A 69,719-nucleotide genomic window follows, 5' to 3' on the forward strand; every position below is an offset into this window, starting at 1 on the left:
GCTCCCAGGCAGACAGAGCCAAGAGAGATGGCATCTAGGGGACAATAAAACGAGTTTGGTGGTGATGCATTTAACGTAGCATTTTCAGTTCCTGGTGCAGGAAGAACAGGTTTCATTTGCACATGAAGTCCTTGGCTCACCACACCTGGAGGAGGTGGCTTCCTCTCACTCTCTGCAGGGTTAAAGAGGTGCAGCAGGCAACAGCCAGGACTCAAGGGAGACACAAAAGGAAGCAGCATGAATGAAGCAGCATCTGTGCAATGAGCTGTTGTGCACAGCCCCAGGGCTCAGGGCTGCCATCCCAGGGCCAGGAGTGAGAGGGAGCATCACCCAAGGAGCCCTGACCACCAGGAAGATCCAGGAGAGCCTTCCTGTTCTTGGGGTCCAGGAAAGCTTCTTCCCCTGGAGCTACTTGATTGAGCTCAGTCCCCCAATCGAGGGAGAGGGCAGGTAATTTTGGATGGGAGAAATGGGTAGTGAGTCCCTTGGTGGCACCTAGAGCAGTAAATCTGCCTGTTAAGACCCAGGGAGGGGAGGCAGGCAACTGGTCGGGGGCCATGGAGAGATGCCCTGTAGGAAATCGGCACCCTTGCTCACTTCTCTGCATGCGAAAGGAAAGATTTTCAGCTCCTGGCTGAATCCCTTGAGCTCCAAGGAGCCTCGAGCTTCCAGGGGCAGGTTGGGAGGAGGAAAACACGAGCATATTTTTACAGAAATTGGAGTCTCCCTGCAGCAGAAAATCCCGTAAAAGCAAGACCCAAGTGAAAAGCAGCTTCAGCTGTTCTGGCTCTTGCTGTGACGGGCTTGGCCCCAGGCCAGTAAGTTAATTCTGCCTATTAACTAATAGTATAGTATTGTCGGCAAAGATTCATTGCTAAACTTATGTTTTTAAGATATCACTTATCATTTAAACACTTAACTCTTGATCCCTGAACATGTACAGGCACCATGTAGCCCTGCAGCCATGCTGCAGATAACCAAAGCCACCGCTGGCTGGGGAGGCCAGGCAGTGTTTAACCCTTTTTCCCCTCTTTGTCTGAATGATAAATTGCCTTGAATAGCACTTTCCAAAGGAGAGCAGGCCCTCCTGCCCAGGGACTGCTTATTATCACCTACTTAATGTTCCCGGTCTCAGCAGGGATGGAGGAACTGTTCCCAACAGTGGGGTTTTCTAACCTCTGTGAAAGGTGTGTGAACAGCAAGAGAGCCCGTGTTTATTTGTGATTGCAGCCTGTCACAGAGAATGGCCTTGCTCTGTCCTTCCTTACCTTTCCCCATCACCCCAAATGCTCTGCAGCCTGGTGGAGATGCAGGCCTGGTCCTTCCAGAGGAAGGATGGGAGCAGCAGGGGCTCCCCACTCTCCAGGGCTGAGCCCTAGGTGCTGCCCAGCACCTAGCAGCTCAAGATGCCCTGTCCCTGACCTGTACAGTGAAGAGACGTTTTTGGGGGACCTTAGACTCTGCCCCCATCCCACCCCCCTTCCCAGAGAGGACCAGCATCTTTACCAGTTGCAGTGATCTCCTGCCACCATCCAAGCAGACATTGGCTGCAGCCAGCCGCCCTTCCCACCCCACTGGGGACATTGTGGTGAGGTTTTCCTGTGCAGAGTTAAACCAAGATAAGGCTTTTACATCCCTTTATGCTTTGTGAGGGTACCTGGCCCTGGCTGCCTTGTGCTGAAACGTGACACTGGAGAGCCGTCCTCACTCAACCCGTTTAGCTTGTTGCAGGGACCTGCCCCGGGGGGGAGCTAATGGAGGAACCAGCAACTCCCTCTCCCCTTCAGCTCTTTCCTCCAGCATTTCTGAGCTCATCTATTGCTAAATGAAAGATTCATGCATGGTATGAACTCTGACACTACCTGGTAGCAGAAGCAGGGATGAGACAGAGAGGAAAGAAGCAGAGTAAGAGGATGACATGGGTCAGTGGAACATCGTCCTATGCTGAAACGCCCAGGAATGCAGCAGAGCCCCAGAAAAGCTTCAGATGATGATTTAATCTCTTTGGGGAGACAAGGATGGGTGCAGAGAGGAGCGAGGAGTGGAAGATAGTCACACTTCTGCAGCCGTTGCAGTGTCTGAAGTCTGAGGTTTTAGAGCCTTCAGCTAAATTAGGAAGCAAAAGTCAACTGGTAGATTGTATTAAATATTTGAAGAGAATTGCACTCCTAAAATGAATGAAACTTTTGAATGGTATCCATGGGAACAAATTAAAGAGAAGAGGCACTTCTGGAGCATATAGAATAGATTTAGAACCATAGAATTGGGCAGGAAATTTTGGATGTTTTGTTCAACAGCTAATTTGAACCCCACTTATGATGACAGAACGGAAGGCAGGCAGGTAAAACTTAGATGAGACAGGTAAACCTTAGAATAGACACTGCACAAGTTAGCTGATCATGGCTGTATGTTCACTGGCTGTAGAGTTAAAAGAAACTTTTGGAAAAGTAAAGTCCTTTGGGACTGCAAACATGTCAGGTCTTCCTGAAAAAGTTGATATCATAACTGAGCAGGACCTTATATAGATAGAAAGAAAAAAGTAAAGATGAGGCAAATTTAAATAAAAGCGTATAAATAACAAGGAACTCCCAATTTCCCAGAATGTAGAGAAATGTAACAATCAAGAATGTAAGTTATTATTCTATGTTTTAAAAAATACATTTAAAAAAAAAAAAAAAAAAAGGAATTTAGATGTAAAGCAAAGAATAGGTGGAACAGTCACCAGAATATCATGTTATGTATGTAAATCTAATCCAGAAGACTGTACAACCATGAGGTATGACTGGCAGAAGGTGGGGTTTTTTGTATTCTGGAAAATATTTCCATTTTAGTCCTTGATTTTTTTACGGTTAGCCAAAACCAGCAATGTTAGAGAATAAATCTGCCCAGTAGGTAACCTCTGATGAAAAACTGCCAGGCATTATACACTGACAGAGGTAATGACATAAAAGGATGCACAATTTAATTGCTGTCATTTATAAAGTTTTATAAAAGAAAAGGATATAACCCAAGCTATTTTATGGCAGGACATCCACAGTTCAGAAGAAGTCTTCTGGAAAATAGTTTAAAAGTTGTTCAAAAAAAGCTAGAAAAGCTGAAAAGTCAAACTCAGGTCTCTGTTCAATACTACAAAATTACAGGGTGGCATACCTGAAATTGAGAATGCTGAAATGACATTTAATAGGAAACTGGGTAGAAAACTACCTGTTTTTTGTCATTGGTGGTGTTAAAAATAGGAGTTTTGCAAATGCTTATGAACACTATGAAAAAATGCAACACTATGTGTTATGTTCAGTGCACACACAAGCAAAATCCTCGTGCCCTGAGACGGCGTATGTTTATGAGAAGGCAAATACAGGATCAAAGGGAACGGCATGTTGCGAAATTGCTCTTTTCTCCTAAGAGGTCATTACTAGGAAAAGGCAGACCTGAAGGAGGCAACCACATCTTCCACATCAGAAGGATGGATAAGAGATACGTTGTCTGGGTCTTTCCCAGGCTAAGGGAGATGCTGTGGCATGGACAAAGCGGAGTGGTGTGCAGACAAAAACCATCCAGGGTCTGGAGATAAAAGGAGTCAGGGGAAATGGTGCCACGTGCTGTATGATAGGCATTTCACATGTTCTCTTTGGCTGTGGGAACATCCACTCTGTTAAGATTTCAGCTAAAATGTGTCCGAGCTGGAACAAGTCCTGCAAAGTGAGAGAGCCACCAGATGTATGTACAAGCTCCTCATGCTAATATTCACTTACTTACCTGTTTTTATTGAAGACTCATCACAGCAATAAGCTCTAGCACTGAGTGTTGTGGTTTATCCTGACCAAAATCAGGACACTGAGTTATCCTCTCCTGCCTGGGGACAGCTGGGGGATAAACGTGGGGTGTGTGCAGGGAGAAGCACACAGAGGCCAGAGTCAGGAGAGTGGTGGATGGGACAGGGCAGCATCAGCGATGCACAAGCCCGGTGAAGGTGCTGGGCAGAGGGAGCACGTCTTTGAGGAAAGAGAGGCAGGGACTTGTGCTGAAAATCTGTGCAGGAATAAGGGGTCAGTTTAGGGCTGGGCAGAGGGAGAGGAGGTGTCCCTGCAGCCGGGGCTACTGCTGGCCATGGGGCAGGAGCAGAGGCCTGCTCCACGTCTGTTCACCAGCAGGAGATGGGTCTGGCAGGGAGGGGGAGCAAACGCTGCCCAATTAGCCAAGACGGATGGAGCGTGGCTGCCCCTGGAACAGCCGGTCCATCTGCTCTCTGGGTTGCTGCCCTGGCGACACGAGGGACCTGCCAGCAGAAAGGCTCAGGTGACTCCTGTCCCCTGACACACTGCCGTGGCATCGCCAGGAAAAAAAAAAAAAAAGCTGGTGAGAGGCTGGTGCAAAGGTCCCTGCCACGGGAAACCTCATGGTGTCATCCTTTCATCAAGCCCTTCAGTGTTACCGATGGAGGAGGCTCTTACATTTTTCCACTTGGTCCTTGAAGCTGCTGAGACACCCCCAGCCCACCGGCATCAGCATCCTGGCTGATCTTTGAGAAACTTCACCTTCTCAAGTGCTCCTTCAGGGGACTCTTGTGAGCACCTGGGGCTGCTGACTCTCCCCCACCGTGCCCACAGGAGGTGTCCATGCTCCTGCACTGCCACAGCATGAGGGCTAAGCCCCTCGCCACCCTCTCCTGGCACCAGAAGGGGACCGGGTGTCTTGAGGGGTGCTGTGGTGGCCAGTGTGACATCAGTCTGTACGGAAAGTCTCAGGAAGACACAGAGCACAGAGCCTGAGTCCGCTCGTACAGGGAAGAGGGGGTGTGTGGAGATAAACACACCAAGACACTTCTGTCTTGGACAGAATTAAAGAAACCTGGGTAAGTGCTATCTGCTTGAGGAGGGTCCATGGGGCTTCTGCAAATCCCTTGAAGCCCTTCAGAGTGGCCACACATGTGTGGATCAGAGCAATCTGTTATTGTCATCCGCTGGAGTTTCCAAAGGCTTTCCATTAAGTTCCTTGCCAAAAGTTTTTTAAGGAAAGCAAGCAGCCAGGGGGTGCAAGGGAAGTTCCTTGTTTTTTTTAATTGAAGAGATGGTAGCAGAGAGGAGTAAGCAGCAGGCACTGTGAGAAGAGGGAGGTCACCAGTCAGTCCTGCAGGGTTTGAGCTGGGACTCATTCTTTTCAACAGACCCAGAAGTGGCAGAAATACAGATGAGCAGGGAGGTGACAGAAGATAAGCAATGCATGCGAGGAAAACAACCATAACCTCACTTGCACACCAACAAGCTGGCTGGTCTCTTGTCTTTTCCCACACATGAACCGAGGCTGTCAAATTAAACTTGTGTGAAGTCCAGAGCCAGGTTTGAAAAGATTAGGGTTCAGGAGTAAAGGAGGTGATTCTTCACCGGGATGGAAGAGGAACTGTGGAACTCCTTGGGAGAGAATGCTGTGGATACACAAAACTCACAGGGATTCAAGTGGAGACTGGACAAGTTCTTGGAAGAGCGCTCCAGGAACTTATAATACACAGGAAAACCCATGGAAACGAAAATAGTTGGGAAGTCTTCAATACAGATCTTTTGGGGTTCATGCAGCCCCCCAGCCTGTCTGCCATTAAAACCCTTCCTGGGCACACGGGAGCTGTTGTAGATGCTGGAAGGGAGCAGCAGGCAGCTGTAAGGGGACCATGGGTGCTCCACCCCTGGGAGGCACAGCAGCCACAGACCTCCAACCCTGGGATATGGAGGCAGGGATGTGTCAGGCTGGCTCTGTGCTGAATGCATTGCTCAGCAGGCAGACTAGAGAGCAAAGAAATCAGCCCCTGATTTACCTGGGAGGAAAGATACTTCTTCTCAACTGGTTTTTAATTTGAAGTCAATTTTCAGGACCTGCTGTTCAGATGTCTCTGAGATAAGTGATCTGTGTTGCTCTTGAGTCAGACAGGATTCCTCCCTTTTCCGACCAGCAAAATTCTGCTCCGTAAGTGGATGTTCCAGCTAATGAGGTGTTAAGTGTAGAGAGAATCACAAGTACTTGAGGCAGATCCAGCTGCGAGTAAAACCAACATCGAACACCAAGGTTTTCCACAACTTCCAGGAACAACTTCAGAAAAAGAAACTGTCCTAGGGGCAGGATCAACAAAAAAATGGGAAATACAACCACAAAAATATGATCGTCATGCTACATATATTCCCTTTCCTCTGGCCGATGGAGAAGTCTGATGACAAAGGGCATGCTTGGAGCAGACAGAAATGGTGGCTTTTAGCTTGCAGAGCACAAGGGACCTACTGGCAACACCCTCCAGAGCCTTGAAATACCACAGTTTGCTGAGGAAATGGCCACAGTAGATGTAATTAATTATGCCAGGGAGGTTTAGCACCTGTTTAGCTCCCCAGGGAGAATAGACACTGGGCATGAGCTAGGTACCTTGTTTTGTCGTCAACCAGGAGTCCTTAGCAGTTTCTTCAACGCTGCAGGGGAACAGCTTCAGGGCTAGCCTTGAAGCCAAATTTATCATCTGCCCGCTTTGTTTGCCTTTGGAGCAACCCAAAAGCCCAACTGCACCCACACTCTGTATCACTGCACTGCGTCCCTCGGGCCCAGCAGTCTCTGCCCTCTCCACGTTGCAGTTTGCCTCTGTGCAGAACAGGGAGCCCAGGCACGGCAGGACCTGACGCCACCCGGCACGGGGACAGAGGGGCTGCACAGGCAAGGGCAATGCCAGTGCAACACGATGGGCTTTGCAGTAACCTGGTTTTCAGGACACTTCCACATCACAGAATCAAAAAATCATGACAGGGTCATTCTGAAAGGGACCTCTTAAGTCTTGCACCATGGACACAGGCTCAGCTGGCACATCAGATGGACGTGAAGGTTAGGGAGAAAGGCCATGAGGAGTCTGAAGCAGACCAGATGGGGCAGAGCAGTGTGAATGTTCTACAAATGAAATGTCAGGATGTGTCAGCATGGGACCCAAGCATGGTGGGTGGAGGACCAGAAACATGTAGGAGAAGCACAGCAAGTCCCCTCAAACAACAACCTCTGGCAGATATCCTGCTGGCTGGGCATCACTGAGTGATGCTGAGAGGTCCACGGTACCCTTGGGGCAGATGGTAGGACACCAACAGCTCCAAGACTCACTTAAGGGCTGCAGCAATGTAAGGAAACCTGGGTCTGAAGGAAATCCCCTGGAGGGTTTCCAGGACTTGGCCAGACACAGCCGTGTCCGCCCTGATCTAGTGTTGATGACAGTCCCGCTGCACGTGTGAGGCTGGACCAGAGCCCCCGCATGGCTTCCCACCACCTCTGGGATTTATGTATCTGACCTTCTCTGGGCCACAGATGCTGGGATTACAGCAGGAAAGGGAACACCTATTCCTGAGGCTCCTGAACCTATTGCTGCCCCTCTGCTGCAGGAGGATAAAGACATTTCTCCCAAGCAGGGGCAGCCCCCCAGGCAGCAGGGATACAAGAGCTGCAAAAAAGGCTCCAGCAGCAGGACCCTCACTGCCATCACAGCACGGGAGAGCACTTGGCATCGGCTGAGAGGGGTCACCAGTGGATGGAGCCCTGGAAATAACACAAAACTGGCAGAAAGCCAGCATGTCCTGCAGTGCTGGCGTTTATCTTTTAAAATAACAATGACAGCAGCCCCACTTTGCTGGAAAATGCCTGCCCAGTGCTGGGATCCTGCATCCTTAGGTGCCTAACTGACAGAACTGGGCATCCTTCGGGAGTTGAGCTGTATTATCTGACGAAGGGGGATTATGCTGTGAAAACTGCTCGTTGGGGATTGTATATTAACAGGATATGCTCGGCTAGTTGACAGGAAGCAATAAAGTAATTTGAAAGAGACTGGGAGAGAGTGTGTGAGTTCCTGCGTCTGTGTTAAATCACGGCACTAGATAAGCAAACAGCGCAGCCCTGGAGCGGGGAGGAGCGCTGCCAAGAGGGAGTTGGCTGGTGCCAGAAATCTCCAGGAGCTGATGGGAGTCCAGCTCGAACGTGGCGTGGAAACCAGTGGGATTGCAATTGCGACCCTCCCAGCCCCTGCGGGCGCTTGGGGCTCCCATCTTGCATCAGGCAGGTTGGTGGCTGCTATCGCTTGACACCCCAACTCTGCAAGCATGCATGAGTGGAAAGATCATCGCACAGCAGCTGAAAGACCTCGGTGCCTGCTTGCAGCAGCCCAGCCCACCGGCCTTTCAGGGGCTCAGGGAAGGAGCTGTTCCTCCCAGCAGATCCAGGCCTGGAGGAGGAAGGGGAGGAGAGCCAGGACGAGAAATACGTGCAACTGCAAGAAACGGCTGTGAGAGCTGCTGAGTGAAGGGCGAGCCAGAGACTGCCTGCAACAATGAGGGGAGCAAGGGGGGTTGTTGAAAAATATCAGACGCTTTGCATTCAGTGACTGGCACAGATTTAAACACCCTGCTCGGATCCTGCCTGGGGGAAGCGGTGCCTGCCGCGTGTGTGTCAGTAAGCACAGTACCTGGCATGCCGTCCCTTGCTCAGCCTCCCACGTCCTGCTGGAAACAAATATAGCAAAAAATCAGCAGCATTCTTTGCTCTTGTAGAGGCTTTGCTGGCCTCCAGGAGGGGACGTTTACAGGCCTTCTGATGCAATCTCCAATCCTTTTTGTCAGGGATATACTTTCATACTCTGTGTGACTGCCCGAGGAGCTTGCTGCCACAGGATATGAGTGCTGCAGGATCTACATAAGTGTTTCTGTTTAGTGGAGGCTGAAGACACTCAAAGTGCTCTTTTCAGAATTACGGAAGTAAAAAAAAACCACATATGCTGCCTTCTACCATAGGCAAAAAAGCCCAACCCTGATTCTCAATGAGTGTTAAACCTTTTTTCCCATGTGTTAAGGGCTCCTACCTAGGCCGTTAGGCAGGACACTTCCCTTGGCAATGGATTATGTCAAAAACTGCATCTCACTCTGAATCACCTAATGCTGCCCCTCTCAGAGAGGGTTTCCTAGTGCCCAGAGCAGTGGTCCAGTGTGCACTAGGCACTCCTCCATCTGACCAGCATGTTCTCTGGGAAGGAGCAGCAGTGAAGTCCTCACAGACCTGCACCTCTGCTAGGAGGAGGCTTCCCTGGAAGCTGGGAGCATGATGCAGGTAGACATCTACATGCATTGGAGAATCAGTTCCTGATGGTGCTGTTCATGAGCACGCTGGTTGCATTTCATGGGGCATCACAACTGCCCTGTGGTGAGGGGGACAAAGCTGGGAGATAACTGGAGGCAGAAATGGTCAAACAGACACCGTGAGGTAGGGCAACATCCATGCCTTCCATCATTGCCTCCCTGATCAGCACTTGTTGATCTGGTCCAGCAGGTGGTCATTACCTTCCCAGGAACCTGGCCCTGGGCAGTGGTCACAAGTGTTGGCATTAGAGAGCCCCCAGGATGGTGCAGCCCCTGCCTGTGGAGCTGGCTTCCTCATTTTCAGCCTAAATCTTGAAAAAATTTAAATTTTCCCTAGTGTTCAGTGACTTCCAGGATTCTGGTCCTCAAAGAACTCCTCCCCAGGAGCACCATGCAGACTAGCAGGTCAAGGCAGTGTGGAGATGTTGATGCCTAAACGTTCCTGAATTTAAGGCAAGTGCAGGCTCAGAGGGTGGGATGGAGAAAGCCTCCCCTTTACTGTCCAGGAGATCAGAAGAAGTGGTTCTATGTACAGAGCGAAGCCCAGGGGCTGGATGGCAGCAGTGGAGCAGGAAAAGGGGTGGGGAGCTGTGGGGTGGTCAATGCTGACCTGTCTTGGACTCTCATGAACTTTCTGTCAGTGGCATTAGCCCAGCAGTTCTTTAACATCCGAGCTGGGTGCTGTGCTCTGTGCACATGGAGGGCTCTGAGGCCACTTGCTGGCACTTAAACAGCAGCTGCATGATATCCAGAGCTCAGTCCTCCTGAGTCCATCAGCACAGTTCTCCACTCACATCACCTGTCCGCACTTCAGCAGAGCAATGGACATGCAAAAGACTCAGAGGGCAGCAGAGGTGGCGGAGTCTTTCCCTCCCCACGACTCCTGTTTCAATGTACATTTATCTGCTAGGTCTCTCCCATCTTCGCTGAGATCTGGAAAAGAGAAAACACTTCATTTCTCTGTCTGCAGCTCTTAGTGTCTTTGCTATCATTGAGCCCATCGGTCATAGCACACCCCTGTCTGCACACCTCTCCTTGGGAGAGAGTGGGACGGGGTGTGTGAGTGGTGCAGGGGGAAAGGCAGAGAAGCCAGCTCTTGGAGAGGAGATGCTCTGCTGTATGACTAGGTAAGCACCCTTCCACTGCCAGAAGACAGGTGTCTCTTCAGGAGGGATGAAATGCATGGGGAGATAAGTGAGTTCAGCTGAAGTGAAACAGCTTGTGTTTAAGCTTTAGGGGCTTTTGGGCCACCTGTAGGGAGAAAGGAGGTCTGGGATCATAGGTGGGAAGGTACAGCCTTTGCTGGCTTACTTAGCCTTGCAAAGTGTGGGTTTAGCTGGTGTAAGAGGAATTGCCTGGGGCTAAGTCAGTTCCTTTCTCTGACAGCAACAGCAGGGGAGTGATCCAGGAGGCTCTAGCCTTGATGGTGCTGTGCCTTCAGACAGCATCCCCAGCCCTGAAGTGGACATCCCCTGCTGTGACGTGTCATGGCGTAATGGAGCTCTTCGGGCTGACAGACTGAAAGGAGATTAGTGGACACCTTGCAGAGGTCCTGTTCGGTGCATGGGGAGGAGGCACTGCACCCAAGCTGAAGGGTTTTTCTCTCTGTCTTCACTCCATTTCACTGGTCCCATTGCACTGACACTGAATCCCCAGTAGAAAGAGTCACCAACAATGTTCTTGTGCCCCTCCTTCCTCCCACACACCTCACACAATTTTTGGAATAGCCAGACGGGACAAACGCAACTTGTTCTCCCACCTGTGGAAGAACTGCTCCAGCTGGCTCTTCCAAATGCATCCAGGCCAGCCACAGCTCAAAGTTATCTGATGGTCATGTTCAGCAGCTAAACTGAGCTTACCCATGAGTCCTTCTCACAGACCTTTCTTCCACAATTAGAATGGACCAGGCTGTGCTGGTGAACCAGCCAGCTATCTGACAGATACACAGAGCCTGAGAGATGACACAAGCTCAGGTTATGTGTCATGCAGCCCTTCGCATTGGCATCACTCAGCAGACTGGTGTGGGTAGCCTGTGGTGCCCTCCAGAGAGGCTGTTTATCCTTCACCTTCCTTATCTCCTTCAGTCTGTCGCTGTTTGTGTCTCACACTGTCTCACCCTGGAGAGCTACACAGAGACTGTCTGACCTTCATCACCAGCTTGGCACCAGGAGTTACCCAACCTGCTCATGAGTCATTTCTGCATGCAGTAGAGAACAGCATCCTCCAGATAATGGACATACCTGCTGCTATCTACTTGTGATCACAGGGCTTTGGAGCTCCCCAGATGGGAAATAACTGCCACTATTTCACCCCTGCATGCTTTCTTCAGCCATGTTCTCAAAAACCTTAGGGATCCTGATGGGACTGCCCAAAGCAGCCACATCCCAACTTCAGCCCCATTCCTGCTCACGTCTCCCTGCCCCACTGCCTTCCAAAGAGACCTAACGCAGCCTGGGGCACTCTGATCCTCTTTGCTTCTCCAGCACTTTGTCCTCCTTCCCTGACATCTCCACCCAGCTGCAGGAAAGAGTTCTCCTAGTGCATGACCCAACCACATCACAGCAGAATTGGAAAGGCTCCTGGAGCACTGGCTGCAGGCCACCAGAGAGAAAGGACCACTCCCTGGACTGGACTGACGCCAGGCTAGAAAGAGACAGAAGCTGCCTTAGATGCAGTAATTAAATCCTCAGCCCATACGAGAGAGAACATCACGTCTTCCCCACTCCCTCCATACTGCTACAGTATGTTCAAGTCACTGGCATCACTAGAAAAACACATCAGTCCTCCCCATGAGAGGCAGAAGATTTGGGCTGGGCTTAGGTTGCCTGGTCTTAATTTCCTGCTATGCTTTCCAAAAGCACCCACGCTGGCCTAACCTTCATGATCTGCTCACCCATGTCCAAGCACTGCAGAGTGGCTGGGCTGAGCCTGGGGAAGCAGAGAGCAAACCCCTGGTGTAGACTGACTCAGTTTAGACACATTCTTGTACTCACCAATGCACAATGCGAAGAGAGTTGAGACTGCAGGACAGGCAGGAAAAAGAAGAGGTCCAGTGAGTGCAAACCTGTGGGAGACAGCACCTAGAAGTGGGTATCAATGTGTATTATTTACTGAGTCACCTTCATTGCCTGTTTCTAGGGAGGGACAGATGGTTTCTTCAAACAGGACTAAAAGTATCCCTGTCGTTCCCCTGTCCTGGTGGGAAACTCAAGTCCTGTTAGCTTTGCTCAGTCTTCCATAAGAGCTGAAAGCCTCAGTGAGAAGAAAAGTGCTGCCTTGACAGACACAAGGATTTCCTTCCCCTGCCTGGGTGCCTGGCTCCAGGCTCTAGAAGCTGCTTCCCACCATCTGCTGTGGCCCCACACATGGTTCCTCTGGTCCTGACAACTGCTGCCTTCGAGAAGTATCAGGCAGCTGCTCACACTCTCAGAGTAGGACGGTGGATGGGATCCTGTCCTTCTGACCTCATCTGCATGAGAGGTGCCATTACTCTGGCTCCTGAGGGCTGTGTGATGCTGGATCACTGTGAGCCTTCCTGGAGCCCCATAAGGCTCCCTAATGCCCCGGGAGTTGTGCAGCAGGACTACAATGCCCCAGCGTGGCTCAGCTTGTATGGGACTGAGCATCATCATGAGCACATTGGCTTTCCAGGGGCCCAGGTCACCTCCACCCTCCTACAGTCCCACCAGTTCCCACCAGGTCGCCACCAGTCAAGGCACCATTAAACCCATGGAGCATGTTCCTCTGTGCCCAGGGGACCAGCATCACTCTTCTGCCCAGAGGCACGGGCCTCTCTCCCTGCCCACCTCACTCCCCCAGGAAGGGTGTCCCCCCTCTCCACTCCCATCTCATTCCTGGGGGCCAAGGGGGGAGGGGGGCGGGCAGCACTCATTCAGCCCCCGCCAAAGCTGCTTCCCCTTCCCCCCCATAAGCGAGACCCCCTCCCAGCAGTGCCGGCAGAGCTGCATTTACTGCCGGGCTCTGCACCGGCGTGGCTCGGCCTTTCTTCCTTTTCATCCCTTTCTCACTCCCTGAATGCGCTTTGCTTGCTTTGGCGGCGCAGGGCAGGGAGAGCCCGTCTCCCCCCCCTCGCTCCCGGGGATCCCCCCCGGCAGATGGGGCCGGGATATGAATGTGCACACAGCGAAGCCCCTAAGAGGATTTGCTGGCGCCCCTTTCATTGCGAGCCTTTGTGTGCTGCTCTACTGCAGTGGGACGCCCCCGAGTTCTCCCCCGGCTCCTCTCTCTTCCACTCCAGAAGAAAAGAAAGTGCCTATAAAGGCCTTGTTTGTCCGACTTGTTTGAGGGGACCATATTGCTGTAGGTGCCGCGGGTCCCGGCGTGACAGCGTTGCCCCTTTGAGAAAGGGTGACGTGTGGCTCCCTCCTGGGAGGGTCCGAGCAGGCGGCTTAGCCAGGCGCTGGGAAAAAAGGTTTCAGTTGCATTTCAATGTCCATTGAACCCTGAATCTCTGGCGATGGTTTTTACAGGGGCTCTGCAGACAGACAAAGCCACCGAGGTGGAGGCTGGGAAGATGCTGTGTGTCCGGCAGCGGGAGGAGGACCTGCTAGCCCCCCAAAATCCCATCCGCGAGAGCCGAGCAGGCAATGTTGCTTTTCCTATGACATCTAGTGGTAAAGCCAGGGAAGGAGGAAAATGTCGGCTGGGTTTTCCTGGCTCAAGCACAGCCATCTCCTGCTGCTGCATTTTGCCCTTTGTATTGCAGCAGACAGTCCCCTGTTAAGAAGGAAGCAAAACCAAGCTGCACAATAGCCTCGGCAGCCCAGAAATGTCAAACAGTCCACCCCCAAAACGTGCGCTTGCCCCTGTGCCTTGTCTTGGATTTTCAGGGCACACAACAGGGCCCCAAAGCATATGCTGCGGCTGGAAATGGAAGCACTCACAAGCACACCTATCGCCCTTCTCTCTCTGGTCTGTGCTCCAACACGTCCCCTTGTTTGTTTGCCAGCTGCTCGAAGGCAGTTATATGACATATACATCAGGGCCGGGAAAATTTCCAGTCAAGTGTAGTGCATGTACTGTGTCTTGCAAGCAGTGAAATGTTAGCAGCAGCCAGAGGCAAAGTGACCACGCACCACAAAACATGGCTCTGAGGATGCTCGCAAGGCTTCTCACCCCAGCTAAGGTGCCCTCCGAGCTTGCACGGTCCTGGCAGGGGGTGTGACGCGCTGGCTGAGACTGAATAACAGCCTGTGCTGCTCACTGTTTAACCAAACTGTGCTAAGGTGTCAGCAAGAGCTTCAATACCTTGCCAGACACTGGAAAATCCGCTCTGGAGAGCACACACTGAAAACACTAATCATTAGTCTCCACTACGGGTTTTCAGTGCAATTTCTGACTACTTACTACACACCAGAGCATCCACCAATAGCTGATGGACGTTGTTCTGGGTCAAAAGGGACCACAGAGTCTAAATCCTCTTTTGTACAGCCTATCCCCTGCAGCAGATCACCTTGACTTGGCAAACGGGGCATGCAGGATGGATGCACCTGCAGACGCAGCAGGACATGCGGACTTCAGAACCACACTGACAGTGGGACAAAGAGACCAGAAGTAAGGGTGAAAGAGGGTGCTTTGGTGGTCCTGCACAGAGGCAGAGCATATGCAGCCTTCACTGAGTCTTGCAGACTGCACCGAGAGGCTGTGCCAAGTAGTTGTGCCACACTGTGAGCAGCCAGACATGCAGCTGAGCCTGCCTTGTTGGGCTGGAGGTTGATCTTCCATGGCTGAAAACTGCAAGACGAAACCTGGGGGAGCACCGCCTGTGTCCTGTGACATTTACTTCAGTCCCTCTGAGCACTCCTAGACACAAGTGATGCTGCAGCAAAATCAGGGTCAAGGAAAAACCTTGGACATTTAAGAAGTGGGACTTGGGGAAATAAAGGTTATTTGACAGCACCCAGATTTTAATGCTGTGAGGGAAAACAATTATCAAAATGCAGAACAACACAAGCTGTCTTTAAAAATTAAATACATTGAATCCAGAATCAGAAACACCAAAATACGTTAATAATAAATGGGTGATTCTTCTGTCTACCTGGGCTCAGGGTGCTCGGATGTTTTGGTAGAGGTTTTGTTTGGGATTATGAATACACAATATTCAGACACATCCAATATTCCTGCAATTGCATTTTACTAGGGGAATGCTACAGCATTTAAAAAATTCCCCTGGCATTTGTTTCTCCTTCAGAAAGACTTTTCTTTCCCCTCTTTCTCTGTTCAGTGAGGACACAGGTCATCCGCTGAATCAAAATAAAATAGGTATGAAATGCTGTTAGCAAAACACTGGCTTATAGTTTTAGCTCCTTGCTTTTCAGCAAGCCTGAGAGACAAGTGTGGTGGAGGTGAAGGCTGAAGTACCAAAGCAGAACTAGCAGGACTCATCCTGCACCTGGGGACAGAGTTGGAGCGATTGCGGTGGATCCACACGGACATTAGAAATGGAGAAGATTCCTGGTTACCTAGCCTGCCCCAGGAGAGCATCCAAGGATGGGAAGGGCCACCTAATCCTTGCCTTTCTCCAAGGAGCTCTTCTACATGCAGGGCCAGCACCCAGGGTGGGGAGGAGGCACCCAGCACTGCACCCAGAGTGGACAATGTTCTGCCCCTGCATCCCGAGGGACCATGCTCCGCTGTGGGCAGCTGGTGGCACTGGCAGGACCATCCTAGTGCTAGTCAGAGCTCAAGAATCATCACAGAAACAGAGTCCAGGTCTCGGTGGATGCTGGGGGCTTCCCACTGTTGGTGCCTAGTGCTGTTAGCCAGGGGATCTCCAGGAGCCAAAACACTCTGCAAAAGCCCTGTGTTCCCAGGGTCAGACTCTCCGTGTCCATCCCTGTGGCCATCCCCAGGCTGCAGGGATGGACCCATGGCACAGGGTCACCTCGCACAGCAGAGGACACCAGGCCATGCCATCCTGCTGGCAGGAGCTGCTCACTTAGGGATGTGCGGGGCTGTCGGGCTCCCTCCAGCTCCTCTGGAAGTGCCGCTGATGACCCGCCGCTGTTCCTGTCTCCTTGGTGACTGCACATGCCAGCATATCCAGACAAAAGCTCTCCTGGCACATAATGGGAACAGAAGGGAGTGCTGGGCAGCGGCATTCAGCCCTTGGGGAGCTGCTTTCCGAGCGCTCACCCTAGGGCTCCAGCTCCTGCTCTCTCCGAGTCAGCCAGGAGTGCAGACTCGAAGATAATCCCCGTACAAAACCCAGATGGGTATTTCAGGTGTGTGTCCCTGCACGTTGCACACATTTCCCCAGGGGCCTTCTGTGGTGTAGCAGCCCTCGCAAGGCTGCACGTGGCCGTCTCACTGTGCTGTGGACTAGCTGTTTTGGAGGTTTTGGTGTGGTTTTTTTTTTTGTTGTTGTTGTTTGTTTTGTTTTGGTTTGGTTTGGTTTGGTTTGGTTTTTTTTTTCCTCTGCAGGTAAATGCAAGATTTAGGGCAGTGGGAGGCAGCTGAGAGCAATCGCAATCTTGGACTCCTGACCCCCGGCACTGACTGCCCAGCCTGCTGCTGCGTTGCTCTCGCGCTGCGTGCTGAAAGCGTGCTGTGCTCTACACGGTGTTTGTGTGGTTTGCGTTCGGTGCATGTGCCTGCTACGTGCCCTGCGTATTAATTCACACGAGCTTCTGACTCATGTCACGGGAGGCACATGGCTGCATGTGTGACAAGGATGGGGCTTGGGGCTTGTCTCACAGCCTCACGTAGGCTGAGATCACAGCGCATCTTCCCATCTTTCCGTTCCCCCAAAACGAAGGCTGAAGCTCCAGCAAGGCTGGTAGGACAGGGTATGTAACACAGCAGGGTCTGCTCCTCCCTGTGGGGAAACTGAGGCATTCAGGGAAGTCACTGATTTGTCCCCAGTCACTCCCAGGAGCTAGCAGTAGAAAGGTCTGCCTCTCTCTTGCAAGACACAGAAAACCTCGGGAGAGGAGAGCAGGGCCTGTGGGGCTGTCCCAGACCCGTGTTATTGCATATCCAGTGCCAGTTTTGGGGTTTTGCCAGCAGCCTGGTCCCACATCACAGCAGAGAGGATCCCCAGCATGGCAGCAGATCTCACCCCTCCGGAACCATGGGGTGGGGAGGCAAACCCAAACTCATGGAGGTGCATCCCCCAAGGGGTTAAGGAGATGCACTGGGACAGGCAGGACCCAGCCGTACTCCCACCAGGCTCTCCTGCAGCCCCTTCTGCTGCTGCCCCGCGCAAGGGCGGAGGCGCAGGAGGGTGGGAGGCGGCGGGAAGCAGAGCGGAAGAAGCCGAGCCCGACGTCGAGGCGAGTTGTGCCTGGAGCTGAACACCAGCCAGGCTTCCCATCCCTGCACATCCCCATGGAAACCTCAGCCCCGCCGCCCCGCCTCACACCCCTATCAGACTGTGGTCCACCAGTGGCTGTGCTGGCCCAAGCGATGTCCCACAGGGGTGAAGCGACTCTCGATCACCCAGGGCCGGGGTTGCCAAAGCTGCCAGGGGGTGAGGGATTGAGCTTTTCTCACCCCTACCTGCCCGCACTCAGCCCACACCACAGGGTCAGGGATGCCCAAGCATCCCTCCCCCGCAGCATCCCTGGCTCCTCACTCCAGCCCGGGGTTGTGTGGGGTGCCCAGCCACGGGGTCCTGCCCCAGCAGGGTGCCACCACCCTCCAACCCGCTTCTGCTGGTCCTTCCCCTCCCGTGCTCCCTTCCCAGCACGAGTCCCCTGAATGCTCCATTTGAAGCTAATTCCGGCTGAAATCTGGTTTGCTTTCCAACGTTGCTGCTTTAAATTGGAGAGATTGACCTTGTAGCAGGAGGTGACATGCAGATGCACATCAGCAGCCCGTCAGAGCGGGCGGCGGGGGCTGGGGGGGGGTTGCAGAGCCGCCTCGGGGACAGGCCAACTATTTTATGAGTAATTTAATATCTGGAACACAGACTTTTCATTCCCAGAGATCTGCTGGGGAAAGAAAGAGCCTTTCTGCAGCCCCGCAAAGGCTGTTCCTCATAAGGAGGCAGAGCAGGAAAAAAAAAAAAAAAAAAAGGGGGCTGTGACTTAACCCCTTGGTGGCCAGCCCAGAGCAGAGTCTCTGCAGATCCCAGTCCTTGCAGAGGGGCTAGGAAAAGCAGGAATTCCCTGTGCAGAAAAAAGTGGGAGACAAGCCAGTCTGATTTGCTCCAGGCAAAAGGAGTGATTGCTCCTTCCCATTCAAATTCAAATCCAAGCCTGAGTGAGTATTGGAGGAAACAAACCTATCAAAAGCCCTGGGGTTAGCTTTGGGATGGGAGGTGTTCTCTGAACTCCCTTCCTTGTCTCAGACTAATTCCTGCTGGATCAAACCCCACATGTCACACAGAGGTTGCAGTCAGTCCCATTCTCCACTAGAGCCAGCTCACCCAGGGGATCCATCTGGGGAGCTCCTGCCCTGCTGAGAGTGAGGGAAACGTGTGTGGCCTCAGTCCCCACCTAATCTGTGTTGGTCCTGCTGGGTCTCATTGGTGCCTGAAACTCTCAGCCAGCACAGCCCGGTGCGCTGCCCCAGGAACGCCTCTGCCCAGAGCACACCAGCACTGCGGCACAGCGCTGGACCCATGCAGGGCTTCCCATATGCCTCCTGCTTGTTATTACGGTTTGGGGAAGGGGAGGGAAGGAAGAACACCAAAAAGTGCAACGTCTCACTACACAGCACTATCCAAGGACGGAGGAAAAGGTTGGAGCAGCCACTCTCTTGGCAGCAGCAACTGCACCATGGCGCTGGAAGGCTGAAGGGAAGGAAAAGCTCGTGGGCTGCTCAGGAGGGAGCTGCTGGCGAGGGAAAAGCGTCCCTGTCTGTGTCTAGCAGCAATGTCATGATCTCCATGGGAGAAGGGCTCTTAGGCAGGGTTTGTACAGGAGGCTGCCCTCTGTAGCCTCTGGCCGTGCCAGGCAGCCTGGCTGTGGCTGTGTGGTTGCCAGCCAGGACCGAGGCGAACCAGGAATGGTTTAGGAAGGGTTCTTCCTTGGGTAGCAGGTACTGGGAACTGAACATGCTCAGCACAAACGGATCAACACCTTCACAAGTGCCACAGTGTTTGCTAGTGATCAGACCATGGGACCAACTTCCCTGGCTCAATCTTGCTGACAAAGAGCTTGACTGCACCTTGATCTCTCCAGTGCAGCTTCACTTTCCGTTAACACTGATAGGCACCCAGGGTGCTCCGCCACATCAGATCCTGCCAGAGTCCTGCTTAGGCCTGGACTGGAGCTTCAGCACAGAGAAAAACACCAAAACCCCAGCTAGATGATGCAAGGGAAACCTCCATGGGTTATTCTTGCTGATCGCTGTTGCTTGTGTGCCTTGAAATAGGAAGATTTTATTTTAAAATCCTGACAGCTCTCTACCAGTGTCTTTGCACATCAGTGGATTTACTCCAGTTGAGCTTTGGACCAAACCAGTGCCTGGTTGCAGGTGGATCCCAGAAAGTGACCTTCCCACCTGCTGCTTTTTCATATCACTGGACACCTTCATCTGGTCTTTGATGGGGCAGGGTGACTGGGTGACACGGCTGGGCTCCAGGTTAGCTCTGTCCCCCTCAGCTCACCAAGCCCATGTGACCTCCAGTGCTGAGAGATCAAAGAGCCCCACAGCTGCTTAGCTGCAGCTTGGCAGAACACTTACAAACCTAAAACTCCTGCTCTGAAGTCACCTCGAAACACCACCCGCCTCAGCTTCTACCAGAGCATCTGCTGAGCATCTGGTGGTTTTCTGTCTGGGCACATCCCAGACCTTGGTGGAGGCCTGACACCACAGACGAGGGTCACAGCACCACCTGGTGAAGCTGTATGGCTTAGCTCTGGCTTAACCATGAAGAAGTATTGCTGCTCGTTTCAGCTGTGATGCCATTAAAATGAAAAAAAAAAAATCGAAAGGGAGAGAGCAGTGCATGCGTGTCAGGGCAGATCTGCAGAGAGCATCCAGAGAGCAGGGGGAGCGTGCAGTGGGAGTGCACTCGGAGCAGCGAGTATGTGCAGGAGTGGTGTCCGTGTGAGCACGGACAGAGCAGCAAGTCTGTGCCCAGAGCAGCGTGAGTGTGCACGGGTGAATGTTGTAAACGCGCAGAGTGCTGTGAGCGAGCACCAAGGCAGCACAGGCAGGGAAGGTGCACAGGGCTCTGCTGCAGCCGACAGGTCCCAGGTGAAAACAAAACCTGCAAATCTATTCAGTGGGTGCAGATGTAGCCAAGGTTAAAGTTTGGTGGGGGGCTGGTGCTCATATGTAAAATTTAAAGAATTAATTAAAAATGCAAATTGGTCCTTTCCCCGAGGGACAGTAGCGTGCCCTGTCCGACATCCTCACCACCAGGCTGCACCTGACCCTGCAACAGGTTTCTCTCCAACTCTTCTGTTAATGGTTGTGTTGTTCTAAGGTCGCTTTGTTTTGCATGGAATAATTAATTGAACACCACAGGGCAGGGCAGGGGAGGTTTGAGAGCAGGGCTGGAGCAGTTCTGCCTTTCCTGTGTAACATCAAGCAGCACCGCGTGGCTGGCAGCGCAGCACTGAGCTACCTAGAGAAGTTTGAATTTTTTTTGCTGTGGCCCTGAGCGCCACTAAGGATCTTGCACAGGCTCCTCCTGTGAATGATCCCATTCGAGGGGGCATCTCCAGTCTGGCTCTGGCCTCAGCAAGTGCTGTAACAGCTGGAGAGGAGGGGATTCTCTCCAGAGGCCCTGGGGTGGAGGCCTGGGGCTTTAGGGCTTCCTACAGGGTTATGAACACTGCCCATGCTCAGAGGCCCTGGAGGAACTGAGGAGTGATGTTGGATGGACCACCACCCACCCCAGCTGCTCATGACCCTCTGCTCTCTTTTCTCAACCATTTTGGACACCTGAGGGGTGTGTTGCTCCATGGCCCACGCAGTGGCAGCTTCAGGGGAGCAGACAGCTGCTGTCCCATGGAGCTAACGCCTGAGGTGGCATTGCTGGGTGCTGGCTGAAGCCCCCGGGAGGAAGCAGTGTCCTGGGCACCTCCGTGTTCCGGCCCTGTAAGCACAGTGAGCTACGCTTTAGGGACAGCTGGTGCCTGCACTGCCCTCTAACTCTTTCCAGGTACAGCCAAGACCCTAGAAACTGTTTGGCTTGTGCTGGTGTTAGGTCAGACATTAGTTTTAAAAATAAAACCAGCTCCACTCCAGAGGGGTCCTGAACAAAGATCTTTTCAAAAGTCAAAATTATTACAGCAATTACTCGGAAAGGCAGAAAGCTTTACTTTGCTGACCACCAGCATCCCAGGTCCCATCCTGCAAAGCTTCCTTCTGCCCCCGGCTGGTCCTGTTTTGTGGGGTTATCCCATGCCAGAGGAAGAACTTTTCATTTGTCTCAATTAAACGTCAGTAGGTTCCTGCCAGCTTATATCTCCAGCCTGTCAAGGCTCTTTGAGTGCCAGCCCTGTCCTCCAGCTGACTGCTCCTTGCTTTGGCGACTCCTGCAACCTGCAGGAAACTTAACTGGTGTATGCTGCCCAGCCTCTGTTCTGGGGGTCAAATACCTACTCTTTTCCTCTACCTGCCCTGCTGATCCGATTTTATTTGGGATGCTGCGCCTCCACCTGCAGAACAGCATGAGCATTTCAACTGCGTTTTAAGAGCAGCCCAGCGCTCCTCCACAGGGGTGCGACATCGAACATCTCTGTCCCGACTTTCTGATAGGAGATAGAGGTCTGGGGACATGGTGTGACTGCGTCCCTGGAGACAGAAGCCACAGATTTTGCTGTGTGGGAAGGACGAAGCAGCAAGGTGACGAGGACGAGACATTAACCCAGGGCCGCAGGAGGCGGCACTAATCCTGCCCGGTGCCTCCTCCCAGACCTTGCAGGCAAGGCAGAGCTGAACCTCATAATTCTGCCCGGTCCCTGCAAATTTTGCCTTCCCAGCCGTGGGACAATGGGTGGTTGGGTGAGGGCTGATCCGGTCTCCAGTGCCACCTGCCGGCACATCATCTCGGACAGAATCTGGAGCCTTGGAGCTGGCCGCACCAGTGCCAGTCACTGTCCTGCACCGGGGCAGGGAGACCTGTGCAGCCCGGAGCTCTGGAGCCCTGGACCTGCAAGCAGACTCCGAGAGCTTAGTGGCGATGCTTCAAAAAAGCCAGTGCATACCCCACGACCCCGCCGCCCCAATTATCATCATCCTCTTCATCTAGCCCCTTTCAAATCCCAGATCCCCACAAAAACTCTCCTCTTCTGTGTCCTGAATGCCCCGTGTACACCCCCATGGGCTTCACACCGCACAGCTGCCACAGCCACTCCCCCACCCAGGTACATTGTCACCTGCCCCAGGGACAGGTACATCCTTGGGGTCTTCAGCTCTTACTCATCTGGAGGTCTTTGGGTCCATCAGCTCTGCTCTTAATAAAGACATCCCTGGGAGGGCTTGGCTGTGCTGTAGGACTTACACGTGCTGGTCCTCTGCTGGGGTTATGGGGCTGCTCTGGGCCCTGCCCAGCTGCGCCAGGGGACAGCCGTGTGTCCCACTCCTCTTCCATCGTGGCATCAAACTCTTCCCCACATAAACCTGGCTCACCTTGTCACGAGCTTTGATAAACTTCTGTGGATATTCTTGTCACCACCACCCCAAGAAAAAGTCTGAGAGGTTGGTGTCCCCAGATCCTACCAGCCTCAGGACTCTCCAGAACAGCACCATATCCAGCATCTCCCCATCTACCACCAGGACCCAGTGGCCTCAATATTCCCACTATGTTGTGTGTCCCACCCCCTGCTAGACACCAGGCTTCCTCTCTGTGTTTTCCTAACCCTGGGCTGAGACTTTCTCTGGGTGGCTCTGGAAAGAGATACTCAGCAGGAACTGCATGAATTGTCTGGCTCTTCTCAGCAGTAAGGAGATGCTAATGAGCCTAGGCTGCACCCAGGGGTGCAAAAGGCAATGCCCTGGCTCTCTGAGCATTATTCGGGGGTAAGGAGGCAAATCCAAGGCAGGAAGGAACCAGCAGCACAATATGTCATTTAATGTGCAAGACCGGCAGCAGCGTGCTTAGGGAACCAAATGTGGAGCAAAAAGTCATTTCCAGGGGAGTCTTCAGGCCTGCAGAGACCAACCAGCAACAGGAGAAGGGCTGCAAGAGGGACCCGTTCAGCAGGCTAAACATCGGGGAAGATGAGAAAGCCAGTGAAGATGCTGTCGGACCCTTCGATCCCCACCAGGGAGTTCTTCTCCGTTGGCTCCAGCCAGACAGACTCGTTCTCTGCCATCTTGAGGACCACGCCGCCCGTGGTGACCTGGTAGCTGCTGTGCACATAGTCGCAGAAGGTCACCACCTTGTCACCCCTGCTGCCACCCCGGCCCTTTTTCACATTGAGACACAGGTTGCCCCTGGAGGTGACGTGGTAAGTGAAGTAGTAGATGCCTGGGACCTGGCAGGTGAAGCGGCCATACCGGTTCTCGTAGTGGCCCTTCTCATTGGTGATGATGCGGTCGAAGCGGATGGGCACCTCCCGGCGTGGGTAGAAGCTAATGCTCCTGGCAGCAGAGAAGGCGGACTTGAGGGTGGTCTTGTAGTCACCGGAGTCCCCCTGAGGGCCACGGGGTCCCATGGGACCTGGTAATCCCCTTGAACCTGGGGCCCCCCTGGGGCCGACCTTCCCAGGGTGCCCTGGCAGTCCTGGGTCTCCTTTCTCCCCCCTGTCTCCTTCATGTTCCACCCGGCCAGGGGGACCTAGAAAGCAGGAGGAAGAGTCATCATGGTTGCAGCTGAGCCCCCATGGGTCTGCAGAGGGCCACTGGGAATGAAACAGCAGGTACCTGTGCTGGAGTGTGGGTCAATGGAACCCCCTGCCCACCTGGCAGATGTGACACCCCTTGCTCTTGTGCAACCTTCCTCCCCAAGTTCCTCAGGGAACTCCAGCCTGTCCCCAAGCATCACCCCCACCTGGTAACACCCCAAAGGGACTAGAGGAAAATGGATTGCTTTCCCAGGACCATGTGTCTGGCCTTGCCTTTTCCTGGTCCTTCCTGTGTCCTTGGCATTCACAAGACAATGTTTTCCCCACCTGCAGCTTCCTACTTACCTTGTTCACCCTTTAGGCCATTCTCTCCATCTTTGCCGTTGCTGCCAGGCTGTCCTGGTGACCCTGGGATGCCTGGGATGGTGCCATAGGTCTTGCAGAGTGTGGCACTTGCAAGCTGCCCTCCAGCCAGGCAGATCAACATTGCCCACACAGTCTGCATCTGCTGGAGCACAGAAGGATGTTGAGAGGCCTGTCTTGGGCAGTGGGAGAGATGGGAAAGGCACTCTGTGCTGCTCTGGACGACAATGACTAGAATCGTATTTGGGTAATACCATCAGGGAGAGAAAACATGCTGCTACAGAGCCAAATCTGCTTTCCTGATAGTCTTGGAGGGACCAGCCCCTTTGGACAGGGGAGGGCTTGTCAGTCTCTTCTCACTCTTAAATTACTAGTTTGCGAGTTCCCAGAGCTTCAGCCACATGAACATCTGGGCACAGGTTAGCCTGTCCCAGGGGTCTGATGTCCAGTCTGGCTGTGCTGCTGCCACGGGCATGGGCTGCAGGTTCCTACTGCTCTGAGTCCTCACTACTCCCTCAGAGGAGAAATGCTCCATCCCATCTGAGGACCACAACTGCAGGGTAAAATCCTTCCCCAGGACAGAGCAGTTTCATCATCTGCAAGGGGATAGCTCTTGCTTTCTACCAGCGTATCTGAGGGACAGCTTTAGTCTTTGCAGGTGGCAACATAACCCCCAAACCTGCCCTCCTAAACCCTGTGGGTTCCCATTGTGCACTGCCACATGCCTGCTTCATCCCAGCAGCACTGCTGTATCTGGGGACAATCATCTCGGCTTCCAGTCCCCAGGGTCCCACCTTCCATCTGCCCTCCCTGCATCCCACAGCTCAGCTCCTTCCCCCAGCTCCCGGACAGGTGCATGTGTGATAAGCACTGGGCATCTGGGGGCTGTATCTGGACATCACATCACCCCAGCCACACTCCCTGGCCTCAGGTGGACCTTTCTCAGCACTGAAACTCTGGTGTCAGCAGGAAATTAGGTCAGTGAGTTGGATCCTCTAGCCCACAGCAGCTCCAATTTGGATGTTTCAGGTATAAGGACGGATCTGCTGGCTCCCAACCCAAGTCCAGGCAGACAACAGGAGCATCTCAGGGTGGGAGATCACCCCCAGGGCACCTTTCAGACTGATGCTCAGTCCCTGATTACCCCTCCTGGCCTTTGCCATCTCCCTATTCCCTCTCCCCCTTCCCTCAGGCAAAGCAGGAGGTGTCGGGGTCCCACCAGGTTCCTCCACCACTCCCAGTCCAGCAGCCTCCTTTCTCTTCCACCCCAAGCCACAGAAAAATGTCAGTGATGCAGAGGCTGACTGTCACCCTGGTGCTGCCTGGTTCCCTGTTTGCTCCTGTCTGCAGTGGGGAGCTGGGGCTCAGCTTTGCCGACATCTTGCTCTTACCTTGAGCTTCTCACTGCATGGATGGGGAGATGAAGCGGGATACACCAGCGTCCTGCCTGGAAATGACCACGAGATAAAGCAGAAGTTTGTTACAAGGGTTATTGTGAAAGGATCTGGGCCACATCCCTTTTTTATCTTTAGCTCCCACCCTTTCTTCAGTGGTACTTTCATATCCTCCACGAATGCTGTCCATCAGCTCAGCAGAACATGCTCTCCCCAGACACCACCCCAGGTCCCCCTAGGCACACAGCTCTGGCTCTGGGGCCTGCTCAGGCGTGCTTGCTATGGGGAACACTGCCGTGAGCTTCAGACAAGTTTGGGGTAACCTCTTAGGACTGCAGAAATGCGCATGCACTTCGCTAGCTTACCTCAGGCTTCTCTGCACGTGCCCTGCTCAGCTGTGAGGTACTGGCAGGCCCAGAGGATGCTACAGGGTGTTGCAGATGGGAAGTGATTTCACCCTGTGGTAAAAGAATTTCCAGTCCTGCTTTCTGCTGATGCTTTGTGGAAGGAAAGCACAGGCTGTTTGGGAGAAGTGACCTCCTTTTCTGCTGTACAATTCGTGACACCAGGAGGAATCTCCATTGGGTTCTGGTGGGCTTTGTAACTTCCACAGCCACGAGACAGTTTGGTCTGGCTCTGGGAAGCCAGTGCTCCCCCTGCCCTGTCCCTGGTGAGGCTGGGACTCTGGAGATGTCCCAGCCACAGGAGGCATGGCTATAAGGCTTGCTGCGGGGCCTGTGGCCCTCTGCAACTGAATCGCATCTACTTGGAGGGGAGGGGGATATCAAAGTCCCTGCTTGGAGGAGTCTTAGTCCCCTCTTAGGTGGGGGCTCTGTGCATGGACACAGGAACCGTCCCCTTCCTGCAGTCAGACAGGGCTGTGAGTGGTGTGTGATGCCCACTGATATTAAGCGTGACTGGGCCAGTGAGGGCTCAGAGATGTTCTGATGCCACACAGATGTCCAGATGTTGTGCACACACACACATGCACGCGTGCACAGCACATCCATCTGGCCACACATGGGCTACACCTGCAGAAAGACAAGTCATGGAGGAAAAAACACACTAGGACAGGCACACTGGGGATAGTTTTATTGACACTTTCCACAGGCAGATTATGGCAAAGGTGCTTTGGCAAGCCTGTTCCAGGACACTTGGCTGTCCCTTGTGTGACACAGGTGGGAAGGGGAGAGATGCAGAGAGATGTCTGGCTCCAGCAGCAGAAGGTAATGTGGGGTTAGTAGGGTGAATGCATGTGGCAGTGCCAGCAGGATGCTGGGGACTTGTCACTCTGGGTGAAGATGCATCCAGATGTGCCTGTCCCCTCTCTTCAGTGGCTGCCTGCTCTTGGTTCCCAGGCCAGTGGGTTGTGTCTGGCAGCTGGGGTTGACCCCCTCATTGGGGCTTCCCACCCAGCAGAGAAACCTGAGGCATCAGCAAGAGCCTGGCGGTGAGCAGCAGTGTTTTCAGGGCAGGGTGAAGAGGATGGCGTGCTACGGTGGGCTCTGGAGGTCCTCTAGTCCGGGAAGAGCAGGAACCCCGAGAAGATGCTGTCAGAGTTGCTGATGCCCACCATGCCGTTGTAGTCATTCACCTCCAGCCACACCTCGTTCCCAGTACCCAGGTGGAAGAGCACCCCACCAGAGCTCACCTGCACAGTGTTGATCTTGTGGTCACAGAAACTGGCCATTTTGGTGTCATCCTTGTACAGGATGGCACAGAGGTTGGCTGTCAGTGAGTTGTGGAAGACAAAGTAATAGAGGCCAGGGATCCTGCAAGTGAACTTGCCCGTGGTAGTGTTGTAATCGTGATTGGTGTTGGTGATGACGTGGTTGAACACCACAGGGACGTTTTTCGGAGGATGCTCGTTGGTCTGTCTCGTCACTGAAAATGCTGACTGGTGCTTCTGCTTGTAGCTGCCTGGTGTACCTGGCTCTCCAGCCATGCCCATTATCCCAGTGTTTCCAGGGGGACCAGGGGGGCCAATGGGTCCAGTCTTGCCTGCCAAGCCAGGGATGCCTGGTTCCCCTTTCATGCCCTTGGGCCCTTGTGTTGCAGGAGTGGCCGGGATGCCTGTGGGGCAGTGGAGAGTGAAAGGGAAACAGTGTCAATGGGAGGATGTGGGGAGATGCTCCTCCAGCCCCTTCCTTTGGTCAGGAGAGGGTGGTTGCCCCTCTCCAGCCTCCTCTCCTCCTGCCCTGTCCACAGAGGATGCTCTCCACAGCCTGAAAACCAAGCCAGACTGGCCACAGAGGACTCAGTGGCCTCCAGCCCAACAGCCTGTGTGGTTCTCCTCCTTGCTCACTCACCTGGCTCGCCTTTGGCTCCTTTCAGACCATCCCGGCCATCCTTGCCCGGCACACCTGGCATGCCAGGCAGGCCTGGAGCGCCATAGCAGTTGTGAGGGGCATCTCCAGTCACAGCAGACTCTAAATTCAGGAGTAGGAGGGTGAGGCCCAGACCGAGCTGCTCCCAGAAGCTCTGGCCCATTTTGGTGCTCTGGAGCGTGGAAAAGAAAAGAAAGTGCTTAGGGTGAGGAGCCACAAGAGCATGGCTTCCAGGCTATGGGGCAAAGGAGGTACTGTGCTATGAGACTGACTGCACCAGGAGCACCTGGCTGCAATGTTTGGGCCCTCAGTGCCCCCCACACCCCCCACCCCATACCAATTTGTAGGTGGTGGGGAAGTGAATATGTGGAGATGGACCCTGAGCTCATCATCAACCCCAGGGCAGCCCCTGATGGCACAAGGGTGGTTGGACTTTCAGTCTGGATGGAACCATGAGATCCTGTGGCCAAGCCCAAAGCTCTCCCAGTCCAGTGTCCTGAACGCCCCGCAGATGCATATGCCACCGCAGACTGTTACACCACGCAGAACTGAGGCTGGAGATCCCCGGACCCAGAAGCTCTCTCCCCCTTTTCCAGCAGCAACCTGACGTTCCTGGCTCTTCCAGTCAGCTGGGGATCTCCCAGGACAATGCCTGGCCCAGGGGACTGGGTCTTCTCCCAGCAAGGGCAAGAGTACATCCCCCTGCCATGACATGTGTGCAGCCTGGCAGTGCCTCTGTCTCCTTCTCCTCTCACATAGCCCAGCACTGTGCCATGATGCTGGACCCCTGCCCCCATGCAGCCCACCCAAAAGAGATGGACCCTGCAGCACCTCTTACCTCTGATGGGAGGAGCAGGGTACGGGATCCTGCTCTGCTGAGCCCTCTGGATGCTGTGGGCAGTGCCTGCTGGCACAGCACAGCACGGGTGACTCTCCGTGACACTCTCCTGGAGGAAGTTGCAGAGTTAAGAAAGGGCCCTTGGGGACTCAGAACACCCAGTTGGCCCCCAGCCGAGTTTCACATCCTCCTGCCTGCTTGTTTCTTCCAAGCAAGCACTTTTGTGGCTGTCCAGCGAGATCTGCACTCATGTCACTGCAGCAGCTCAAAGGACAGAGGTGGGATGAGCCCCTGCCAAGCAATGTACCACAAACCCTCCAGCCACCGCAGAGTCTAGTGCTCCACAAATCGCCATCCTTAACTTATTTAGGAGGAGAAGGGGAGTGAGCAGATGCCTCAGGACAGCTACACGGAGCCTAGGCAACAGAGGGCTGGTGCGAGGTCATTGCCTGGCTCTGAAGGGAGATGCTGCACCCCTAGGCAATGGGGCTGAAGGATGTTTCTCCCTGAGGGTTTCTGACCTGCAGACTGGCTGGCCTCTCTGCACCTTGGCCTGTGCTCATCCAGCTCTGCTGGGTGCCAGATTTGCAGGGACCCCAGCATCCCTGGTTCAGGGTGTTGCCCTTTGCACCTGACCTGGCCTCCTCCTCATTGCTCCAGGAATGGAGACATTTGACTGCCCAGCATGTGTGTAGCAGGTCCTCCAAGTAGCAGTCCCAGGGTATGACATCTGTGTGGCTTCCCTGATACATTTTTGCTGCCTGTTACCTGCTCAACCTGCTATACAGCCCACTAGTCTCACCCCAAGCCAAAAAGAGAAGAGCATAGTCTCACAACTCCACCACCATCACCCCACAAACCCATCAGTCACCCTGATATCCCCGCCCTTCCTTGTGGAAAGGCTGGAGGACCACAGTTGCCTTTCCTTTTCCTGAGAGAGTTTGTTTACTAACAGAGGGCCATGCGAGTGGGTAATCTGATCTACTGCCTGTATTTACCCTTGTAGAGGACAGCTAGCATGGAGTCAGGAGAGAAAGGACACACACAGGCTAGTCCCAGAGATTTCCCATTCCTCCCTGTAAGTGCCAGCTCTGCCTGTACACTCAGTTCCCTCCTGTCCTTCTGCCTTTGCAGTTGGGGTCTGTGCTTAGCTAGGGCAAGCTGGGGTTGCGCTTCTCCCTGGGCAGCTTGGACAGGGGCCCTGGACATTGGTAGTTTGGGGAAGATGCACAAATAAGAAAGAAAACCCAAGCAGCTGTCGTGGAAACGGGGTTTATTTATACTGATGGGGAGGATGTGAGAGGCAGTAGGGGCCCAGCACCAGAAAGGTATTTGCAGTAGTTAATGTAGCAGAAGCAGTGGCATGCAGTGATGCCCACTCAGGAGCAAAGAGCCACAGCTAGTGAATGGCTCCAGTGACAAGTGGGCCCCTCCGGTGTGGGGTCTGAGCACCCAGGAGCAGAAAGGACTGCTGGGGCCAGGAGTCCTCTGCCTCCAGGATGGAGCGAGCAGGCTCAGCATGGAGGTAACTGCTAGCAGAAGTCTCACTGCTGCAGTGGTGACCCACAGCCTGGCCCCTTTGTGACACCGGTGGAAGCACAGGACCCATCTGGTGGCTCAATCTGGGGCCATCCCCTTTTGCTGTGGTACTAAACCACACACTCACAGGGAGAAAACACATGCAGACACACCCTCTGCAAGGCTCTGGTGCTAAGCAGGTCCGGACTGTGGTCCATCAGCCCATCTGCGGGAAGAGCATGAAGCCGCTGAAGACGCTGTCTGCCTCAGAGCCGCTGTAAATCATGCTGCCCCTGGCACGGTCAGTGCTGATGGAGACCTGGTCGCCCACAACCAGGCTGAGCACACTGCTGCCCGAGTTCACCTGCAGGATTTCACGGCTGTTGTAATCGCAGAAGCTGACCACGTGCTCCTGGTTCTTGGTGATGCTCAGGCAGAGGTCTCCGTTGGAGATCACCTGGTAGGCAAAGTAGTAGAGCCCGGGGACGCGGCAGGTGAACACCCCAGTCTCGGGACTGTAGGAGTTCTCCTGGTTGGTGATGATGTTGTCAAACACCACTGTCCTGCCCGTAGATGGTGGGGACTTCCGTGAGGCGGAGAAGGCAGGACGTGGCTGCTCCAGGATGTTGCCAACTTTCCCCTTGTTCCCCTTCAGCCCAGGCTGCCCTGCAGGCCCGGGGGGTCCAGGCTGGCCGGGGTAGCCCCGGTTCCCTGGGATGCCAGGAAGCCCTGGTTCACCTGCATCCCCTTTGAGTCCCCGGATGCCTGTCCTCTCTGTTGATTTCCCTGGGGAGAGGTGGTGAGGAGGAGCAGTTCATGCATATCTCACATCTCCTGAGCTGCTCCCACAGCCCATGACCCTCCTCCTACTGAGAGGCTTGAGGATGCTCGGCCACCCCCACCACACATCCCCAGGCTCCCTCTTACCTGGCTCTCCCATGTCACCCTTCTGCCCTGGCCTCCCATTGAGACCAGGGATTCCTGGGAAGCCGTCCTTGCCATCTGGTGCCCGACACACGTCCTGCAGAAGGGCCATGCTCAACACTGCTGCCAGGGTGCTGGTCACCAACCAAAGCTTGGGTTTCATCATGCCTCCCTGCAAGTACAAGGGTGGGAGCACTGGGGATGGAAACAAGCACACAGCAAGCACACAGATGCACCATGGACACAGACATGCAAGTGCTCTCATCAGATGCATACATGGATCTACCACACCACCTATATGTTGTCCGATACAGATAGCTGGACAACACATGCAGTGGTGAAAATAACTTCATGGAAGGATTTTTTTGAGGCTGTTTCTTTGTGTGATATGAATTCATCGATTTTATTGAAAATCTCTGACATGTGCCCATGACAGGGCTGTGGAATTGGAAAGCCCAGGATGTGGAGAACAGCATAAACCCTTTGGTGATGTGTGTTCACACATCAGATGCATGCAGAGGATGCTGCTTCCAGTGGTAGGGGAGCAAGCACTGATGTACAGAGCAGTGGTTGTGTATGAGAGAGAGCACAGATGAGAAAGGGATGCAGAGACATGACAGAGGAGGGATAAACAGGAAAGGGGTTTAAAGCCAGGCAAAAGGGATCTCCAACACACAGAGCTGGGAGAGAGGATGGATGTCCAGAGCTCACAGACCTATCCCAAAACCCGAGGTACTCAGCCTGGGACGAGCCTGCAGAGCCCAGTGATATCCACAACCACATGGAGCAAGGACAGATTCCTGCAGCCCCCACCTCCCTGCAGCACTTGCTTTCCCTTTTCCTGCTTTAAACCCCTGTGGAGCGGGGAAGTGAAGAAAGCAGGGGGACAGGGTGGTGGCAGAGGAAGCATGTGTCCCCAGCTATTTGGGGTGACTTACCTTCTTGCTGGGGGTGAAGACAGACCAGTCTGAGCAGCAGCTCTGTTTGCTAGAAGCCCTCCCCTAGGAGCAGGGGGGAAGAGGAGCAGGGTGGGGGGCATCTACTTGCATGCACAGTGGTTTGCCCGGTTGGGAAAGAGAAGTGCCAAGTTTCACTTTATCTACACAAGAGAGAAACTTGTTCCCCTTTCTGTGCTCAACCCTGGCTGTTTCCAGTCAGGGAAAAGCTTGGTCAGCAAAAATGCAGGACCCACAGCAGGGACTGGTAGTGACAGGGCACAAAGCAAGAGAAAGGTGGAAGTGCCCAAAGGCATGAAGGAGGGAACAGGTGACATGAGCAGTAGGTGGCATGGCTGTCCAAGGGATGCTTGGTGAGGCCCAGGGGTAGCTCCTGGTCTGGGTGATGGGCAGAGCTTGGCAGTCACTGGTACCCAGCCTTGTCATCACAGCTGCTTGGGGCTGACCCCTCCAGATGGCCCCCTTGGCACAGCATCCTGATGGAGCAGGGCTCTGGAAAAGGGGTTGTCGGTGCCTGTGTGGCTCAGCAGGGCCTCCAGCATCCTTGATGAGACATCTCCTTCCCACTCACCTCACTTCAGTGGCTTGGGAACCGTGTCTCTGTAATAGAGGAGGAGAAGGTGGGGGTCTCTGGCACTTAGGTTGCTCTCAGTTCCCTCTGAGTGTCTGTGCCTTGCACTAACCAGATCTGTTCAACCCCAGGAGCAAAACCCTCACCCAGACCTGCAAAATGTAAAAGCCTCATACCACCGAGCCCAGGGACAGTGCCCAGGGATGTGCATTCAGCTCCGCCACAAAAGAGCCCCAAAATGCTGCCAGTATCCAAGCTCCACCGCGGCGGGGAGCAGAGGGATGGGACGTGCCCCGGTGACCCCAGCAGGTGAACATCCTTGGGACCCTGGGGACAAGCCAGGCCACCCCATGGGCGACGCAGTGTGTGGCTAGGAGGGGCTTTCTGATACATAGCCACTGCAGTCTCCTTTCAGGAGTCCTGTGGCAGCTGAACTGACCTTCATGAGACAGTGGCATTTGGGTCCCCAAAGCAAACGCAGCAACAGCTGGAGCTCAGGGAAGGATGTTCAAGGAAAAAAGACGGTGTGCAGGTCTTGGGATCAGGGTGGTCCCAAAGCCAAGGGGGGCTGGAAAACCCTCTGTTCCCCCTGCTTGCTGCCTCTAGAGGTCACAAGGAAGGTGTTGCATTAACAGCTGAAGAAGGGAATGACTGGTGTGAAACCAAAAATCAGCCCAGAGACCCCAGCCAGATGAAACTTCACTCACCAGTGCATCTCCATTAATAATTACCTTTGGAGATTTGTCACTGAGCTGGTCTTTAATTCATTGAATATATGCCCTCTTAATGCAATATAATACACATTTTCAATCAAAATGTCACCCCATAATAAATCAGATGCCCAGAAGAAATGCAATTTTATTTTATCAGCAGAGTTCCTCTATCAACCAGACCTGTAATCGTGTCAAGAAAAGATGACAGGTGAGTTTGAAAAGACTTACCTTCCACAAAACAGTGTTTCTGGACAGTAATTGTATTTCTGCCCTATTGCCCTTTCTTAACATACAGCCAAAATGAGACCACTCCATCATTTCATCCTGGATTGATCGATGGCTGTGTCCTAGTGCTCCTGTGTCCTTTGTCCCTGATTGTCCTCTTAACCTTATTTAAATGCTGAGTTACAGGGGGCTCGTTACTGATTTTCAGCATCTCCTGGAAGCTGGTGTTGGTCCAGGTGGCACCTCCTCCAGGTCTTTGAGACTCCTGAGCTTTGACTTTCAGCGTTGCTGTGTTCAAGCCAAGCCTTCCTCTCCCATCCTCTGAGCATCTCCTCCTCCTCCTCCGGACCCGAGGCTGGAATGTCGGCAGCTCCAGGGGGCGGCTGCCCGCGGGCAGCCGCGGATGAGCCATCCCGGAGGCTTCTGAGGAGCGGATCTGCCAGCACCCCCCGCTCCAGCCTGGCCCTCCCCGCGGGGTGGCTGCGGGAGCGGGGCTGCGGCAGAGCCGCGGTGACACACCGCGAGGTGGCACTGCCGCCCCGCAGCCGCCGCACCTCCCGCGCCTCGGCCGCGGGTACCCAGAGCCGGGATGTCCGGATGCACCGGAGCCCACGGGCACCCAGAGGTCACCCGGGGCAACGCAGCTGCCTCCTGCCAACAGTCGCAGTGGGGCCACAGACACCCTTCCCCAGGCTGGGGGCTGCTCGGCACCCCCCGGGACTAGGGGGGATGTGGGGCTTTCTCAGTGAGGACCAAGAGACTGTGGGAGGTGTGAGGGGTCAGGGAGGCCTGGCAGGTTCTCCCTGCTGCGTCCCACCAGCACCACCCTCAGCAGGCTCCAGCAGGGAGAAGGGGCAAGGACACGGTGAGACAAAGAGCTTCACGGTCAGAACTGAGTAGAACTGCTCAGAGGATTCTTTACTCGCAGAGCTGGGCAGCGCTGGGGATCGCTCCACCGCAAGTGCCCCAGCTACTGACAAAACTCTCTGACTAATATACACAAAAAGCACACATATGCATCAGATCTCTTAGAAACAGCAGTGTTATGCTAATGTGTTAGAATTCATTTACATAGTCTGAGCATGCGTAGTAAAAGTAGAGTGAGGGTCTTCCCCCCTCCTCAGGGGTCCCCACAGCCTTTGTCACACCGTCCCTTAGTGAGCTTTAGGTTTCTAGTGTCCATCTCTGGTCAGAGAGTTACTTCATCCATCCTGCAGCTCCTGTTTGTTCCAGCTCTCAGCACTTCTCTTGACACTGGCATCTTCTTAGGCCCTTGTTTTCTTTAGGTTCCTGCTATTAGGGATGTACTCAGGGAGTTTTTCAGACTGTCCCAGGTCTGTCTTATCTTTACTAGGCAAGGACTTAAAGGTTTTAAAACATAAGTGAGTAACTGGGTAATGACTAGAGAGGGTAGTTAGGATAAAGTATAAATGAAATTATAGACATTACAGTAAAATACAGGAAAAAAGAAAAGCTAGTAAGTGATGGCTAATGGTAAAACTAAATGTCTTATTTTACAGGTCCCTGTACATGAGCAATTTCAAGTATACATGTAGCGGTTTCCCTTCAATGGAGAACACCCTGGATGACATGAAATGGGGCCAGGCCCAAGCAGAGGGGAAGGTGGATGTACGCTGGGGGAGCCAGAGGATGTAGGTGCACTGCAGAGCCCCAGGCAGCATCAAAACTAGCCCCAAAGAGGACAGCCCTGGGTCTGGGGGAACCTGACCACTCTGGTGAGCAGCCACGTCATTTAGGGCACTTGTCATGGCCTCCTGGCTCTGCTGCAGACCCAGGACCAGCCTTGCTCTGGATGGATTTTACCCTGAGCAGCCAGGATGGGCCATGGGGCAGCTCCTGCAACTCCTTGCTGCCCTCCCACCTGGTGGTGCCAGGAAAGATAGGTCAGTGTCATCTCAGCCTTGCACCCCTTCATGGAGGAAAAGTGACCCCTGCAAAGCCTCCTCCCTGCATCGCCAGTGCCTGCAGGCACGCAGGAGCTGCCTGACAGCAGACAACAGTGAGAGATCCTCCTCTTCTGCCTTCCGTGATGGGCGTCCCCTGGGGTGTTGAGCGGTGACAGGCAGTAGCTGCCAGAGGAGGAAAAAATCAAGTGGCTAGCACCTACCTCTCACTGTACAGGAGACAGCGACAAAGGCAGTGGTGGGAGATGAGCAGTAGTGGCAGGTTCAGCACACACCTCTGCTGCCAGTCACCAGCATCCCAGTCTGCCACCTGCACCTACCAGGAGGTCAGGACAGCTCAGAGCATCAGTGCTTCTGCAGTCACTGGTGGCTTAATGATGCCTGAATAACCACAAAACTGATCTGGCAGCTGTTGAGCTGGCCTGTCCCAAAATGCTCAGCCCATGCTGCTGACCACCAGATAAACTCCCTGTGCAATGCAATGGTGTTTGCATGAATTCTGGAGTCTCCCATGCTTCTATCAACAAAACAAGAAGCTGGGATGGTTCAGGTGACCTGGAAGGATTTCCTGAGACGTCGGCTACTTGCCATACCATGTCTAAAATGTTTTAATAGCTGTGGCAGGGAATTTGTTATTCCTATGACAGATGCTTGCACAGAGCAGGTGTGAGGAGCAAAGATAGGTATGGGGTTTAAAAGCCAGGATTTCACGCTCCAGCCCTTGCTCACTGTCTCCTGGCATTGATGCACTTCCCTGACGGCTCATAGGATGAGAGGAGATAGATGAGTGTTGGCCAGCCCTGGACAATGCTGGGAAGGCTTGTCCCATCCCTCCTCCTGTTGTTCTCTGTTCAGGATGCCAGGGCTGAGATGTGCCTGGCAGTACTGGTGTTGCTCTGAGGCTGGTTCCCCCAGGGGAGAAGGGCAGAGGAAGCAAAAGGCTTTTTGGAAATGGTAGGATATGGCCCATGGCCCAGGGCTAGTAACACTGGCCTCTGAAGAGGGCTGGTTAGCCCAGCATGGTGAAAAGTATGAGACACAGGACTATGGGCTGCCAGGAACATCTGGCCTGTTGAATGGGACACTGATTTGCTTGCTACCATGGCTCATGTTTGCCTTCTTCCCACCACTCAGGGCTCTATCAAAAGTCAATGGATGCATCCAAGATGCAATTCTGTCCATCTTAGTCAGTAAGAGAGATGACTCAAGATAAGTAAAAGAGATCGAAGTGCTGTAATCCTTCCTGCAGGCAACAGGCACTGTGGCTGGGTTGAGGAGCAGGGAGCCAACCAGGACTTCTGCAAAGCTAGGGCAGAAGTGCGTGTACCGCTGCATGGCAGGGCACCCCTGGCCTGAAGTCCAGCTGGGAGAAAAGTGATGGTCAGCAGGCACAGTGCTGTAAACCCCGTCAGGGCTGGTGAAAGGACCTCTGGGATCTCCTGCTCATGGTAGGACTATTCCCAACACTAGATCAGGGTGTCTGTGTCTTTGGTTACCTAAGTCTTGAGGCTCCCCAAGGACAGAGATCTCTCTGGGCACCTGTCTCAGGACCGTGCCATGCTCAGGTGAAGTCCCCTGCTCTGGAGGGGGGACTCCTGTGCACTTGTTTTGCGGCAATGCTGTGCTTTCCGCTGGGCTGAGATGACCAGCACGGACCCTTCCTGCCAGATCCTGACAGCTGCCCGAGCACCACGTGCCCTTCCCAGGCTAATCTCCATGCCATGGTCTGGTTTCCATGACATAACGCCTCGAAAATGGAGTGGAAGTTTCCTGCAGGCAAGTGTTAGTGTTAACTGGGTCAGTGGCAGCTGGAGGTCGGTGCCGCCTGGAGACCGTTACAACTTATTTCTATTACAGCTCACTTTCCACAGTGGCTTCTCTGGGAACTCATCTTCCCTCTAACTGACCTGGCTGCTGGATCGATCCCAAGTTGCAAACTCACTTCTCACGTCTGGTCAATTTGGAGGCTGGCTGATTGCCGCTCCGAAGGCTTTGATTGCCTTCGCTTCTGGCCGGCGGGACCACAGCGGGTGCCTCGCAGGTGCCATTAGCCAACCTTTGGCTTAGCAGATTTGCCAAGGAATATCCCAGCCAAGCTGCAGCACCGTCGTGCAGAGCCAGGCCTGATGTTTTCAAGGCGGGGGTGTGTTCAGCCTGAGGTAGGCTGGAGTCCTACTTGTCCCTCTGGCCCGTGCTTGAGCTCCTCAGCAGCAGCAGACAGGACAGGATTTCAGCAGCTCTCTGGGCTCTGGTCCCAGGGCAGGCAGAGGGCAGCAGCACCAGTATCCTCAGCACTCGCCCGATCCTCACCCATACTACGTCCTCTCAGGCACTTTCATGAGCTCGACAGCTCATTACCTCTGTGGGCAAATCCCAAACTCTCTGCTTCTGCTGTGCTTCCTATGAGCTCACCCTCCTCAACCACCTCCACTGCTTTCCAACGAGGAGACATCCCCTTTTCCCGCCTTGGACGGACACTGTTCCACCTGCACTGGCATTAACTGCTCAGGATCCCCTCCTGTCAGCGCTGCCTCAAGTCCTCTCCCTCCTCTCATCAGGCAGAGGTCAAACCCGTGTCCTTGCTGCCAACTCAAAAGCAAATCAATCAACATCTAGGAGGCAATTGCAGTCCTCAGTGAGTCTCTGTGTGGGGGGCATCACGTGGCAGCCCAGCACCAACTCTCTGTCCTGGAAGTTATTCTTCACTCAGACTCTTAATTTCAGAGCTGCACTGAGGGATGGGAAGACTCACGGCTTCTAATTAATTACTGAGTTCCCTGTAATTGATGCAATTTACAGCCAATGTATCTGTTTTATTGCACTGTGGAGAAGGTCATTCTGTAACGCTGTTTTGTCAAACACCCTAGTGAGTGGCCATAAGCCATGCCCTGAAACTCGTCTCTAAACCTGGGGGAAGTTTGCACTGGGAGGCAGAAGATGTCTGTGGTCCTGTGCCCTGTGCCTGTCACCAGAGATGTCCACCCAGGAGATCCCCGGGGAACCACACGTGGCTCCAGAGGAACACAGCATGGTGGAAGGTGGCTGCCTCTGGACAGTGGGTCCTGGTCCTCTGGATCTGGGCCTGGTGAACACAGAGGTCCTACCATGAGGATGAGCATAAGCTGACACACGCAGGACCTTACAGCCTGGGCTTGATGCAGAATTTCATGTTACACAGACTGAGCATTTTTATTTCCAGTTCAGATTCATCCTATCATAGGACATTTATGTTTACATTCATCTTCATGAGGAGGTTTCAGGAGCCTTGGGATGGGCAGATAAAGGCAGTGGGATTTCTAGGGAGCTCTTATCCTTCCAGTAATCCCCAAGCTTTTCAAATTAATTAATTTGGAGAAGCCAAACGGAGCCTCTCATTTGCCGCAATAGTACAAGAAGATTAGCAGGTTGCCTCCTGTTCTCAGTCCAGAGCTGGACGGACCTCCCTAATCCCCTAAAAGCCCAGATTGGTGTGACCATGCATCTGTGTCTCCTCTCAAGTGTCATGGATCCTGCTCTGGTGTAGCGTCCTCTGGTTGAGCCATATCCTTCCACTCGGAGCCATGCTGATGTGCCTTGCTGGGGCTTAAGAGGGGATTTTACTGAGCCCTTCAAATTGTCTCACTCAGTAATTAATGACCAGGTTTCAGTTTCGGAACATGCACTTAGATAAACTGCAAAAGTGCATTTCATTAATCTTAATTAATGATTTAAATACTCAGAAGCCTCTGCTAAGGCCCTGTGATTGATGGCAGCTAGCTGGCTGTATCAGCATGCTTTGGTCCCTTGGCATCCTTGACTGTACAGTGGGCACTCACCCTCCTTGCTTTCCCTTTGCCTGCTCCCTTCAGATGGAGACAGGTTACCTTTCTGGAAGGTTTTAGCTGGGTGCTTGATCGGAAAGTGAATGAGTGACAATTCATACCTTGTGCTAGACAGGACTTCTTCCCTGAATTTAAACTGCGTGTCTGTGTGTGCAGCCATAGCAGCAGTGCATGACAATAGCTAGGGCCAGTGGAAAACAGGCTTTGGGAGGGAAGAGCTGGGCACACTGGGCAAGAAATTGCACTTCAGGGTCCTGCAAAGCACCATCCCCAACCCTGCAGGTCTTGGACAGCAGCACAAAGGACATGGGGCACAAAGCATGTTGCATGCAGGAGCATTTCCCAGGGCTGACACTGAGGGAAGACCTTCCGTTAGATGCACACAAGCAGCTGTGAAATTGCTCATGGAAATGTGAATTAAGTGGAGGAAAGAGCCTCCCTGCAGTGACAGAAACCTGCTTCTGAGCCTGAATTTGAAGATGGCACCTTGCTGCACCCTGCACCTCCACCCTGCCTGCTCTCTACTTGCTGGAGGGCGTCTGCCCGAGGTGGTTGGCTCACACTCCTGGCTCCTGGAGGAGTTAAGATAGAAGTATTTATCACACTTAAAGATGAGAGTATTCAATAAAAGCTCATTTTTCACACTCACAAAAGAGCACAAAGAGGAACTGGTAGGAGAGGGAGCCCAAACAATACCCTGGGGCTACTTGTCACAGGAGAGCCATCAGGCCATCAAAGGCCAATCTCCACAAGCCCAGAGGAGCACAGGGACACAGTGCCAGGTGCGAACCCAGATTACAGACTGCTGAGGAGCAAACACCTTGTCTGGGGCCCCTTCCAGCCCCGGTGTTGAGGTGTGAAACCCATCACTACGATTCATTGGGAGCAGCTCCCCAGGACACCCTTGACAAGGAATTTGCTGCCTAGGGGCATGAAATCCGTCATGGGATGCAAGGGAAGAGCATTTTTTTATTTATTATGAGCAAACTGTGTGTCTGAGCCCAGCTGCTGGAGGGATCGACATGTTATCAGAATAGATACATATATATTTTCTCAGTAGCAGACCTCCATCCTGCTCAGCCAGCCAGGAGAGCAGGATGAAGCTGATCGTGCTCTCAGTGTTTGTGTGGGTGCTCTGAGTGTCTGCGACCTGTGTGGCCGGCCAGGTATATAGGTGTGTAGGTATACAGGTATACATAAAAAGCACGTGTGCTTTGCATGTGCGTGCCTGCTGGGAACACACATCTTCAGCCTCACTACTGGTTGGCCCTGGGACAGGGAGTTGCAGCAGCCTCACCTCTCTCAGCTGTTGGATACAGCATAATATGTTTCCCACTAACAGTAAATACTGAAACCAACAATTTCATGATGAAGAGATTGGGAATCAGCGTAGTGACCACCTGCACTTGTGTCTGCTGTGAATCCCGCTGCAGACCCCGAGTGCTGCATCCGCTGGATATACAGATAGGGAGAGAAAAATCCCCTCTTGAAGACAAGACCAAGAATCTGCCCATGATGTTGTTTCTTCCAGGAGCTGAGCATCCTCCTGCTCCTGTGGGATCTCCCTAGCTCAGTGCATGACACGCAAAGCCTCTTTCAGCATCCCAGTTACATTGTGGTTTGGATCTGGAGGTGAGGAGACTCTTGTCTGCACATCTGCGGTGATATCTGCTTGTCTTTTCATTGAGACCTGGCTCCTCAAAAACAAAATCATTTTTCCCTCTCTGGACATCTCCTTCTCTTAGAGGAGAATCGGGAAGGGATACTCCCTTTCTTTCAGGTCCTCTGATAAAGATGTATCTTTTAAAGACCCACTTCCTCATTGACATTAAGCATAAAGCTTAATTAATTTATTACATTAAGCATAAAACTTAGTTTCCACCTAAAACAAGTACATTTTTGCCCATCTGGTGAAACCCAAAAACGTTATGAAAAGGCTGCTGTCAGTTTAGACATCAATAACTGAGGATGAGAGCCCAAAATCAATGATGTTTTTTAAACCAGGCCTGGTTTGGAAGTCTGGAATAGATTTGGGGCAGAGCAGGGGGTCCACCAGCACCCCCAGGGTGACACTGAGGAGCATTTCTATCTGGGAGATTTAGGGGCATAGACTATAGATGTCACTTGGAGTGGCAACATTGCCCCTGTGCCTCTGAGGTCCAGACCTGTGCTGAGCAGCAGCTATGACCTTCTGCATGCCCTGTATGCCTGAGGCTGTGCCTGGGGATGGCGAGCCTGCCCTCCTGTTACGCCTCAGGTCTCAGGGCTGCAGAGATGACAGCCTGGCTCTTGGGCTGGCTGCGCTGCATATCCTCACCCTTTATTAAATATCACACTTTGCTTTGGATGCTGCTTAATTTCTAATCAAACCTGTTTGCCAGTGGTGGTTCCCAAGCCCCCAGGACTGTACTGCTGAGGGCTCCTGTGTTTCTGGTATCTCTGAGGCAGCATTTCTCCCGTGCCTTTCTGCCTCAGCAGTACTCTCAGCAGAGCCGATCCTGCTTTCTCATCCAGCTCTACAGAGTCTTTGCAGGGGAGGAACAGATTGGAAGCACCAGCAGGACATCCACGCCAAGGGAAAGCTGTCAGGACTGCAGGCTGGAGAGAAGCACTCTGGGACATCCATCTTAACCAGACATCTCCCTCTTCACGAGCGCTGGTGATAAATTTGCACCAGTGCATTTCCCTGTGCCCTCTGACGGCTCAGCCCTGCTGGCTGCACAACCCCAGAGCCCTGCAGGGGTGCAACTGTGGTCTGCACCTAGTCCTAAATGGTCCTTCATGGGATGACCCCTGCGAGTGCAAACTCTCACTCCAGTGTCCTAACAGCAGGCTCTGGAAGGAGGAGCTCTTGCTGTTTGATTGTGCTTAGGGGGGTGTTATTTGGATCAGACTGAGGACAGATAAATAATCTGCATGCAAAGTGCTTTCCTCATGCACAGCTGGCTCACATGACAGGTACAAGAATCAGGGAGCCCGGGAAGGTTTATTATACCTGGGATTATAGAAGTGTCTGACAACTGCTTACTGTAAGACAGCCAGAAGTAAAGGATGCTCTGCATTTTGATGAGACCCCTGCATGAGTGCACAGCAACAGCAGCCAGGAAAAGGCACTGCTGGGACTTGCTTTCCTTGTGGACCCCAGGGCTTGACAGCATCAATGGGCCAGCCTGCAGCCTGCACTGAGTGGCCTGGGGAGAGCGTGGGAGGTTGCTGGAGGATGGGGGTAGTGCCTGCACAACCTCCCAGCCTGGATGGCCTGTGCTGAGGATGCTGTTTGGAGACATCTTTGACATGGCTGTGTCCCGTTCTGCGCCAGTGCATGAACACCGAGTCACCTGGCTTCGGCACCTTTCACGGGTCTCCCAAACCTCAGCGAGATGCTGCCCGCACTCCTCCCTGCCTGCTCTCTCTGTGCAGTAACCCTCCTGTGACAGATGCAGATGCATCCTCTGTGATGACAACAGGGAGAAAAGCCAGCTCCAGCTGGGTGGAGTAGCTGGAAATAGCCTTTTATGAACCATTTTTAGCAGTTCATTTGGAGTTGTGTTTTGCCAGCAAAACTTCCTCAGGCTGTTTATCTCTCTTAGTGGAAGGCTGTTATTATTGCAAAATGAAGCAGCATGTATGAAGTTCCTTGGCAGCACAGAGCCAGTCATACAGCAGGAGGGATGCAGGCAAGCACAGAGAGCGTCTTCAAAGTGCCATTATTAATTCACGCTCACATTCATTGTAATAACACCTTGAATCGTGGCAGATTCGCTTGGTGTTAACCACTTGGTGCAAGCGGCTTGTGCAAAGGGGCACACAGGCTTTGCAAGTGCAGCTCCAGGCTTGCTCAGCAAAGTGAGAGTGAAGTAGTACTGGTTTGACTGGGTCCCTGGCAGTGATGGTGGCTTTGCTTGGGCTCAGCCGCCTTCACATCCCCCAGAGGTTCCAGCTGGTGGGCACAGAGGTGGAGTCATTGCGATCCCATAGGCAGAGATGGCCGGTGGACATGGATCCTCACTGAAAGTCTCAGTTTATCTCCTCTGAGCCTCCCTCAGCTCTCATTTCAGGCACTGCATTAGAGGCATGGTTTTCTTTTTGGCAAGGACGCGTTTTTTAACACACCCCTGCACTTCAGCCTGGCCCCTCCTCCTGTGTAGGCTGCACGGAGAGCAGGGTGATCCCCGCTACCCGGTTTGCAGGGCAGCGCGCTCAGCACAGCACTTTGTGGGAAAAGACAGATGGTCCTGGTCCTGTGCTGACCCCAAACCCCTTGTGCCTTGACTAAGGGATTAAAAGACACCGGCAAATTGAAAAACAGGGGAAATGGGAAAGCAGTGTTGTTTTTCAAGCTTTTATTAGACTTTGAAGCTCAACTCCCTACTCTGGGTCTGCTGGGGGGACTGGTCCTGGGTTGCTGGGAGGACTGGTCCTGGCAGCCATGGATTGCAGTGGAAGGGCTGTCTGCAGAGCACATGCGTGTGCATCTCACACACACACACACACACACACACACACACACACACACGGTGCAGCAGCTCTGCCACGCACGGCACCCGTGCAGGGTGCATACAGGCACAGGCAAACAGGGGGAATCAAACACACCACCCTCACGCATGACTGATTCGTACACTCTGCACACACAAGCGCTGTCACCCGCGCTTGTGCACAGGGGCCACTATTCGTCCCCCCGCGGTGTAGGGCACATCAAGAAGGGTTGCACACATGTGCACGCCGTGTGGGCACATGTATGATGGAAATATGAAGAGTTGTGGTGTGCAGATACATATGTGCTGTATAAATACAGGTACAGCAAGGACAGTCACACACTCCTGTGCATACATCCACCACACGCTTTTGTCTGGATCTATTACTCAAAATAGAGTTGTTGGTTTTTTAAAAAAAAGTGTTACACCAGGGGAAAACGCACCGGTGACAGTGGGTGTGTTTGGCACAGGTATTTCTGCAGCTGACCAGCAGCCTGTCTTCCTGACTGATTTCTGGCTGCTCTGCCAACAGGACAGGCTGAGGAGAGCCAGTCTTGGTGGCTGTCAACAAGTCTTGGAGAGAAAATTTAATGGCAGCGCTGGGAGCCAGGCTTCCTGGTGCTGGGAGCGTTTCTTGCCCGCTGCTGGGGCAGGATTATGGATAGTGACAGCAGGGTGTTCATGTCCCCACTCTCCAGGCCAGCTGTGGAGGACATCTCCCACGCATGCTTTGTTCTTTTTGCCTGCAGTATCACCCCAACAGCACTAGGGATGACCTGACCCGGTGCCCCATTGTCAGCAGCAACATCAGCATTGTAAATGGAAAGGGAGGAGTTTCTGGTAGGAGATTCCCAAACTGGTGGTGACCAACAGGACCAGGATTGGTGATCTGAGCAGAGATGTCAAAGGGGAGGGACAGGACGACCCAGCCAGAAGAGTGATGCAGCTTAGGGAGAAGGCAGGAGAAGGAAAGGGCAGGAAGCACCCTGCAGCCCCTGAGGGGTTAAACCTGTAGCCCCAAGGACACAGGGCTGGGAGCACACATAAGCCACACATATAGCAGGGTTTGGAAACAGGGAAAGGGGACAGAAAGTCCCCGAGAAAGGCTCAGATGGAGCCCACAGCAGAGCTCAGTGCAAAGAGATGCCCTGGACCTGGCATAGCCAGGCGGGGACAGTAACTCCTTCTGAAAGCACTGACTGGTCAGAATATTCGCATTGTTTTTCTGGCCTTTTCTGATGTACTGATGAAGTGCTTTGAGGCATAGCAGGAGCGAATGCGCTTCCTCAGCACGGCTACTCTGGGCAATGTCTGTTAAAGGAAGACTGCTCTGCGTGCTTAGTTATTAAGATACATTATTCACAGGGAGACAGAGAGAAATCAAGACGTTGGATCAGTAATGACGGTGTAATGCTGCATCCTGGCTAAGGCAGGCTCATTTCAGAAACATGCATTTTAACAAGGCCAGAGGCAAGGTCACACATCAAAGGCTGAGAAGGGTAGGCCACACTTATCTGATGGAGGCTGCATCCTGGAAAGCAACGTCCTTGAAAGAGGATTGGGGGTTGCAGCAAGCAAAGGTGCTGTTAGCTGTGGCTAGTGGAGGAGATGTAGTGCTCGTGTGAGCTGGGGGTGCTGCGGAGGGAGATGGCCGCCCTGTCCACCTGTCCAAGCCCTTGCAAAGACATGATGTGGCCACCGGCTTTTGTGGCATTAAGGAGAGGATGTTTATGGTGTGAGAGAGCAAAGGGGTGCCTATATCTGTGTGCTGAATGCAGATGTGCTGGTGAAGGCCAGGCATGACTGACTTTGTCAAGGGAAGGCAAAGACAAGTCCCCCAGACCCAGGTAGATGTCTTGCATCACCTGAAGTGTCACCTAGACACCAAGCCCACAGAGGTGTGATTTGAGACCCACTGCCCCAGCACAGTCCTACCAGAGGTGTGATTTGTTGTCCCACAGCACAACCAGAGCATTTCTGTGTAAGGCAAAGCAGATGTTCATTGATCAAAGTTGTAGCAAAAGGCAGTCAGGGAGAGGCCCACGGACCAACAACTAAAATGTGCCCAGGGGAACAAGGCATACAGTGCAAATACGGATATAAAAAACTATCTTTAGATACATTTGCTCATACAAACCCCATGTGCTAGTCACCCACTGCCACAGGTGGATGTGCTCTCCTCCCGATCCCACCACTCCAGCTCCACAGGCTGCCACCACAAACAGCTCAGCCTTCTGCTCCAGGTAGAAGCACAGGGTGGATTGGGTGGGTGAGGGGAGGCCAAAGAGGCAGGAGCGAGGACAGGGAATGAGGGCAGGGGACAGCATCACCATGGCCGGATGGATGCAGGGAAAATCCTTCCTACTCCTTTATCTTCCCTGTGCCTGTGAAGGCCACGTGCTGCGCGTGGTGGAAGGGAAACCATCTATGTGGCCATTTGAGCATGAAGCCAGCATTGAGCATCAGGACAAGGGACATGTCATCCAGGCTGAACCTGCCTACCTGGGGCGTGTAGCCAGGCCCCCAAGCTGGACCCGAGTGGCAATGTTGGTAATTTGGTACAAAGCCCGGCACTAGCGTAACCAGGGTGCTCAGGGCTTACCGCCTGCCCTGCCTCCACCCGTTCTCCAAAGGTGTGTTTGTCTTTGCCACAGACTGCATTGCAGCATCACCAGAACTGGTTAAGACCTGCCACAAAAAGTTGCATTCTGCAAATCTCTATGACTGTAAATGTTTTTCTTTGTGTTTTTCATGTTTGCTTCACCTGGGAATCCCAGTGTAGGGCTAATCAAGGCTGTGGGGGTTAATCTGTCAGGTATCTAACTGTATTAAAACTGCATATCCTCCAAGAACATCTATTTCACCTTGAGAAAATATCTCCTCCCCTCCTTTCCTTCAAATCAGTTCACTAGCAGGGCAGAACTGAGTCTTATAGCTCGCTAAGGCTCGGGGCTCCAGCAATCTCCCAAGTATTTAAGCATGACTAATTGGCTTGTGCCTACCAGACCAGGGATTTAAAACCTGTATCGTATTCAAGTACTGGTTCAGGCCCACAACTGCTTAATTTCTAATAGAGTGCACACTCAGCCATCAGCAGGTGAGATATTCTGGAATGCTTTTCCCTTCACAGTCCAGTGCAATGCCATCTCATATTAAGAATGGGACCACGAATCCTAAACCTGTGACCTCAGTGAAGCAGTCAGGGATACCGTGTCAAAATCTTTTGACATGATGATTCAAAAAAGAAGCTTAGAGAAACCAAACTGTCTTAAATGCAAATAAACAGTAATTTTCAATCATGAAGAGAGGTTACCAACTGGGCCCATTCTGGGGTGTGAGCAATCAATGTGTTCAAAAAAGGACCAGAGAAAGTTCTCTGGGGACACAGGAATCTCCAGTTTGGTCAAGGATATGTGGGTCAGGTCAGGTTAGCCTGTGCCAGAAATGTACCTTCCAGTGATGAAGGCTGTCCTCAGATGGGCTACATTAGAAATACCACACCCAGCTGTCCTGGTTCAGCTAGGATAGGGTTAAGTTTCCCCAGCAGAGAAGGGGGAAGGGATCTCCAGGAGGGTTATTCATACCATGCTGATGTCAGGTCCAGGCACGGGAGTGAGGGAAATTTTTCCTTTGTGGAATGGTGGCGGGGAGCACGGGGCTGTGTGTATCCAATCTGTATCTGTGGTATTTCTTTGTATATCTTTTGTCTTGTTTACTGTTATTCCTGTTTATTGTTGTTATCATTGCTACTGTTGTTGTTGTTCAGATTGTTTATTACACTGCTGTATTAAATTTCTTCTTATTTTAACCCGGGGTTTGTGCCCTACTTCTGTCTGAGGGTGGGGGAGGGACAACGGCAACGTGGTCTCCAGTCCCGGCAGGGCTTAAACCAGCACATCAGCACATCAAGAAAAGTTGTTTTTCCCTCTGCTCAGCAGTCAGGGAGGCACAACTGAGCCCAGTGCCCAGTTTTGGCTACCCTGCTGCATGAGAGATTCCAAGTCCAATGGAGGCCACCAAGGCTGTCAGGAGCTGGAGCACAGGACGTATAAGGAGACCAAAAGAACTACATCTGTTCAGCCTCAAAAAGGAAGAGATGGGTGAGATCTAAGTGCATCTTTCACTGCCGTAAGTGGAGGTTTTAAAGGAGGCAGAGCCAGAGGTGTAGAGTGAAAGACCAGGAGGACGTGAGGACAGCATCCAGCTCAGTGGGACATAATCAAAAACTTCTTCCCTGTGAAAGTGGTGCAGCCCCAGGACAGGTGCTCAGGGAGCTTCTTGAATGTCTGTCCTTGGAGGTTTTCAAAACTCAGCTGGACAAGACCCTCAGCAGTGTGATCTGACTTTGATGATGAGAAGCAGTAACACCAATGGCTCTTGAGTTAACTGTTAGCGAGATATAGGTGAGGTCTTAAGGACAACTGCACAACTCCAGCTCTGGGGAGGAGCACAGTCTTGAGAATGGTTAGAAAGAGACGCAAGGGCAAGCCAGCAACCTAATTACTGCTTCTGTATGATCATCAGAGACTCATTTACACACTCACTGCCTTAAATGTCCTGCAGACAAAGATGTGGGAGTTCACTGGAAGCCTGTTGGGAGACCTCGAGGACAGGACAGGGAGGGGACAGCAAGCAGGTGGGAGCACTTTCAGCAGGCAGGAGACAGGCATGAGGATGAGGAGAGAGGCACAGCATTTTATAGGCTGGTACAGCTGAAACCAGGTCTGAGGCCAGACCCCTACGTCACATCATTTGGTCTACCACCCTCAGAGAATTATGCAATATTTAACTAATCGCTTTCTCCTGTGTTTTGTGGCAAGAGCAGAGAAGGGTCAGCTTCCAAGCCAAATGCTGCTGTCCAGTCCCCAGACTGGCTCTGGGGGATGCTCACTGCTCTGTGCCACAGGGGATTGCCACAGCAACCCTGACCTGCTAGCACATTGGCTGCTGAAGCAGGAACAGGAACTACAGTGCTCTCTGAGCCACCTCACCAAGGCTGTGCTAGGTGACTTCAGCTGTAGGGTGCGGAGCATCCCTCGAGGGGATGCAGACTGGTATTGCCTGAGCTGGACCTGAGCCAGGAGGTGAGGAGGAGGGAGCAGAGGAGAGGATGGGATGAAGCTGGATAGGTGGAGAGAAGGACAGGAGGAACATTCCTGGTCCTTGCCAGATATCCAAGCCTTCTGTCGAGGGAAGGCCACTGGAACCATGGCACTTAGGGGCAGGAGTAAGAGCCCTCCTGGCTGCCTCTTGCAGTCTTGCCCTGATTAGGGGCAATGCATATCTTGGCAAGGCTAGCAGGGCGCATGTGTCCCTGAGGCTGCTTGAAACCCAGTTCTGAGAGCTAGTCTAAACCCAGCTGTGACCAGTGAAGCTCTCTGAACTGGGACAGTTCCTCCCCAACCAGCCTGTGCTGCTCCCTCTGCCCACAGCACCATTTCAGCACGCTGTGCTGTGCCTACACCACGAGACCCAGGTCTCAGGAATAGCAATGAGTTGTCCCCAGCACTCACAGAGCAGCTCCTGCCTGTAAGAGCTGCCAGCCTGATGGGGTGCAGGCAGGGATGAGCAGCAGCTTCCAGGCTCCTGCTGGGAGTGACTGCTGCCTGCCCAAGCAGCCCAGATGCTCTCCTCCAAGGGCTCAGTTCCCTGGGGCTTGGCACAGAAGCCTTGGCCCTGCTCAGAAGGAGGATGATAATAATATCATTTATTATTGATTGTCAAGAGTGGGGAGTGCCCTGCACAGCACAGAGGACACAGGGAGGAACACCAGATCTCCCAGTGCTTCTGCAGCGGTGCTGCTTTGTGATAAAAGTTTAATAAATTGAAAGACACAGTTTCCATTCCATTTGTAATTAACTTCTGCTGCTGTATTACCTCCTAATTGTCTCTATTACTCCAGATAAAACTGAGATCAATAGAAACCAAAGTCTGGAGGCTGGGAAAGTTGCAATTAATTAATTATCTCTCTCTTGCGTGCATCCTCCATCTGCTGGTAATCAAATCAGACTGGCTGTTCCTCACACAGGTCCTGAGCTCTCTATGTCCCGTGAGGATTTTGCAATGGGCTGAGCAGTGCATCCTGGAGCAGAGAAGGCAAAGGGACAGACTTTACTGTGCCATTGCATCCTTCACAGGTGCTTTGTCTCTCCAGGATGGTCCAGGATGGATTTCACAGTGGAGCTCTTCTCCCAGGGTGGTGGCTGCACGTCCATCCCTCAGGCTCTGCAGTTTGTGTGGGGACACAAGCACTAGAAAACAACTGAAGACAGCAATGCTGCCAAGTTCTGTCAAGACCCATCATTGCCTCTGGACTGTGACTGTGAACAAGGCTGAGAAGAGCAAGAAACTCTGTTTTGCAGCATGCTCCATGACAGGGACTAAACCACCTTGCTGCCAGTCCCTCGAGTGAGCAGATCCCTGGATCCTCTTTAAAATCTGGAGTATTTCTCCCACTCCTCCTAATCCTGCTGCATGCAGAGAGTGCTTCTGGATGCAGACAGCCCCACGCAATTCACGTCTGATCAGCTCTCCCAGCCGAAGCTGTGTCTGTTCAGAAATGCCTGGCTGTGAGTGAGACCAGCAGCAAGTCAGCTCTGCACCCTGCACAGCGTTGATCTGGTTGCCAGACTTCTCCATGCCCTGTGTCTGAGGCTCTCACAGTAGGCAGCCTCAGAGACAGCCTGATATTGAGAGTCGACACTTGGTAAGGATTTGTATTTCTACTGGTGTTCAGAGAAAATACCTTCCCTGTGAGAAGGTGATCACAACAAACTTACGCAAGAGCCAAGCCATGGACTCAATCCATCAGCATGTGGAGAGTCACAAACAGATGGTGGGTCTACATGACCCAGACAATGTGTCCTGCTACCTCACTGCCATGCACTCCTTGAAAGCTGGCGGATTTTGCCCCTTCATGTACTAGTGGATACTGTGACATCTGCAGACATCCAAGCAGACCTGAGCATCTTCCTCCATGCTTTGAGTTGCCTGTAGTTCAGGATGTACAGGCAAGCTCTGTGGGAGGGGTGATGCATGATTCCTTACCCCGACATCCCATCTATATTCTCCTTGTAGAACTGCTCACTGTGGTTTTGACATCATTTGCTAGGATGTGGGCGCTGCTAAATTGAGAATTTAAAAAGAAACACTCAGGTGTGCTGTACTGAATTTCAACACATCCTTCCCCTTCTACCACGTGCTAAGGACCTGCCTCAGCCACCTCTCAGGACTTCTCCAACAAAGGCCTTTTCAGGATGTGGCTGGCACAAAGCTGCTTTAGATCAGCTCCACAATGCCCTGCGGGCCCCTTTGCAGCATCTCCGTGCCCGGACCATACCCGTGGGTGGGGTGAAAGGTTCAGGAGTTCCCTGTTTTCCAGCAATCCCCCTGAGCTCAATCTGTGGTCTTGTCCTGTGCTTGGTGCAGATCCTTTTAGACAAAGCCAGTCTTGGGGTCACCCTAACTGTCTCTTTTTTCCTTTGACAAGGCATCCCCAGCAGTATCAAGGTGATCCTTTCTAGTCCTGTGTGCTTATTTTGCTATCTAATGGAGATGTGAGATGCAGATAGATGTTGGCTGGAGATCATCCACCCTCCACCATCTCTGGCTGTGAGTTATTCCATCTTGTTGTCCACCTGTTCATCCCTGATTGCTTCACCTAGGTCCCCTAAAGTCATCCTTTGCCCTCAGAGGTCCCTACATCAAAAACTACCCTGCCAGAAGAAAACAATGTACCTTGACCAGGGGGTCAAGGAGAGACTGGACCACGTGAGTCAATCCCAGCTCTCTACAGTCATGGTAATCATGGATGTTTGCTCCAAAAGCACATTCACTGCACATTCCCAAGATTTGTAAAATATTAAGGCAAAGACAGGGTATTTTTGCAATGCTAGAGAGGTATCAAGGAAGAGAAATGACAGCAGGCAATCCCTCTGGGAAAAATTCCAGCTAATCCTAGGAGAAGGCAAACCAAGCCTCTGTACAGAGGGAAAACAACAGTATCTCTGCCTCTCTGGCTGGGGGACCTTCCCTTCTGACCTCAGTTACGGTGACAGATGTGTCAAGTCTGGCTGGTCTTATCTCGTACATTATTCCAGCTGTTTCTGTGCTCCTGCAGGGAAAACTAAGAGATTTGAGTTATGGGAAAAAGGAAAATTATTAAGGAGAAAAATGGTTTCTGGCCCTGCAGGTGGTCAGCAGGACCTGACAAAGAGATGCTTGCAGGCAGTGATGGACCATCCTTTTCAGCCTCTCTGGGGGATGCTGTTATTCTGGCTGCATAAGTACTCATGATGCAGACCTGCATTTCCAACACCAGGCTCACTCCTGCCTTGACCCTTTGCTATGGTATTAATCCCAAGCCTCTTTGTCCCCTTCTCCCTGCTTGGGAAACCATTTCCCTTTGTGTGTTTATGAATCTCTTAATTTTCTGTGTCAACGTGGTCACAGGCAGTTTATGCAGATTTTATGTGGTAACAGAATTGTCACTGAAATTAGATAATCCCTTTCCATATTTAAAAGATCGTGATCTCCTTTCTTGACCCTGGTTGCGTCAGGCCAAGGTCTCTGTGCTCCTCCACTCCCCAAATCCTCCCAGCACTGCTGGCAACTGCCGTAGCTGTAGATAATAATGTAAGTAAGATCTTAACACTGCCGTGTACGTTCCTGTCTCTACTGCAAATGCTCTGTCTGGTGCATTGTGTGCCTGCATTAGCCACAGACTATTGGGAATCAAATTAGATTAGAGGAAAAAAGAGATATCAACTACCCTTGATCTCTGAGGTTTGAGACCAATTGTTTGTGACTAAGATCTTTACTAAGCCTGATTTGAGAGGCACATATAATTTGCCTGGAGTGAAACAAATTAATGGAAAAGCCTCTCAAATGAGGTAAATCAATTTTGGGGTCTTGGTCACACTTGTTAGTCCATAACTGCCTCTGCTGTCTTACAATATGATAAACCATACTTTCAGGGCAGTACCAGACTACTTTGCAAGAACCTAAAAATGTAAGTACTGTTTAAAAATTTGTAAAACTTCTGTATTGCCACCAGCTGTATATTAAGCTGGAGAAATGCTCTTTTAAACACTGTACAACAGCACTGCTAGATTTTAGAAGTCTCCTATGGTTAAACTGCAAAGTGAACCAGTTTCTTGGAAACAAAAAGAAAGTAGTGTCCAAATGCAGAAAAATGTGCCCAGACCCTGGCAAATTAAATATTTTTTTAAGAGCAACTTGCTAGCAGCTTGAGGAGGCCACATCATCAGGAGGTTCTCATTTCTCATGGATGACAATGTATTAAGGAAGACAGGAGAAGCACATAGCTCCACAGAAAAATAAAGTTAGACATTTGCAGTGTCATTTTGTACATCTGTGATCAAGCAGGTTCCCACACCATGAGAGCTCTTCTAGGGGATAAAGCTGCGAAATTGCTTCAAAGAGAGGTGTTAGAGCAAAGTGAGTGCCTGGAGAGTCGCAAAGCGCCGGGACTACATATAGGACTCAGACATTACTTCCAGAAGAATCAGATCAGGTACAAACTCCAATATGTAACCTCCAATTGGTGTGTAAGGTGTCAGATGTGACATCAATCCATACAAAAATCTCTGTGACCATCTGGACAGCGCGTAGTCAGTGGGTCTGAACACCACACCAAGCAATTGGGGCAAACTACAGTGTGGAACAGATTTAATAGGCACCTGGATAAATATAATTTATTAAGAAAGTGCCCTGAGATTTTCTGTAAAGGGGAGACAGATCTTTCAGACCTTGGAGTGATCTTTAAAGGGGTCAAAAAGGATGCAGAGAAGAACTACAAGGTCAACATCCGGTACTTGGATCTCAAAAGGCTGTGCCTAAGGTACCTCAGCAAAGATTCTTAGGGATGATAAGGTGCCATGGTTCAGGTTTGTGGGCTGTTGACCAGCTTAAAGGAGAGAAAAAAAAAGCTAGGAATAGATGTCCAGATTTCATGATGGAAGAGCTGATCACCAGAGGCCCAGGGATTTAGGCACTGTCCTAGGCTTGTTAGCATGTTTGTAACACCCAGAAGAGATGGTGAAAGCTGAGGCAGCAATGTAAATCTAGTTAAAATGTTCAGATCTGAAAATGACCATGAAAAACTGCAAAAAAAAGTCAAAATTATGACTGTCTGAGAGATAAAATGGTACCCTGAGTCCATGCCAAAAGACACAAAGTAAATCAGATAGAAAAGAAACCCAAGCTGTACATGATAATGGGCTCCAAATTGGCAAAGACCACACAGAAAGGATCTTGCAGCCACATGGAGCTCCTTGATAGTCCCTTGAAACTATGCCCAGCAGAAAAGAGAAAGGAGAGTTTATTAAGAAAATTGTTGAGAACAACACAGAAACTTTGGTACAGCTCTCATGAGTTGAACAGCACAGGCAGTTCTGGCCTTTGCACCCAAAAAATGATGTCTTACAGCTAGAAGCAGGGCCAAAGGGGAGAGGTGTGATGGTGGGAGAGACAAAACAGCTATGAAGAGAGACTGAACGGATTAGGGCTGTTCAGCCTGGGAAGGTGAGGGTGAGAGGGATGGAATGGAGACTTGTGCAGTCCTGCCAGGTGTGGGGTGATGGAGGGCTGGCAGTTGGAAATGGGAAGGGATGCATTTCTGGAGGACAGCTCTGCCAGAGGTGCTGGGCTGGCTCTGGGTGTCCTGTGGATTGCTGTGCTGCCCCGGGTACCTGCAGTGTGCACTGCCAGTCTCCGTGCCGTGCAGAGCCCAGGTGGCTCTGTGCTGGTTCTGGGCTTGATCTGCACCACTGCTTCACGTGAGACAGGCTGGGCAGGCAGCTACAGCCTCTCAGATGCCACACCACGAGTTGGAAAGGGCCTGGGAAAACACATGCCATGACCAGGAGACAGTCCAGGCCAATCCATCCGCTGAGTTTGCTAGAAAATTGTTTCCCTGAACTGCTCATTTGCTGCCAATAATGAAAATTAGAGAAGGGTTTGTAAATCAGTAACAAGCCAGGAGAGAAGGTCTAATTTCTTCTGCTTTTGATTGATGGAGCTTTCCAAATCCACACAGCCAGCCTCCATCTCCTCTGGGTGATTTGGGAGTGCACTGGCAGCAACCTGGACTGGCAGATACGTTTGCAGGGCTCCACATGACAGTGGTCTGATCCAAGCTGAGTCATTGCTGGCACAGGACAGCTTCTCACAGGCTGGAAATGGGTTCCTCAAGGACCTCCTTCAGCACGTAGATCCTGATCTCCCCTGGGCCAGGGCCCACCCCGCTGAGACACAAGCCAGGAGGATATAGTGGGATGTGACACATCCTGTGACTGCTGTGCCACAGACCCTGGTCTGCTCAGCACAGGAGGTGCTCCCAAACTTGGGCAGCTCCAATGGTCTGTACAAACCTTCCCTAATCCTGCCCCCATCTCTGGCTCTCTGCAGCTGGGCGGGCAGCAGCTCCAGATAAGAAAGAGAAATCACACATTTAAGACACAGTTGCTAGCATTGTGGGTTTTTTGAAAGCTTTCTTTATTTTAATTTTATTTTTCTTTATTTTCTTTTTGAAAGCTCATATTTTTTGTGCTCCTCATTTCCATCACTACTGCCAGCTGTACTCTAACCAGCCTCTCTGCTCTCCCAAATGTGGCACAGGTGACAAGGATGCTACTGTGGCTGGCTGTGCCTGTGACCCCAGTATGCATTATCCAACACCCCATCTCATCCCTGTTGAAACTCACTGTTGCAGCCATTTGCAAGCCCACTATACCATACCTGTGTCCTTTCCTGGTCCTCTAGCTCTTCTCTCCCTGCATTTGCACTAATCCCCTCCTGCCCATCTGCTGCCAGACTCTGAATTCCTCCTTGTTCTCTGTTTCCTCTTCCCCTACGGATGCTCCCTCCTTTTGTCTCACACCTGAATCACAACCTCCTAATTACTCCCACTGTGCTCCCCACCTCTGATCTCTCATTAAAACACCCTACCCATGTCATCTTCTTTTTCTTCCTCACACTTTCTCCTTCTCTCCTCATACCCTTCCTCCCCACTGCCCCTGACAGATATTCCCTTCAGACCCTGGAGGTTTTGCAGGGTTTGCTTGGCCTTAACTCTCCTGTCCTCCCCAGCCTCTGGCTGCATGCATCTCTTTGGGGCCATCCTTCCTCCTGGCTGCCCTATCAGTAATTGACTGTTGCTCATTAAAGAAGTGGAGCTACACCCCTGTCAAGAAATGTCACGTAAAGAACAGGCCAAACTCTAAGCAGCTGATATGCTGGCAAATGCACATTGGATTTTGGAAACAGCAAAGCCCTTTGTTTTGTTTCAATGCCGTAAATTGATTCCAGCCAGGGGCCTCTTGCGCTGTTCTCCCTTTTCCACCACCCAGCCAGCATTTCCCACCACACTCATGGCCCTGGTGTGTGGAGTCCTGTAGAGTAACACGGCCACCAACCTGCTGGGGATGCCACAGCATCCCTTGAGGACCCCAAGCCACGGCGCTTAGTGCTAGCTTAAAATGAAGTGATTCATCTCACAGCTGAAAACCCTCCACATTTCATCTCATTTTGCAAAAAAATGCTGATGAAGCCACAAACTCCACAAGGAAAAAGGTTATCTTGACAGTCAGCCTTATTCACTCTCTTCCCAAGCAAACCCCCTCCAGGTCTCTGGCAGGGCAGAGCTACATCTCCCCTGACACAAACATTTTCAGCCCTGTGGGAAGCGGGTGACTGGTCCCATCATGCCACTGACACCGTGATGACATTTCCCCTCAGTGCCAGGCAAGGCTGGAGAACTGTGGTGACACCCAGCCGAGCTCCTCTGTGTTGACAGGGAAGATGAAACCTCTGCAGCAAAACCAGGGTTGTTTGTTCACAAATATCCTAACAGCCTCCTATTTTGCAAAGGATCTGAGCGGGGGGTGGGGGTGGGAGTACATGAAAAGCAAATGAACTTATGTTTTATGCTTTTTAAGATGTCTAACAGAGTACAAAAGTTCATCTTTAATAGGAGGGCAACACAGAGTGCTTAGAGCTGTGGTTTGACACAGATACAGAGCTCAAATGCCTTTGAAGTATCTTCTGATTCCTCATTCTGCCTGAAGTAACTTTAGATTTATGCAGCAGATGGGAAATAGTCCCTCGTTACGTGGCTCTCTACTCCAGCACTGACTCCAAGATAAGGCAGCCTCACTGCATCTGCGCTCCTTAAAAGAGCTCTTAGACAGTGCTTTAGTCTTCAGGGGCCTGAATCTGTAGTTTGCATATTTTTTTTTCTGTTTTTCTCTAAAATTAGTCTTGATAAGTCCAACATGTTGTGAGCATCTTCAAAGGAGAACGAGGGGGAGAAAAGTTTGTCTGTGGAGTAGAGGTGATTCATTTCAATTCGTTTGAAAACAGCTTTGTGTGTTTGGGGGAAAAGCTCATGGAGAAGCGATAGGGAATGGCCTCGCTGTGACCCCAGCCTCAAACACACTGGCTTTGAAGAAGTCGCTAAAAAAGCTTTCCTGCAACTCTCACAACTGCAAACCACACCCTCAGCTGCGCTGAGGTTCCTCGGAGGGGCAGCAAGTCGGGGGATGCTCCCCGAGGGGGCGGCAGGGAGAGGCCAGCGTGTGCTGCACGTGCTGGGGCTGGGGCTGGCTCGGGCAACCAGAGGAGACGATGCTTTCAGCTTCGATTAGCCATGTGCCTGGATGCCAGCAGGCAAAGCCTCCCTGCCTGCACAGAGGGGCTGCTCGCACGGTAGTGTGCACTCAGCAGTGCCAAAATCCATCTTTCTCCTCTCCAAGGGCAAGTGGGAAGAAGCTGACATACATCAGCCTTGTGGGCTTGATTTCTCCACCTGGACCTGACACCAACGTTTTCTCTAGGGGCTTCAACCCTCCCAGCCCTCCAGCTCTTCCTTGCAAGGTGAGATGAAACCCCTCACTCCCCACCACACATTGCACGTGCTTGTCTCACCTGTTTGAACACAGCCCCTGCAATGTTTTCATGCACTGAAGCACTCCTTGTTTCATCCAGCACGGCCAGGACAAGGCTGACGAGTCCCAGGGGCTGGTCCCTGGGTCCCCAGTCCTAGCAACTGGTCCCAGCAAACCAGCCTGGCTCTGGGTGCCCCCATAAGATGCTGGCTGCTCCCAGGGGTAGTTTGGGCCACTCCTGTGCATCCCCAGCAGCCAGATCAGATCATGGTTGGTGGGTGCTGGATGGGGCAGAGCAGTGATGCTGTGCCAGTTGTCACCAGGAAACCTTGTATATTATTTCACAAATTAACTGAAGTAATTGAGGTTGTGCAAACACAATTTATCGTAGCAGGATTCACAGCTGTGACTGAATTGGCTTTGTTTTCAGCTTTGAAGTTTTCCCCACTGACCAGGTGCTGAGCGTTGTCTTGTTTACTCTCCTGCAGAAAGACATCATTTTACAGACAGCTTGGCATTTCTCTTTCTTGCAGATTTCTCTGGAATACCCCATGCTGGAGCATCGCCCTTCTCAGATCCTGCCTTTTGAAGTCTCCTAGCCCCTTGCCCCTGCAGGCACCCATCCAGGTATGTGAGTCCCCCTGAGATGCTGCTGGAAGAGCTGCTCAGCCTGACCAGCTCAAAGTGTCTCGCAGCCTCCTGAGGTCCCCAGGCTCAGTTACCACTGCGGAAAGCAACTGGTGCTGTCTGGGAGGAGGCTGCCGGGCACTGCTCCTCTGGGGCATCTGCTGGCTGACCCCTCTTCTGCACAGCTTTGCAAAAACTCCAGTATATATGGCATGACATCATGCCCAGCTGCATGCCCTGGGCTGCAGGATGGTCACTTTTCCTAGTTATTGCTGCCTTGTTCCTGCCAGACTGTTCCTGCCTTCTGTATTTGAGCACCACAATGGGGAGCTGCTCAGACCAGGTACCCCACAGGCATCTCTGAAATTGCTTGTGTGAGTGGGGGAGAGGATGGAGGGACTCACATAATTAAAACAATCCTCTCAATCCATCTTCTGCGATGTTTATGTCTCACATTTTGTCTCTGATGTTCAGAGCAAGCTGATAGCCACAGTATTAATAACTTGTTTGTACAATAATTGCTGCTTAAGATAAATGATTCATAAAGTCCTACCATAGTCTTGGAAATGGTGTAAACAGGGAAAGCAGCTGGAGTACAGCAGTGGGATGCTAATGAGGGACCACCATGGGGAAGTAAATGTATAAAGACTGGGAAGGAGGGGGATTAATCCAGCCCTTAATGCTAGAGAACATCCTGCTTCCAGTGCTCACCTGCAGCACAGCGACAGAGCCTGGGCTGTCCAGCCAAGCAGGGCATCAGTCCTGAAATAAGCTGTTTGCAAGAGCCACTATAAACGACGAGGGGCAAGAAGTATACGAGTACTAGAGCCAGAAGACAGTGTGAGCAGCTCTGAGATCTCAGGAATAAGGAAGGAGACAGAGGGGACAGGGCTGGATAACCAGCCCTGGGTAGCAGAAGGAGAACTGTCAGGTGGGACTTGCAACATCTGGCATGGGGGGGGTGACCCCACCGACCTCCCAGCTCGGTTGAGTTCCCGAAGCAGGTAAGGAGGTGGCCTGCTGTTGGATGGGAACACAGAGACCAGGAGCACACAGGCCATCTGCTCCGCCAGCTCTGCGTGGCTGTCGCCAGCTTTACAGCTCCAGGCTTAACCCTCTGCATTGCCAGAACACAACAGCTCGGGGTGGAGGGGCAGAGAGTAATAACAACCCTGGTTTCCAGGTGACCATAAAAAAGCTTTGGGAGGGGGAAATTGTTATTCCACATACCCGCATACATAGTCCTAGCACAGCTACTGCTAACAGCATGAGCCGTGGTGGATGCTGGGTGGGAAGTGCTCTGTTCCAGCCAAGGAGTCGCTCTGAGCACAGGCTGCAGGAACAGCCTTCTGGGGTTGGGTTCCTTTGGCAGGAGGCAAGAGCAGCATGAGGATGGGCTTCTGACCACCTCTGCTTCACTGCTCTCCTCTGAGTGCCCAGGGAGTGTGGGCACTCCTGGGAGGTCTCCAAGCAGTTTCTTCTGAGCACCACTTGGAAAAGGCCAGCTGCAGGGCAGCACCTGAAGGCAGATACTGGAAAAAAATTTGCAGGGCATTTACATGTGCTGAACATCCCTGGTGGCCCCCGTCAGCTCTGATGCAGATGGCACCCTGTGGGAAGACAAAGGGCTTCCTCTGCCCACTGCTCTCCAGGCACCTGTTCACTAATAATGCAGAGACCTCAGGAAAGCAAGACGTGGTATTATTCAGCCTCTCACTCGAAATTAAAAGAGCTGTAACTGGTCACTCTCCATCTCTCATAAGAACATTAGCAGAAATAGATCCCTTTACTTTCCACACAATAACTTAACAAGGGCTGAAACAGGTAAGTACAGTCCTCTGCCAGCATCCGTCACTTTGCTGGATGTTGATGGGAAGGCTATGCAATGTTAGTGTCCTAGTAGCTCTTTAAGGCAAATTGCTGTTGAATAGCAGAAGTTACCACTTGAGATCACCTGGGAAGAGTAGCTTGGAAGCGAGGCACAATGATGAAAATGTCAGGGGGGTGCACACACTGCCATGGCCTCTGACTCAGGCTCTGTGGGGCCCCTGTGGAAGGATCCTTGTGGGGTGTGAGTAGGGTGCTGCACTCCAACGCAGCCAAAAAACTTCCTCAGTGCTCACTCCTCTTCAGGCTAGCCCAGTGGCAGGATAACTGAGGGTGCAAACCAAACACATGTAGAAAGCAGGTGGACTACAAATTACAAGTTCTCTGGGACACCCAAATCAGCAATACAGGGTAGCACACCTGTCCTGCTGCAGCAGAGGACCTGTCTTACCTTGTGCTTCTGGTGTGGGGCTCCAAGAGCACGATTTTGGGCTGCATCCCAACAGGAGGCCACACTCACGTCCCTGCAGCACCATCCTCTGATTGCACTAGATCCAGAAAGCTTTCAGTCCCCAAAATCTCTGTGCTGTGGCCCTTGCAGAGCAGCTGGTACCTCCCATTCCCCAAAAGAAGCCCTTGAAAGCTGCTGAGGCACTGACAGAGCGAACAGGGATGATGACACTGGGTGTTTAACAGAGGGCACTCCTGGGCTTTTGTTGTCTACCAGTTTGGGTCAGGACATAAGCAGAGGTGAGTAGCCAAGGCACCTCTTGATTGCCAAAAAGATCTTGCAAACCTGACCGGGGGATGGAGCTTGTATGTAGTGTAAGAACTGAAGTCACTTTCAGACTGATTCCTGTTTTTAAGGGCTCATGCTGTTGGATAAGCATACGCATGTGAGGCTCAAGGCAGAGGAGAGGGGTGAATCACAGGGTTGTGCTCCTGAACTGTGCTGGGACCCGATCTGGGAAAGGCTGAGACAAAGGCTTTTGATTTTGGGGTGCTCTGTCCTATGCCCAGCTGAACGTGTTAGACCTCTGAGAACACAACTGCTCACTGCAGGCTGCGTCCCCCTGCCAACACCAAGCCTTCATGCCACCAGATGTGGAATTGGAAAGGACAAGAGGTGGCAGCAGCCCTCACCACCACAAGGCCAGGCTTTGTGGTCTCAGACTCTCCAGTCCCTCCAGACTAGAGTTAAGGTGGAGGGGACACTGCGGAGGGGATGCCCGATGCAGGCAGGCACTGAGGCAGCTTCATGTCTCTGTGCCTAGTGCAGTGTCTCTTTCTGAAGGACTGGAGCTGATGCTGAGCTAGAGGAGCATCCATTACCCTGGTACAGCCCTGGCCTGCAAGTTCAGGACCTGGCTGAGACTCCAGGGATCTGGAAAGCCGGGTGCCCAGACAGCCACCAGGATTTGGCCCAAGGAGAAGGGACTAAGCATCATGCTTAGGACTGGCTCTGCTGAACCCCAGGAGCCTTGGGACAAATGAAGAAAATGACAGACTAGAGGGAAATTAATAGAGCAGAAAATTTGAAATGATGTGGAAATAATTCCCCCAGCTTAAGGAGAGCTCCTTGTATGCTTAATTTCAGAATGCAACTGTTTTCATGTTGCTAAATTACAGTATCAAAGCGAGGGGCCCTGACTGGCGCTTATGGGACACGGGGCATTTCCAGGCATGTGGCAAGCTCTCCCATCTGGAGCAAGGTAAGGGCTGGGGTGACCTTAGTTTGCCACGGGCAAGGGGTGATGGTGCCTGTCTTGGAAAACCCAGTGTGCCTTACGAAGATTCGTCCCATTAACTTTTTGTCCCTAATTTGGGCCTGCCATATGCATCTGGAGGGGGAGGACAAGGGGATGGGGGGGTTGGTGAGTTGTCTGCTGGCCCTTTCTTCCCCCACCCCCACAAACTCTGCTCCCCCCTCTCCATGGGGGTTTCTCTCCCCTGTGCTGTACCAAGCAAAGAGGCTGAGGCACAGCCAGGTTTGGGAGCTGGATGAACCAGGAGGGATGGAGGGAGCAGCTGTGATGGGAAGGGAGGAGAGGGACACCTCTATTTTATGGAAACCTCCAGAATCCACCTGCTGTGCAGGTCTGGTCCCAGATGGGGGTATGCTGCTGATGCCCTAACCTCGCCCTCTGCCCTGACATTTCCTTGGTTGGTACCTGGGACAGGCAAGGGCTGAGCTGGCCCTGCAAAGATTTCCCACTGCTTGCAGCCATCTGTGTGCCTGATCCTGTATGGCCGAGACAAAGAGGGAGTGAGCACCGGGGACCCAACTCTGCCCCTCTACCAGGAACTGTAGGACTTGGGATGAAATTATCTCTCTGGGCAATTCCCCATCCAGGGGCCACAGAGAACATATACTTCACCCATTAAAATGGTGCCCCCTGCACCCCAGCCCAAGAATCCTCTGCCCAGGGCTTGGTGGCAGCCTGTGGACTGTGTTGGGGGAAGTGGGCACAGGGAAGATGTTCTCTCAGATGCTGGAAATCTGTTGGGATGTCCCCAAGGAGCTCCAGGGAGAGAGAAATCAGCTTCTTTCCTGACAAAAGAAGTTTTCAAGGTGTCCTTTAGGCTTCACAGCGCACAGTGAGATTGATCTGTGCTCAGCCCCCCAGAGAAAATCACCAGTCTATGTTTTCTCTTTCCTCACACATAAATGGGCAGGAGCTGCCCACATGTCCCTGCCAGCTGAGCTGGGAGCAGGCAGCCCCAGGCAGCCAGGAGAAGGAAGGAAGGCAGGCAGGGCCAGCGTGGGTCCTGCACAGCCCTATGCCGGGCATCACAGCCACATCCAGCTCTGCCCCAAAGGGAGGGCTTGGCTTCCCCCTCTCTCTGCAGCAAACACAGCTGGCTACAGACTCCTGATGTGCAGAGTGTGAGAGGCACAGCCCTGGGATGTGGGCAGAGGAGCAGGGGCATCCCATCCAGAGACATGGCCCCAAACTACCCTGGGGAGAGCACTGGAAAGAAGGAAGTCAGGTTCTTGCTGCCAAAGCATTGCAGACCTCTCCTGTGCATGCTCCAGTGCAGCCTCCACCGTGCAGGTGTGACCATGCAGACCTGCATCCCTGGTGGGACACTCCCAGTGAGGAAACCAGGGCAGCAGCTCCCCTGCTCAATGGCACTGGGCATCCAGGCAGCACATCTGCACAGAAAACTAATATATCACAGGGATGCTGCAAAAAGCCCTGACACAAGTGAGCAATGCTGGAAGGACCAGCTGGAGTGGCTTTTGTCCTCTTTCTGCTGAACTAGATCATTCCTGGTGTTCTTGTTAATCTTAAACTGAGTGGAGGTTTCAGCCTTCCTGGGAAATACCCGGGCTTCCCAAGGCTGCATCCACGGACCAGTTCATCCCTGCCTGCCCTACTTTCCTCCTGCTCACTGCTGAGCACTGACAGTGCTGTGTATTCCCCCAGCGCAGGCAGCTTGGTGCAAGCTGGGGAAATTTCACTTTTATTACAGCAGATGGAGTCTGAAGCCTGACGTCTGGTAGAAGAGGAGCATGCCCAGCATCCTCCACAGCCACAGTCTGCGTGGGGCTTGCCAGCCACCCTACTGGGCCACACCAGGGCACAGAGCATCTCTGGGCAGGGGATCATCCCTCTGCATGCCCCCAGGATCAACGTTTCTGCTCTGATAACCCTGACATTGGCAACCAGATGTCTCCCCTAATCATCCTCTTGCACACATCAGCTATTTACCTTTTGGACACAAATCTCGGCAGCATGGGATAGTGCTTCCCCTTCCCATTCCCAGTTCCAAAACCTCTGATTTTCCCACCTGGATTGAACCTTTTGGATGTTGTAGGGGGAAAGGCATCCCCACCCCCATCAAGGCTTCACTGGTGGCCTGGGGCAACCAGGCTGTGAGGAGTGGAGGGGCAGAGGAAGGCAGAGCAAAAGGAGGGGAGATGAGCCTGCTCTGCCACTGTTCACCCAGACTCTGATGAGCACAGCCCACTCGTGACAGAGCAGCACCTGGTGGCTTTCCTATGGTGGCTGGGAGAAGAACGGGGCTGGAGAGCGACAGGGGAGCATATGTAGCAGAGAACCCCCTGGCTCCTCGCTGTGTTGTGCCAGCAATAGCGTGTAAAGCGCTGTCTGTGCGAGAGGAATCGCGTGTCAAGTGCTCCCCAGGGCTGCAGGATCGCTGCTCACCACCGCCTGCCTCCACCCCTCCCCTTCCCACGCGGGAGGCAAAGGCAGAGCAGCAGAAAGTGTCTGGACGCGGTGCCCGCCAGGCAGCCCACCCGCCAGGCAGGGAGGCAGCAAAGGCTGCTGCTGGGGAAAGGCTGCACCCCTGGGCACGGCCCAGACTCTCCCAGGCTGGTGATGTGCTCCCAAACACAGCCACCCCAGGACTCAGGGCTAAGAACTGGCTCAGTCCTTTTGAGGCTGAAGTCAGGTCATTTAGGCTGTTTTATGGCATCTCGGCTCTTGTCCCATGGCTGCTCCATTTCTTTCAGCAGACTGGCCTATACCTGTTGTGCTGTGGAGGTCGTTCCTGCTCCATCACGTTGCCTCCCCTCGGAGCGTGGGCTGAAGAGCATGGAAACCCCCGTGCCCTTGGCCAAGGGCCAGCGCAGAGGAGGCACGGAGAGCTGGTATACGCGATCCACCCACATTAATGGTGCCACTACCGTTTCTCAAACTGCACCCGAGAAGTCACACCACATGTGGGCAGACAGAAAAATTAGCTCTGGAGCTAATTGCACCATCTCCTGAATTGCACCTGTTGAAGGTCGATGAGTCTCTGGCCGGGAACAGAGCTGGCGGTGCGTGGCTGTGATTGAAATCCACATCTATGAAAGGACAGAGCTTTTCCCAGAGCAAAGCAACACTAGAGAGAATGGACTGGATTGTTCCAGCAGGGAAGGAGCAAAACCACACAGCCTGGAGGGTTTGAGTTGCCAGGCCTGTCATGAAACAAGGCTCAGCCAAAGATTTAGGTTGGAAGGGCTCTCTGGAGGTCCACAGTCCAGCCCCCAGCTCTAAGCACAGCTGACTTCAAAGTTAGATCAGGTTGCCCTTGGCCAAATGAGAGCTGAAACTCTTCACAGATGGAGGATTTTTGGCCCCCACCAGTACTGCTTGGGAAATTTTACGTGTGCAGATGATTAACAGCACAGATGCAATTCAGGGATGCAAAAGGCAGAGGGAAAGTTTTCACCTGCAAAATTACCCAGCCCTTTCCAGATACTCAAGCATTTAATTTTGTGCAAAGTTCTGGTGCCTTTGATGCCTCCTGCAGCTTGTTGTGTGGGAAAGAGACAACCAAGATCCTGCTGAGCGTAAGCCATGTGCTCATGTGTGCAGATGGAACCAGGGAAGAATAACTGTTCTCGCACAAAGAAAGCTGAGGCAAGTTGGGATGCACAAAGTTTTAAAGCCAGTGGTACATATCAGCTTCAAGGTTATCTTACAAAAACCACAGGGACAGACAGACAGATGCACTATGATCTGTGCCATGTCCCCTTCTCCCTGCCCCACAGAGCAGCTCTGGGGAAGCCTGTTACTGCTCATATTATCCCAGGTAACTGAAAAATTTGAACAGTAAGAATGTCCTTGCTAAGTACAATTAGCTGCCTGAAATAACACATCTGAATTCTCAGGAGCCAGGCTTATCTTGCAGGCCTGGTCATTAAGAGAATCATCAAGATCTTGCTGAAGAGAGAGCATTTATCAGCCTGTTTAGGAGCCGACCCCTCCTCTCCAGAGCAGAAGCAGAAGCTGTGTCCTTCATGCGGGAGGTACTTGGTTGCACACCTTGAAGCATAGCTTCCACACCAGGCAGGGTCCCACCACCTCCTCCCTTATCAGCGCTGCTCCGTGTCCAGCCATACCCATCACATTGTGAAAGCAACTCTGTGTTTGGCCTAGGAAGGACCCGTGGCGAATGCCAGCCTAGGAAGAGGGAGGAAGGCAGATGCTGGCAGCAGCGGCAGGAGCAGGCTGCAGGCAGCGGGGCTTGCTGCAGAGAGGTAGGAGGTGGCAGGGGACAGTGGCGGGCAGGGACAGGGACAGGAGGGAGGGAGTGGACGGCCAGCAGGCAGGCAGGAGCAGCAGGCAGGAGCAGTGGCAGGCAGCGGGTGGTTAATCAGCCGTCTGCTTCCGTGACTGAGCTTGGTGTTTGCAGCAAAGAGCTCCGGAGACGAGAAAGCCTCTTGCTCATGAAAGAAACATCAGTGCTAATCGAATCAGGGTCCAGCCCAGCAGCACGCGACAGGCCACGGCGGCTCATTCATATTTCATGCTTTGCTCCACTTCAGCAAGATAAAGGCCAGTGCAAAAGGTGGGGGAGCCTTGCCTGGCATGGGTGGGACCCTAGAACAATGGAGGGAGGCCAGGGGAGAGGGGAACCAAAGGCTGAGCTGCACACGAGTTGGGGCCAGGCTGTGGGAGGGTGGCTGGGACTTGCCAGCAAGTCCATGATGTCCCAGGTAAGCTCAAGTCAGCTCTCACTGCTTTTCAGGTTCTGTCCTCTGAAGGTCAGCAAGGGGTTGCATGGGGCTTTGCTCCTTCTCTTCCACAGCTCCTAGAGGCTTTTCTTGGCCCCTGGTTGTGGGGCGGTTGCTCCTCAGTGCTGCTAGTGGTGGGTGGAAGCCCAGGGAAGCTCAAGATAGTTGTGGCCAGCAAGATGAGAAGACAGCACCCATGGCAGATAGCGACTAGGGTCTGGTTGCCCCCCAGAAACATCTCTTTAGAGGCTTTGTTCTTGTGTGGAAGATTCCAAAGACTTGGGGATGGGGGTGTGGAGCACAGATCCCATCAGCAAGCTACACATTGCTACTGCCAGTGTAAGAGAAGCAGGTTGCAGGTAGGGTCCTCAGCCCATGGCAGGAGCTGAACCAAGGTCTCTGCTGCAACAGCAAGAGGATGTGAGCAGCTCTGTGGGGTACTTTCCTGCAAAGCTCCCAATAGGGATGGTGGAGGGAGTTGTGCAGGAAAGGGAAGGCTGATGGAGCCCATGATCAAGGCTGATAAGCAGGACAAGATAAAAACAGGATTAAAGGACAGGCAGGCTGGGAGGTGGACAAATGGGCGGGAAGCCATCTCTGCTCCTCCTGGAGCTCTGACAAGGGGGACATAGGACCAAGACAGGAAACTCCTGGTTCAGATCCAGAGACTTGACCCTTTAGTGCTGCCCATTCCCAGCGTGCCCGGACCAGTACACCAGCTGGCAGCAGCTGGTGAGCCTGTCACTGGGGGGAGCCCGCTGCCTTTCCCTTCCCTGTGTCAGGCTTCCATCTCCCAATAGCGCTCTCTGCTTTGGCCTTTTCGTGGCTCAGAGACCCAGCCTGAGGAAGTAACTGGGTTTGGTGGGGATATCACTAGTGCTGGCTCAGAGCAACCTATGGATATCTGAAGGATATTCCATCCATCCCACCACCCTTCCCTCACTGCCTTGTTTCCACTCCTCCTCTGAGACCATCGACTTTGTCAGGAGCACCAAAAATAGCAGCAGTTCAGAGATTCTCACGCAGTTCAATGGCAGCTGGTGGGTCCTGCCCTCCATGAAGCATGGCTTGGCTGCAAGCCAGTTGCCTTGACTGCTCAGGCTGCACTCCAGGAGGGCACAGGCTGCCTGCTGTGGCCAAACAGTGGTGCAGGTTACAGGAGCAGAGTGCAGGCAGACGATAGTGAAAAATATGAGGGCTCCTGCACCCCACTGCAGGCATCAGACACTGCTGGCTCCTCTGGACTGCCCACACTGCACCCTGCTTTCAGCCAGAAGCTGTATCCTGGACTCCCAAAACTTTCCATCTAAAACTGTTAAGATACTTCATCGTCAAATAAAGAGGACTGGAAGCATTCCCAGGCATGTCCCCCCCCAGCTCTGTGGTGCCAGAAGGGTCACTAGAAGGGAAGACATCTCCCCAAAGCAGACCTGTCCTACCCCAGGAAGATGTGGAGGCAGGAATGTGGCTAATCCAGGCTCGGGTAACTGAGCCATGCAGAAGCAGAGCAATGCCACCATGGAGCAAGAGCAAAGGAGGGACTGGCAGCACAGTCACTGAGGCTGGGGCTGGTCAGGGATTGCCACAAGGCTGTGGTCCCCCTCACCCTCCTTCCAGGGCCACAGAGGATGCTAAGATGTTCTGGGCTAATGACCAAAAGGGTGAGACACTGATCAAACCTGACAGGCTCTGGGTCTCCTGCAGGGCTGGGGTGTAAGACAGCCTCCTTGCGCCGCTCAGCCTGGGCAGCACTGTGTGGACAGCAGGTCCCACTGTGGGACCTGTGCACAAGGAATCCAGACCTGGGGACCACATGTAGCCTAAGGCAGCAAGGGGCTCACTTGAGGGTAAACCCAACCTCCTGGAGGTGACCCAGGATGGGACATACCTGTCGTGGCTCCCACCAGCGGGTTTGCATACCTGCTTCTGCCCACAAGGGAAGATACTGAAACCACAACAGGGAGAAGAAAGGTTTGGGGCAAACAAACAAAAATGTTATCAATTTCCTGCACAGTACTTCCAGATGGAGCCTTGCCTGACTCCTCTTACCGTCAATTCTGTAAACTCACAACACCTCTGCCTGGATCCGCTCTCTTGTCCCACACTCTCACTCCCAGAACCTACACACAAACACAGGCTCAGAGAGAGACAGCCACCCGGCAGAAGGGAGATCTGTGGGCAGTCATCACAAATGCCTTCCATGGACCCTGAACACCCTTAAAATCTGGGGAATCTCACCCCAGCTGTAATGCTGGCCCTTGAAAACCAGTCCCATGTGCCAATTCTGTACCTCAGGTGGTGTGTGCTGTTGAGTCCCTTTCAGCAACTACTCTTAATTTCCCCACCTTGCAGTGCACTGGGATTTTAGAGAGTCTTGAAAGGTAAATGTGAATATAGACATGAATAGTAGGCTTGAAAAATAGAGCAAGAACAAGGGGATGCAGGACACTGGAGAGATACAGCTGGCACAGATCCACTCATCTTCCCAGGGGTGTTTCACCAGGCTGGTGGAGAACTGGGGGTGGGCCAGGTTCAGCTCATCCTTGAGCTGCTTCATTTTGCCTCTAACAACTTGCTTATCCCCCCCAGCCCTTCTTCCACAGTTACAGGCTGAGAGAATAAAGTTTTTTGCCAGGCTGCACTGGAACCTTGAGATGGGGAAAGACTAGCAGCCTGGGGATGCTCAACAAGAGCAGGGCGGGCAAGGAGGGCTCTGCCCTGAGGGCAGGACTGAGTTCCTGTGCCAAAGGAGCAGCGTTGGGGGTTTGACTGCTAAAATGAGGATGTGTAAAATCTGAGGATTTTGTCAGTGGTGGGAGCAGTCCTGGGAGAGGATCAAACTGAAGGCGCTGCTTTGTGAGGGCAGAGAGTTAGCGACTGCAGCTGTCAGCATCGACAACAGAGGGTTTATCAAAGTGCAGGGAGCTCCCTGCAGCCCACCACAAGCATTGCTCAGCCCATCCACGTCCATCTGTCCATCCTGTCCTCCCAGAG

At 52.6% G+C, this 69,719-nt stretch overlaps 3 protein-coding genes across 4 annotated transcripts; all 3 read right to left on the bottom strand.

Moving 5' to 3' along the window:
- Nucleotides 1-23,112: 23,112 nt before the first annotated feature.
- Nucleotides 23,113-25,703, bottom strand: C1QB (complement C1q B chain). 2 transcript variants are annotated; one of them, XM_026862871.1, is made up of 3 exons: nucleotides 25,597-25,703; nucleotides 24,188-24,347; nucleotides 23,113-23,835 (listed from the first exon to the last, which is right to left on the bottom strand). In XM_026862871.1, exons 2-3 carry the CDS (start codon nucleotides 24,345-24,347, stop codon nucleotides 23,261-23,263), a joined length of 735 nt encoding a protein of 244 aa, XP_026718672.1. In that variant the 5' UTR covers nucleotides 25,597-25,703; the 3' UTR covers nucleotides 23,113-23,260. The 2 variants fall into 2 exon arrangements, with proteins under 2 accessions (XP_026718672.1, XP_026718671.1); XM_026862870.1 differs by having other exon boundaries at nucleotides 24,188-24,350; nucleotides 25,597-25,679.
- Nucleotides 25,704-26,682: 979 nt separating this feature from the next.
- On the bottom strand, nucleotides 26,683-28,918 carry C1QC (complement C1q C chain). Its single transcript, XM_026862873.1, has 3 exons — nucleotides 28,765-28,918; nucleotides 27,909-28,098; nucleotides 26,683-27,672 (listed from the first exon to the last, which is right to left on the bottom strand). Exons 2-3 carry the CDS (start codon nucleotides 28,087-28,089, stop codon nucleotides 27,116-27,118), a joined length of 738 nt encoding a protein of 245 aa, XP_026718674.1. The 5' UTR covers nucleotides 28,090-28,098; nucleotides 28,765-28,918; the 3' UTR covers nucleotides 26,683-27,115.
- Nucleotides 28,919-30,020: 1,102 nt separating this feature from the next.
- Nucleotides 30,021-32,276, bottom strand: C1QA (complement C1q A chain). The gene is made up of 3 exons (XM_026862872.1): nucleotides 32,145-32,276; nucleotides 31,210-31,378; nucleotides 30,021-31,068 (listed from the first exon to the last, which is right to left on the bottom strand). The coding sequence occupies exons 2-3, from the start codon at nucleotides 31,370-31,372 to the stop codon at nucleotides 30,500-30,502; spliced, it is 732 nt and encodes a 243-aa protein (XP_026718673.1). The 5' UTR covers nucleotides 31,373-31,378; nucleotides 32,145-32,276; the 3' UTR covers nucleotides 30,021-30,499.
- Nucleotides 32,277-69,719: the final 37,443 nt, after the last annotated feature.

The sequence above is a fragment of the Athene cunicularia genome (genome assembly GCF_003259725.1).
Source record: "Athene cunicularia isolate RWA chromosome 21 unlocalized genomic scaffold, athCun1 chr21_part1, whole genome shotgun sequence".
NCBI lineage: Eukaryota > Metazoa > Chordata > Aves > Strigiformes > Strigidae > Athene > Athene cunicularia.

Coding starts and splice junctions, on each gene's coding strand:
- C1QB (XM_026862871.1), bottom strand. CDS start 24,347: ATGCAGACTGTGTGGGCAATGTTGATCTGCCTGGCTGGAGGGCAGCTT. Junction 23,836..24,187: donor TGGCCTAAAGGGTGAACAAG/GTAAGTAGGAAG, acceptor CCTGCTTTCTAG/GTCCCCCTGGCCGGGTGGAA.
- C1QA (XM_026862872.1), bottom strand. CDS start 31,372: ATGATGAAACCCAAGCTTTGGTTGGTGACCAGCACCCTGGCAGCAGTG. Junction 31,069..31,209: donor GGGTGACATGGGAGAGCCAG/GTAAGAGGGAGC, acceptor ACCTCTCCCCAG/GGAAATCAACAGAGAGGACA.
- C1QC (XM_026862873.1), bottom strand. CDS start 28,089: ATGGGCCAGAGCTTCTGGGAGCAGCTCGGTCTGGGCCTCACCCTCCTA. Junction 27,673..27,908: donor AGGAGCCAAAGGCGAGCCAG/GTGAGTGAGCAA, acceptor ACTGCCCCACAG/GCATCCCGGCCACTCCTGCA.